Consider the following 72,089-nt stretch of genomic DNA (forward strand, 5'->3'; position numbering starts at 1 on the left):
AACAAGATAATACTGTCATATGCTTTCTGTGATGTCGGTTTGGCATAGAAAATTTAAAATATTTGCACTCCTTCATAAATACTCCATTCATGGTGTAGAATTGTATAGGAATTATCTGCTATTTGTTGAGTGTATATCTTGTTCCGTGACAGGACAATATATATTATTCTATTTGCTATGGAGCTTGAACTTAACTCATTATTTGTTTCTCTCTACTTACCTGAGTTGGCAGTTCATTTTTTGCAGTTTACATTGTATAATCAATTGATTAATTCAAATTGATCGGGTCTAATTTCTGTCTGTTTAGGAAGTTGCTATAATTTCTGTCTGTAACTAAATATGATTTATGCAAACAAAGATATTTTGTTGCTACCATTAACATGATTTTTATTATTGTTTGCTAGGTCTTGTATATATGCAATGTATTTTATAAGTAAAGTACCTGCACGTTGTATTGTTTCTAGTAATGCCAAGCTCATGTGGTTCTACAGGTTGTTGAAGAAATTTGTCTGCTTCCGATGTTTCCTTACTGTCTGTCGTTGCCTAATCGACGGTACCTCGGAGGAGGGATCCTCACGAGGGGGAGAAGAAGAAGGGGCCATAGGGCGGAGTGCACACGGGACGGTGGTACGCGATTTACCCAGCTTCGGAACACCTGCACGATGACAGGGTCTACTGCTGCTTGTCTGGAATTATCTAGGCGCTTTCGCGATGTTACAATGAGTTGAGGTTCTGCCTCTAGGGCTCCCAGGATCCGGCTTATAAAGGCGCACGGATCTAGGGTTTACATGGAGAGTCCTACCCGGATACAGGTTTCCTAATTACGGTACAATGTCTTGCCGTGTACGCCAAGGATCCGCCCTTCCATCTACGTCGTACCGGATCCGGGTCCCTTAATGGGCCTCCGTGGATCCGGGTTCCTCCTCAATGTCGGTTGGATCCGGCTCCCTGCTCCTGGGCCGGACATCTTCCGTCAGGATCAACAGCAACTGGGCCGCCCGATGGGCCACATGCCTCATCACCATCTGTGGGCCACCCGGGCTTGCCGGATCTAGGTACTGTCGATGGTACACCCATGAAGTATACCCACAACAGTAGCCCCCAGAGTTCTCCGAGTTTCGCCTGCTGTTTCCGCCTTGCTAGTCCATCTTGGTCTCCGACAATATTGGTTACGCGGAGAAACTTGAAGAACTCCAACTTCACATTTTCTTCTTTTTCCAACTTATAGCCGGAAAAATGCTCCCATCCTGCGGGACTTCATCCATCGACGATCCGAAATACATTTCCGGGTTACTCCCCTGCTTGCGAATGAGAGCGAACTTATCTTCACGCAATTACCCGGAATCTTAAAAGACTCAAACGGTTCCACCAATTCTGGCGCCATTTTCACGCGATTTGCGCGGTAACTTATCTCTAGCCATTTTTACCGTTTAGGGTTTAGGACACATGTCACGCATCCAATGGTGCGACGCTTGCGTTCCGACCACAGGATGTGGAGCACGAATCTCGTCCCGCCGGCCTATAAATATCCGCCGTCGACGCCTTAGCCCTCATTCACCCCCTCTTCACCTCTCTGCCGAGCGCCGCCTCGAGCTCCCTCTCCGCCGTGCCGGAATCTCGCCAGAGCTTCGCCGGAGCTGCTTCGCCGCCGCGTCGAGTTCATCCTGTTCTTAACATCAGCGAGCCACCGCGCGGAAACCTCGTCGCCGGCGACTCCGACCACCGCAGAAGCCATTACGGTGAGTTCTCGAACTTCGCTCTCGCGCCGTAGCTGGTAGGGATGAATTTGGGGAAGACGATGCTGGTTCCGACTAAAGAACGTTTTCGCCATTCGTCTTTTCTTCAGATGTCTTCAACGACTCCGCCTCCAGCCTCTGAACCGATCATGGCCACCCCAATCTCCTCCGCCCCTCCACCTTTCATCCCAGTTAAGCTGGGTCCTTCGAAGGATTCCGGTAAGGAAACCGAAGGGACTTCTGCCAACCCGGAGAAAGCCTCCGGGGAGGATCAGGCGGAACATAAAGCGGAAGAGATCGCCGCCAAAAAATCAAAGGCTCGCCAACGTGATGCTGAAGCCAAGGGAAAATGGTGGCCATGCACCACCACCAAGGCGGAGCTGACAAATCTCAAGGCGGAGGGCTTCCTGCAACCCGGAAGCTGGAGGTCAGTTCCTAATGCCTTAGCCCCAGCTCCGGAGGACAACGAGATGGTGCTGACGAAAGCACTGGTGGAGCGGGGTTTTTCATTTCCGCCTTCGGACTTTTTCCTGGAGATCCTGAAGGTTTATGGGCTCCAGCCCCATAACATCTCTTCGAACAGCGTGCTTGCGATCAGCAATCACGTCACCCTGTGCGAGGGCCATCTCCGGGTAACTCCCGAGCTCCCCTTTTTTCAATACTACTTCACCGTCAAGAAGGAGAGGATCCGGAACTCCACCGAGCTTGCAACATGCGGATCCATCACCTTCATGATCCGCCCGGGCCGCGTCTACCCCCACACTGACCGCCACGAATCCGCGCGGTACTGGTCTGGAGGCTTCTTCTACTTGAAGGACGTTTCCGACCCGGCGAGCACAAGGAAGCTGCCGCCGTTCAAGAACTACCCCGCCACCGAGCTTCCGACATGGACGCACTGCCCCCACCTCTCCGAGTCGCCCCAGCTCACACGCGCCGTCAGGAGGATCTGCAAGCTGACGGAGGAGGGGCTGACAGGGAAGGACCTAACCCTTTCCTGGTTCACCAAGCGGACCTAGCCGCTCCAACACAGGGACCAGCTGATGTTCCAATACACAGGGCGCGACGACCCAATGCGCACTACAAAAGACAATCTTTCCGTCGACGCCATCGACAAGAGGATCCGGCTCCTCATCAAGGTTCCGCGTGAACTTCACGTTCACGTGTGCAACAAGGACATTCACACGAATGGTTCCGGAACCGCGGTACGTCGTCTCGACTTTTTAGTCCATGGCTTTTCTTCGCATTCAAACTTTTTTGTCTAAGTGTTTAACTCTATGCATTAGCTCGAGGCGCTCGAAGAAAGCGAACTCGGAACTCTGCTCCGAGTCCCCACTACTGGCAACACGGATCCGGAGGCTGCATCTGAAGCAGAGGCTCACGAAGCTCCGCGCCCTCCTAAGAGGAAAAGGCCAGCTCCTTCCAGCCCCGCCGCTAAACGCGCCCGCGAAGTGCCTAGCACTGCGGCAACTCGGAAGGCGGAGGCGGAAAAGAAACGCCTCAAGCTGATTAACACCAGCAACAAGGGGCAGCCCGCCATCCAGCACTTCTTCAAGCCTTCCGGGTAAGTGTCTATTTCCGAGATCCAAGTTCTGGCTTCACGAGCAATCCCTCACTTAGTTGTTATGCTTTTTTTCTTTTTACTGAAGCTCCGGCAGCCAGCCCCCCAAGGCCCCAAAGGTCTTGAAGAAGAAAGTTAAGCCGTCTCCGGCTTCAGTTCCTGTTACTCCTGAGGTGGAGGTCCCACCCAAAGCTTCATCTGCTTCCAAGCCGGATCCCAAGGATGTCATTGACCTTGAAGACCTTCCGGAAGATCCGGCCGACCACGGTGATTCCGCGAAGGGTGCCTCCTCGTCTGCCCCTCCTCAAGATCAACCAAGCGCCACTTTCGCGGAGCCCACTGAGGAAGAATATGAGGAGAAAGTAAAGCTCGTTCAAGCCTCCAACGCGATCCGGGTGGACCCTCGACCGACTCAGTCCCTGCAAAAGCTTACCCTCGCCCAGCGCCACACAGAAGTTTCCGCCATGCTGAACAAGGTCTGGGGGAAGTCGGATGAGGAGATGCAAGAGCTCACCGTCCTGGAGAACGATCTGAAAGAGTTTTTCGCCAAGCACAAAGAAGTGCGGCAGGTAATACTAGCCCCCAAGCATTGGGTCAGACATTTTCATGTAACATGTGTTAGCCGATGCTTTCTCAAGATGTACCTTAGGCGGAAACTTAAAATTTTATTCCTTCAAGAATTTGAATTCCTCGCCAGCCCCCCAGATTGTAAATATCCGGCTAACTCCTCTCTGCTTCTCAGACGACGCGGAAATTGCACGAAGATCTCCGCATTCATGTATTGGAGCAGATCACGGAGATCGAAGGGCTGCGTCAGAACGCGGAAAACAGCCAAAAGGCTATCCAGCTTCTTGAGACCCGCCTCCATGGTACGAGATCCGAGTTTTGACTTCGTATACTGATATAACTGTTCATGATGTATGATATGTGCAACTTTCCGCCTACAGAAGAAACTGCCAAGCACTCCTCGTTTGATGAGCTGTCCGCCAAGGTCAAGGTGCTTGAGGCAGAGAACGAATCCCTCAAAGCCTTCATCCAAGAATCCTCCAACAAGGAGACTGAGGCAAGGAAGGAGCTCTCCGAGAAACATGCCCGCGACCTGGCGGAGCTGAATGAAAAACTGAAGAAAAGCCAGGGTCGTGTGACTTCCTTGGTAGACAAGAACAAAGTTCTCGAAGCGGAGGCGGAGGCCATCGACAAACTTATCTTCCGTAAGCGTTTTTCCGTGTTGTTGCTCCGACTACTTCAGATGCTATTCTCTTTGTAACGGAACTGGACCTCCTTCTTCCACAGCGAGCCTTGGCTTCGAGTGGTCAAAGGAGTCGAACCTGAAGAGGACGGAGGCATACGATGAAGCGCGGATTTCCATTGACGCGTTATTTGAAGCCTGTCGCGGAATCGCCAAGACTCTGTCTCTGAAGAAGGCCAAAACTACAATCATCGATACGATGACCAATCTTATGGAACAAGTGCCGGAATTCATTAAGGACTGGCAGAAGTCTTCCGCGCGCGGAGTCGCCTCCCTGGTCTTAGCCACCTGCAAGGCTCACTTCCCCTCGCTCAACTTTGCGAATGTTGCGCGCGGAGCTCCAGAGGGTTCCGACATGGGCGCCATTCTTGCGGAAACCCAAGGCTATGAGCAGTTGTTTGTCAGGAGAGTGAATCACTCATTCTGGTATAACAAATACGACCTGCCCAAGGGATTTTCCGATGCAGAGGAGGAAGAGGGCGAGCCAGAGTATTATGGGGAAGGCTCCGGGTCAAGCGTCGAGCATTCCGGAGAAGGCTCTGGTGATGACTCCGAAGCCGGATCCGGCGACAGCGACGGCGATGGCTCCGCCTACCAGGAATCTGAAGAGGAGGACTCCGAGTAGAGTTCCTGTTTAAACAATGAAACAAGTTGCATCATTTTGGCCCCAGAGTGGGTTTGTAATAAGACTTTAAATTCTTAAGTAGTTAGGGATGAAACAACTATGCATGGGGCGGAAACACTTATCCTGCTATCCGTTAATATTATGCGCATGTTTCGTTTTATGTCAGAAAGCAAGTGCTGATTTTGTTGTTTCCCGGCTTGCCCGCTTGACCTTCCGCGAGCCGGAGGACCTTAGCCGGAAACACTCGCCAGCGGCGACGAAGCCCAATGGCAATCCGTCAATAACCGCGGAAACAAGCCCCCAAGCATAGGTGCCGGAAATCGCTACTGGAATCCACGAGGTCGCAACAGATAACAATTTTAATCAGAAAACTTAAGCTTACGTCCTAAAGGACGATTTTTGAAAATCACAACTTTTATACACGCCTAGGCGGAAAAATCCAGCTCTGCGGTTTTAGTCGGAAAACATACATGATCTAAAAATGAACAAGTAAAGGAGGTAAAAGACTCAGAGAGTGAACCATAAGCTTTATTTCATTGATCATGTATAACTATTACAGAGTTTGTAACTCGGAAAAAATACGCTAAGTGTAGAAAGGACGTAGCTGTGCGATGTTCCAAGGGCGATCTGTCTCGTCGTAGATGTCATCCGGATCCTCACACTTGCGTTTCCGGTGCCAATTAGTAGGTCTATCCTTCAGCTCGCGGAAATCAACAAGGTAGTACGACCCGTTATGAAGCACTCTGCTAACGACGAAGGGTCCTTCCCATGGAGACTGCAGCTTATGGTCTTTCACCTGCCGAAGGCGGATGACCAGGTCTCCTGCCATGAAGGAGCGATTCCGAACTCGACGACTATGATAGCGTCGGAGCTTCTGCTGGTAGATAGCGGAGCGCTGGTCAGCTAGGTTCCGAGCTTCCTCGATCAGGTCCACAGATAGCTGTCTGGCTTCGTCAGCTGTTTCTTCATTGTAGGCTGACACGCGTACAGCACGCGACCATTGGGAACCCCAAGTGGAAGGTGTGATCCGTACAGCAGTAAGTTTCCCTCAGTTAGAAACCAAGGTTTATCGAACCAGTAGGAGTCAAGAAGCACGTTGAAGGTTGATGGCGGCGAGATGTAGTGCGGCGCAACACCAGGGATTCCGGCGCCAACGTGGAACCTGCACAACACAAACCAAGTACTTTGCCCCAACGAAACAGCGAGGTTGTCAATCTCACCGGCTTACTGTAACAAAGGATTAGATGTATAGTGTGGAAGATGATTGCTTGCAGAGAACAGTAGAACAGTATTGCAGTAGATTGTATTTCAGTATAGAGAATTGGACCGGGGTCCACAGTTCACTAGAGGTGTCTCTCCCATAAGATAAACAGCATGTTGGGTGAACAAATTACAGTTGGGCAATTGACAAATAAAGAGAGCATGACCATGCACATACATATTATGATGAGTATAGTGAGATTTAATTGGGCATTAGGACAAAGTACATAGACCGCTATCCAGCATGCATCTATGCCTAAAAAGTCCACCTTCAGGTTATCATCCGAACCCTCCGATTAAGTTGCTAACAACAGACAATTGCATTAAGTATTGCGCGTAATGTAATCAGTAACTACATCCTCGAACATAGCACCAATGTTTTATCCCTAGTGGCAACAAGACATCCATAATCTTAGAGGTTTCTCATCACTCCCTGCATTCACGGAGACATGAACCCACTATCGAGCATAAATACTCCCTCTTGGAGTTACAAGCATCTACTTGGCCAGAGCATCTACTAGTAACGGAGAGCATGCAAGATCATAAACAACACATAGATATAAATTGATAATCAACATAACATAGTATTCTCTATTCATCGGATCCCAACAAACACAACATATAGAATTACAGATAGATGATCTTGATCATGTTCGGCAGCTCACAAGACCCGACAATTAAGCACAATGGGGAGAAGACAACCATCTAGCTACTGCTATGGACCCATAGTCCAGGGGTAGACTACTCACACATCACTCCGGAGGCGACCATGGCGGCGTAGAGTCCTCCGGGAGATGATTCCCCTCTCCGGCAGGGTGCCGGAGGCGATCTCCTGAATCCCCCGAGATGGGATTGGCGGCGGCGGCGTCTCTGGAAGGTTTTCCGTATCGTGGCTCTCGGTACTGGGGGTTTCGCGATGAAGGCTATTTGTAGGCGGAAGGGCAGGTCAAGGGGCGTCACGAGGGGCCCAGATGACAGGGCCGCGCGGCCAAGACCTAGGCCGCGCCTCCCTGTAGTCTGGCTGCCTCGTGGCCCCATTTCGTCTCCTCTTCGGTCTTCTGGAAGCTTCGTGGCAAAATAGGACCCTGGGCGTTGATTTCGTCCAATTCCGAGAATGTTTCCTTACTAGGATTTCTGAAACCAAAAACAGCAGAAAACAAAGAATCGGCACTTCGGCATCTTGTTAATAGGTTAGTTCCAGAAAATGCACGAATATGACATAAAGTGTGCATAAAACATGTAGATATCATCAATAATGTGGCATGGAACATAAGAAATTATCGATACGTCGGAGACGTATCAGCATCCCCAAGCTTAGTTCCTGCTCGTCCCGAGCAGGTAAACGATAAACAAAGATAATTTCTGGAGTGACATGCCATCATAACCTTGATTATACTATTGTAAAGCATATGTAGTGAATGCAGCGATCAAAACAATGTAAATGACATGAGTAAACAAGTGAATCATATAGCAAAGACTTTTCATGAATAGTACTTCAAGACAAGCATCAATAAGTCTTGCATAAGAGTTAACTCATAAAGCAATAATTCATAGTAGAAGCATTGAAGCAACACAAAGGAAGATGAAGTTTCAGCGGTTGCTTTCAACTTGTAACATGTATATCTCATGGATATTGTCAACATAGAGTAATATAACAAGTGCAATATGCAAATATGTAGGAATCAATGCACAGTTCACACAAGTGTTTGCTTCTTGAGGTGGAGAGAAATAGGTGAACTGACTCAACAATAAAAGTAAAAGAATGGTCCTTCAAAGAGGAAAGCATCGATTGCTATATTTGTGCTAGAGCTTTGATTTTGAAAACAAGAAACAATTTTGTCAACGGTAGTAATAAAGCATATGTATCATGTAAATTATATCTTACAAGTTGCAAGCCTCATGCATAGTATACTAATAGTGCCCGCACCTTGTCCTAATTAGCTTGGACTACCGGGATCATCGCAATGCACATGTTTTAACCAAGTGTCACAAAGGGGTACCTCTATGCCGCCTGTACAAAGGTCTAAGGAGAAAGCTCGCATTGGATTTCTCGCTATTGATTATTCTCAACTTAGACATCCATACCGGGACAACATAGACAACAGATAATGAACTCCTCTTTTATGCATAAGCATGTAGCAACAATTATTTTTCTCATATGAGATTGAGGATATATGTCCAAAACTGAAACTTCCACCATGGATCATGGCTTTAGTTAGTGGCCCAATGTTCTTCTCTAACAATATGCACGCTCTAACCATAAGGTGGTAGATCGCTCTTACTTCAGACAAGACGAACATGCATAGCAACTCACATGATATTCAACAAAGAGTAGTTGATGGCGTCCCCAGTGAACATGGTTATCGCACAACGAGCAACTTAATAAGAGATAAAGTGCATAAGTACATATTCAATACCACAATAGTTTTTAAGCTATTTGTCCCATGAGCTATATATTGTAAAGGTAGAGAATGGAAATTTAAAGGAAGCACTCAAGCAATTTACTTTGGAATGGCGGAGAAATACCATGTAGTAGGTAGGTATGGTGGACACAAATGGCATAGTGGTTGGCTCAAGTATTTGGGATGCATGAGAAGTATTCCTTCTCGATACAAGGTTTAGGCTAGCAAGGCTATTTGAAACAAACACAAGGATGAACCGGTGCAGCAAAACTCACATAAAAGACATATTGAAAACATTATAAGACTCTACACCGTCTTCCTTGTTGTTCAAACTCAATACTAGAAATTATCTAGACCTTAGAGAGACCAAATATGCAAACCAAATTTTAGCATGCTCTATGTATTTCTTCATTAATAGGTGCAAAGTATATGATGCAAGAGCTTAAACATGAGCACAACAATTGCCAAGTATCATATTATCCAAGACATTTTAGCAATTACTACATGTATCATTTTCCAATTCCAACCATATAACAATTAATCGAAGAAAAAACTTCGCCATGAATATTATGAGTAGAGCCTAAGGACATATTTGTCCATATGCTACAGCGGAGCGTGTCTCTCTCCCACATAAAGAATGCTAGGATCCATTTTATTCAAACAAAAAAAAAACAAAAACAAACCGACACTCCAAGCAAAGCACATAAGATGTGATGGAATAAAAATATAGTTTCAGGGGAGGAACCTGATAATGTTGTCGATGAAGAAGGGGATGCCTTGGGCATCCCCAAGCTTAGACGCTTGAGTCTTCTTGATATATGCAGGGGTGAACCACCGGGGCATCCCCAAGCTTAGAGCTTTCACTCCCCTTGATCATGTTGTATCATCTCCCTCTCTTGATCCTTGAAAACTTCCTCCACACCAAACTTAGAACAACTCATTAGAGGGTTAGTGCACAATCAAAATATACATGTTCAGAGGTGACATAATCATTCTTAACACTTCTGGACATTGCACAAAGCTACTGAAAGTCAATGGAATCGAAATATCCATCGAACATAACAAAACAGGCAATGCGAAATAAAAGGCAGAATCTGTAAAAAAAACAGAACAGTTCGTATTGACGAATTTTATCGAGGCACCAGACTTGCTCAAATGAAAATTCTCAAATTGAATGAAAGTTGCGTACATATCTGAGGATCACTCACGTAAATTGGCATAATTTTCTGAGTTACCTACAGAGAAAACAGCCCAGATTCGTGACAGCAAAGAAATCTGTTTCTGCGCAGTAATCCAAATCTAGTATGAACTTTACTATCAACGACTTTACTTGGCACAACAAAACACTAAACTAAGATAAGGAGAGGTTGCTACAGTAGTAAACAACTTCCAAGACACAAAATAAAAACCAAGTACTGTAGTAAAAACATGGGTTGTCTCCCATAAGCGCTTTTCTTTAACGCCTTTCAGCTAGGCGCAGAAAGTGTGTATCAAGTATTATCAAGAGACGAAGTGTCAACATCATAATTTGTTCTAATAATAGAATCAAAAGGTAACTTCATTCTCTTTCTAGGAAAGTGTTCCATACCTTTCTTGAGAGGAAATTGATATTTAATATTACTTTCCTTCATATCAATGATAGCACCAACAGTTCGAAGAAAAGGTCTTCCCAATATGATGGGACAAGATGCATTGCATTCAATATCCAAGACAACAAAATCAACGGGGACAAGGTTATTGTTAACGGTAATGCGAACATTATCAACTTTCCCCAAAGGTTTCTTTGTAGAATGATCAGCTAGATTAACATCCAAATAACAATTTTTTCAGCGGTGGCAAGTCAAGCATATTATAAATTTTATTAGGCATAACAGAAATACTTGCACCAAGATCACATAAAACATTACAATCAAAATCTTTTACCTTCATCTTAATGATGGGTTCCCAACCATCCTCTAGCTTTCTAGGAATAGAGGCTTCGCGCTCTAGTTTCTCTTCTCTAGCTTTTATGAGAGCATTTGTAATATGTTGCGTGAAAGCCAAATTTATAGCACTAGCATTAGGACTTTTAGCAAGTTTTTGTAAGAACTTTATAACTTCAGAGATGTGGCAATCATCAAAATTCAAACCATTATAATCTAAAGCAATGGGATCATCATCCCCAATGTTGGAAAAAATTTCAGCAGTTTTATCACGAGCGCTTTCAAAGCAGTTTTAGCAATTTCGGGCAGTTTCTCGCGCTTTGCATTAGAAGTGGAAACATTGCTAACACCAATTCTTTTATTAGTAATAGTAGGAGGTGCAGCAACTTGTGTAGCATTAGCATTATTGGTGGTGGTAATAGTCCAAACTTTAGCTATATTATCTTCTTTTTCATTTTCTTCTCTTTCCCACCTAGCACGCAATTCGGCCATCAATCTTATATTCTCATTAATTCTAACTTGGATGGCATTTGCTGTAGTAACAATTTTATTATCTATATCCTCAGGTTTAGCAGCCATTTTATTTATTAAAGAAGATTGTGACGCAGACATGTATGAGATTCGGTTTTCAGCATTAGCAAGTTTAGTTTGCAACCCAGAGATCTCCCTATTCAGATTTTCAAGTTGATTCCCTATATTCTTCAACAAGGTAGATTGCTCATTCATAGTTTTAGTAAACAATTTATTTTGCTCATATTGTGATTGCATAAAGCTCTTGGTGGATTTTTCAATTTCTAGCATCTTTTCTTCATTAGGTGAGACATATCTACCATAAGAGTTACCATTAGCAGGATATGGCCTAGAATCATTGTAATTGTTATTTTTAATGAAATTCACATCAACATATTCTTTTTGAGCAACCAATGAAGCTAATGGAACATTATTAGGATCAACATTAGTCCTATCATTCACAAGCATAGACATAATAGCATCAATCTTATCACTCAAGGAAGAGGTTTCTTCGACAGAATTTACCTTCTTACCTTGTGGAGCTCTTTCCGTGTGCCATTCAGAGTAATTGATCATCATATTATCGAGAAGCTTTGTTGCTTCACCAAGAGTGATGGACATAAAGGTACCTCCAGCAGCTGAATCCAATAGGTTCCGCGAAGAAAAATTCAGTCCTGCATAAAAGGTTTGGATGATCATCCAAGTAGTCAGTCCATGGGTTGGGCAATTTTTAACCAGAGATTTCATTCTTTCCCATGCTTGTGCAACATGCTCAGTATCTAATTTCTTAAAATTCATTATGCTACTCCTCAAAGATATAATTTTAGCAGGGGGATAATATCTACCAATAAAAGCATCCTTGCATTTAGTCCATGAATCGATACTATTCTTAGGCAGAGATAGCAACCAATCTTTAGCTCTTCCTCTTAATGAGAAAGGGAACATTTTTAATTTTATAATGTCACCATCTACATCTTTATATTTTTGCATTTCACATAGTTCAACAAAATTATTGAGATGGGCAGCAGCATCATCAGAACTAACACCAGAAAATTGCTCTCGCATAACAAGATTTAGTAAAGCAGGTTTAATTTCAAAGAATTCTGCTGTAGTAGCAGGTGGAGCAATAGGTGTGCATAAGAAATCATTATTATTTGTCGTTGTGAAGTCACACAACTTAGTATTTTCAGGAGTACCCATTTTAGCAATAGTAAATAAAGCAAACTAGATAAAGTAAATGCAAGTAACTAATTTTTTGTGTGTTTTTGATATAGCAAACAAGATAGCAAATAAAGTAAAACTAGCAACTAATTTTTTTTGTATTTTGATTTAGTGCAGCAAACAAAGTAGTAAATAAAACTAAGCAAGACAAAAACAAAGTAAAAGAGATTGGGATGTGGAGACTCCCCTTGCAGCGTGTCTTGATCTCCCCGGCAACGGCGCCAGAAATTTAGCTTGACACGCGTACAGCACGCGACCGTTGGGAACCCTAAGTGGAAGGTGTGATGCGTACAGCAGTAAGTTTCCCTCAGTTAGAAACCAAGGTTTATCGAACCAGTAGGAGTCAAGAAGCACGTTGAAGGTTGATGGCGGCGAGATGTAGTGCGGCGCAACACCAGGGATTCCGGCGCCAACGTGGAACCTGCACAACACAAACCAAGTACTTTGCCCCAACGAAACAGCGAGGTTGTCAATCTCATCGGCTTGCTGTAACAAAGGATTAGATGTATAGTGTGGAAGATGATTGCTTGTAGAGAACAGTAGAACAGTATTGCAGTAGATTGTATTTCAGTATAGAGAATTGGACCGGGGTCCACAGTTCACTAGAGGTGTCTCTCCCATAAGATAAACAGCATGTTGGGTGAACAAATTACAGTTGGGCAATTGACAAATAAAGAGGGCATGACCATGCACATACATATTATGATGAGTATAGTGAGATTTAATTGGGCATTACGACAAAGTACATAGACCGCTATCCAGCATGCATCTATGCCTAAAAAGTCCACCTTCAGGTTATCATCCGAACCCCCTCCAGTATTAAGTTGCTAACAACAGACAATTGCATTAAGTATTGCGCGTAATGTAATCAGTAACTACATCCTCGAACATAGCACCAATGTTTTATCCCTAGTGGCAACAGACATCCATAATCTTAGAGGTTTCTGTCACTCCCCCAGATTCACGGAGACATGAACCCACTATCGAGCATAAATACTCCCTCTTGGAGTTACAAGCATCTACTTGGCCAGAGCATCTACTAGTAACGGAGAGCATGCAAGATCATAAACAACACATAGATATAAATTGATAATCAACATAACATAGTATTCTCTATTCATCGGATCCCAACAAACACAACATATAGAATTACAGATAGATGATCTTGATCATGTTCGGCAGCTCACAAGACCCAACAATTAAGCACAATGGGGAGAAGACAACCATCTAGCTACTGCTATGGACCCATAGTCCAGGGGTAGACTACTCACACATCACTCCGGAGGCGACCATGGCGGCGTAGAGTCCTCCGGGAGATGATTCCCCTCTCCGGCAGGGTGCCGGAGGCGATCTCCTGAATCCCCCGAGATGGGATTGGCGGCGGCGTCTCTGGAAGGTTTTCCGTATCGTGGCTCTCGGTACTGGGGGTTTCGCGACGAAGGCTATTTGTAGGCGGAAGGGCAGGTCAAGGGGCGTCACGAGGGGCCCAGATGACAGGGTCGCGCGGCCAAGACCTAGGCCGCGCCGCCCTGTAGTCTGGCTGCCTCGTGGCCCCACTTCGTCTCCTCTTCGGTCTTCTGGAAGCTTCGTGGCAAAATAGGACCCTGGGCGTTGATTTCGTCCAATTCCGAGAATATTTCCTTACTAGGATTTCTGAAACCAAAAACAGCAGAAACAAAGAATCGGCACTTCGGCATCTTGTTAATAGGTTAGTTCCAGAAAATGCACGAATATGACATAAAGTGTGCATAAAACATGTAGATATCATCAATAATGTGGCATGGAACATAAGAAATTATCGATACGTCGGAGACGTATCATAGGCGGAAACTCGCGGTGAATCGTGGATGATGTCGGAGGGAAGCACGACTTCGGATCCGTATACCAGGAAAAATGGGGTAAACCCTGTTGATCTATTAGGGGTAGTTCGTAAACTCCACAAAACAGCTTCCAATTCGTCAGCCCAAGCTCCAGCTGCTCGTCGCAGCGGTTCTTCAAGGCGCGGCTTAATTCCTGATAATATTAGGCCGTTAGCCCTTTCAACCTGACCATTTGATTGTGGATGAGCCACAGATGCAAGGTCCAGTCGAATCCCTACTGTCTCACAGTAATCCTTCAATTCTCCCTGTGCGAAGTTTGTGCCATTGTCTGTGATTATGCTGTGTGGGATGCCGAATCTCATCACGAGGCTGCAGACAAATTTTAGTGCCGTAGCACCGTCGGCTTTCCTCACTGGCTTTGCCTCGATCGACTTGCTGAACTTGTCAACAGCGACTAGAAGGTATTCAAAACCGCCAGGAGATGATCTTTTTAACTTACCAACCATATCGAGCCCCCAGACCGCAAATGGCCAGGTGATAGGTATGGTCTTCAGCTCTTGGGCTGGAGCGTTTGGTTGAGTAGCGTAGTACTGACAACCTCGGCAGGTCTTGACTATTTTGTCAGCATCTTCTTTAGATGTGAGCCAGTAAAAACCTAGCCGAAAAGCTTTTGCAACGAGTGACCTGGGGGCGGCATGATGCCCGCAGTCCCCTGCATGGATCTCTCTGAGGATTTCAATGCCATCTTGATTGGAGACGCATTTGAGAAATACCCCTGTTGCACTTCGTTTGTAGAGCTGTCCATCAACAATTGTGTAGGATCTTGCTCGTCTGATGATCTGTCGCGCGAGGACCTCGTCCTCAGGCAACTTCTGATCAATGAGGTAGTCCAGGAAAGGCTGTGTCCAAGCCGGAATGATAGCCATCACTTCCTTAGCCGGAGATACTGCCACCTCTGGGTTTTCCGGGTTAGCGCCCTTCACCGAGGGTATCCGGAGATGCTCCAGGAAAATTCCGGGTGGAATTGGCTTCCTGCCGGATCCGAGCTTGGATAGCATATCTGCCGCTGTGTTGTCATCTCGCCTGACGTACTTGACTTCGTATCCGAGGAAATGTTTGGCGATCTCGTCAACTTCGTCTCTATAAGCCGCCATGACGGAGTTTCTGGCGTTCCAGGTTCCGGCTACTTGTTGTGCCACCAGGTCTGAATCTCCGCAACATATGATGTGCTTGATCCCTATCTCCTTGGCGATGCGCAATCCGTGTAGTAGAGCCTCGTATTCCGCCATATTGTTTGTAGCTTCGAAGTGTATCTGCAGAACGTACTGCAGTTCTTCTCCGGTAGGGGACTTCAGGGTGACTCCGGCTCCTGAGCCTTGATGCTGCTTGGATCCATCGAAGTGCATGACCCAAGTCTCAGGTTCCGGCTCCAGGTTCATATTCGGAGCTTCTGTCCAATCTGCGACGAAATCTGCCAAGACCTGGGATTTGACCGCGGTCCTGGCTTTGTAGTTGATGTCGAAGGCAGATAACTCAATGCCCCATTTTGCTATGCGTCCTGTTGCGTCAGCGTTGTTGAGAATCGTTGACAGCTGAGCCTTGCTCACGACTGTTACTGGATGCTCCTGGAAGTAGTGTCTCAGCTTCCTGCTGCCTAGGAATACTCCGTAGGCTAACTTCTGAAAGTGAGGGTAGCGCTGTTTGGACTCCGTAAGGACTTTGCTAATATAGTAGACTGGCCTTTGGACTATGTACTCGTGACCTTCTTCCTGTCGCTCAACCACGATGACGAGGCTGATGACCCTGTTGGTAGCTGCCAGATAAAGGAGCATAGGCTCTGACTCTCCTGGAGCTGCTAGGATAGGTGGGGAGGTGAGTATTTCCTTCAACCCTTGAAGTGCTGCATCTGCTGCCTCGTCCCAGACAAATTTGTCTGTTTTCTTCAGTAGCTTGTACAAGGGTAGTGCCTTCTCGCCAAGACGGCTAACAAACCTGCTGATTGCTGCGACACAACCAGTAAGCCGTTGTACATCTTTAAGACAAGTTAGCCTTTTTATGCACAAAATTTCCTTGATTTTTTCCGGGTTCACTTCAATGCCCCTATTAGAGACAATGAAGCCAAGGAGTTTTCCAGCTGGTACGCCAAAGACGCACTTTAGCGGATTCAACATCATCTTGTACCGACGGAGATTCTCAAAGGTTTCTGTGAGATCGCTGATCAAGTCGGATCCTTTCCGAATCATGACCGCGATGTCGTCGACGTAGGCGTGTACGTTCCGGCCAATTTGGTCCTTCAAGCACCGCTGCATCATACGTTGGTAGGTGGCACCTGCGTTTTTCAAGCCAAAGGGCATAGTAACATAGCAGTAAGTGCCAAACGGGGTGATGAATGAGGTCGCCTTTTGGTCGGACTCCTTCATCCGGATCTGATGATACCCGGAATACGCATCAAGAAAACACAGAAGTTCCGCCCCTGCCGTCGAATCAATGACTTGGTCAATGCGCGGCAGGGGAAACGGATCTTTCGGGCAATGTTTGTTCAAGCCAGAGTAATCGATGCACATTCTTAGTATTTCAGTGTTCTTTTTGGGTACAAGGACGGGATTTGCGATCCAATCAGTGTGGATAACTTCTATTACAAAACCTGCCTCTAGTAACTTTGCTAACTCCATTCCTATGGCGCGGCGCTTCTTGTCTCCAAAGCGTCGCATAGCTTGCTTCACCGGTTTAGCCCCCGGGTTTATGTTGAGGTAGTGCTCGGCGAGTTCCCTTGGTACTCCGGACATGTCAGAAGGCTGCCATGCGAAGATATCCATGTTAGCGCGGAGGAACTCGACGAGCGTGTCTTCCTATTTGGGGTCCATGTTGGCTCCGACTGAGACCTGCTTGGAATCGTCGTCTTCCTTGAAGTTGACTTTCTTGGTCTCTATCGCGGCCTTGAAGGAGTTTTTGTGCTCGGAGATCTGCTTCTTGGTGGTCTGCATTTCAGTCGGATCCACCGCGGCTCTGTAGCCTTTCAGCTCTTCTCCGTATATCACGTACTGCGAAGGCGGCTTCGCCTAACTCGCACTCATGAGCCTTTTTGTAGTCTCCGGATATGGTAATCATACCCTTAGGACCCGGAATCTTGAGCTTGTTGTAGATGTAGCACGCTCTTGCGTGGAACTTGTGGTAGGTGGGCCTGCCGAAGATGACGTGTTAGGGGCTCTTGAAGGGCACAACTTCAAACGTGATCTTCTCCTCGCGGAAATTGTGAACATCACCAAAAGCCACGGGAAGTGTGATGCTGCCGAGGGAATTCGCCTTCTTACCCGGAACCACGCCATGAAACTCAGTGTTGCTGTGTTTGAGCTGTTCCTTGGTGAGGTTCATCCGCTCTAGAGTCTCCAGGTACATGATGTTCAAGCTGGCTCCGCCATCCATGAGGCACTTGGAGAAGTCATACCCGTCTATGCGGGGACTTACAACCAAGGCGTAGCATTCTTTTGGCACAATGGCAGGGTGATCCTCCCTATCAAATGTGCATGGGACTTCCGACCACCTGACATACTGCGGCACAGCCGGAACTGTGGCGTTCAGGATCCGGGTAGCTGACTTGGTAGCGCGGACTGTTGGGGTTCCGAGGAAAGTGTGGTAAGCCCACACGCTCTTTTTCTCGAATGGGTTGGATTTACCTGCGGACCCTGCCTTGGGATCCGGCGAGTTATCATCCTCATCCATCGCCTCGGAACTGTCTTCCTCTTTGTCCTTGTTCTTGTCCTTGCCTCCCTTGCCGCGTGGGCGGTGCTTCCGGGCTCGCTTGTATCCTGCCTCCGGGTCGTTCTTTAGATCATTGACCCACTTGCAGTTGCGGTTGGTGTGAGTGGACTTCCCTGTAACCGGGTCCAAGTGGGCTGTGCAGGCATGTCTCTCGTACTCCTCATAGGTTTGCGGGGCGCGGGATCCGCCACCGTGACCTCGGTGCCATGCCGTCGACCCCCGCCGGCTCCGCCTCCATGGCCGCGTCCTCTTCCGCCTCCCCGAACCTCCGCGTTGAAACGCCATGGCGACCATCTCGGATCCGCCACTCTTCTCGGTCATCGTGGTTCTTGCGTTTATGGCTGCTGTTGCCGTTATCACGGTTCTTCTTTTGTTGATGTAGGGGGATTGCTGTAGCTGCGAGATCACCGCCTGCGTCATCATCGGCGGCAGTATGATCACTGGCAATGGAGATCATTTCATCCAAAGTCAGTTTATTTGAGTTAGCCAAACGAGTGAGCGTATGCCTCAGCAATCCTCCCCTCTGCAGTCCACCAATGAAGGCGTACATGGCAGTGGCGTGGTCGACATTTTCGCACTCGTTCCTGCATGCCAACCATCGTGTGAGGAAATGTCTTGAGGATTCTCCCTTCTTCTGGATACAGGCTTGCAAGTTGCTTGCCGTGGCAGGTCTTTTGTAGGTGCCTCAGAAGTGTTTCTCGAAAGCGGTCTTCAGGTCAAACCAGCAAAAGATGGAATTCTTTTCGAGGTCACTGAGCCAGATCCGGGCTGGACCTACAAGGTACAACTGGAGCATGCGGCAGGCGATATTAGGGGTTCCTCCGGCAAAGGTTACTGCGTTATAGTAATCCTCAATCCAGGTATCCGGCCTTTCGGTGCCATCATAATGCTTCAGGTTTCCGGGTAGCTTGAGGTTCATCCTTGGCTTTGGTTCCTCTCGAATCATCCTGCCAAAGCACTTCGGACCGATGTAGTCGGTTCTGTATTCGTTTAGGCGTTCCCGCGCGTCGCGCGGGCCTTGGCGAGGAGATTGTGAGCGGGAGCGAGATCTCCGGCCGCCGCCTCCGTCTCCACCTCCGCCGCCACCGCTAGGTGGTGGTGAGGGAGACCTGCGAGGGGGTCGATCCGACTTCTTGCTTCCGCCTTCAGATTCTCCTCGGCCCTCCCGGTGCTGGCTCCGGCTCCTGTGGCTGCCTTCGCCATGGCGTTGGCTGCCCTGGTCGTTCCGGCTCCGGCGAGGTTCCGGGTCGCGCTCCTCATTCCGAATCCTCCTGGGCTCGGGCTCACGATCGTTGCTCTGGTTCCGGCGAGGTTCCGGCGTGTGCTCCCTGGTTCTGTTTCTTGGCAGCACGTTGTCGCGGATTACAATCCCACCATGCCCTGGGGGCATGGTGTTTCCGGCTGGACTACGGTGGCGAGGGGGTCGCGGGTAACCATTAGGCGGAGGAGAGGGGTTGCGGTACTTGTCCCGTCCAGAGTACATTGCATCCTTTCCCTTTCTTGGATCTGATGGAGGCGTCCTTGATGGGACGGGGATTGGATTCGGGTGCTCTCTGGCTTTCCTTCTGCGTTCCGAAGATCCGGTTCGCGATTCGTCATCTCGATGGCGACCGTCATGCGCAGTGGAGACGCAATGCTCCGGGTTAGATTCCAATCTGCGCGAAGTGTCTGCCTTGCTCTGCTGCCTCATTGCTGAAGCGACGAGCGTGCGAACGTAGTCGATGTCGATCTCCTCGTTCTTTTTCTTCAAGATCTCTGCAGCGTTCGTCATATTGTCCTTTGGGGTTGCGAACGGCTGCTGCTCCGTTGGAGTTGCGAAGGTGATCCTGCGGGGAGCTATCAAGTCGCGCCGGACCCTTTCGACCTCATGATGAGCTTCAACGATCTTGTCCTCCCAATGCTTTCGGAGTTCCTTGACCTTTGCCAGTCCTTCGTCCACCTCCTGCTCACGCTGGATGAAGTCTTCCACAAAAACTGCGGCGTGCTTCCTTTCCTCTAGCATGGCGGCTGCGGTGTCCTTAAACTTCTTGGCTGTGGCCAGCATCTCCAGTCTCTTAGCTTCTAACGCTTCTACGTCTTCGGGAGTAATGGGTTTGTTAAGAATATCCGAGCGATAAACTGCATCCATGCCTGCTTGTGCAACCATCTCTTTAGGTGACAGGAGGTCCTCCGAGGAAGAATCCCTGCGGGGTCGCTCCCGTGACATTGGAGATCCTTGGCGGGATGGCTGAGGGTCGGATTGGGCGGTTGCCCCTTCTGATCCAGGTTCTCCCAGCGCCGCTACGGTTGCAAGTACTTGCTTAGGCTGGGCGGAGTCAACTTCAGGCTGATCACCGAAACCGTACTCCCCTAGCTTGCGGTTGAACTCGTCAGTATCCATGGAGGGGGTATCTCCGGAAATTGGGCTCAGATTGCCCAAAATCGATTCTTCAGCCGGAGTTTCGCTTTCTCCGATAGGCTCAGCCTAATCCGGAACAGCGTCGTTTTCTGGTGCCTCTACCTGCTCAGGACCAGCTCCGTCTTCTTGAGGGGCGGTTCCGGCGGTATGGGCCAAGAAGTGTACGAAGTGGCACCTCTGCTTTTCTAACACCTGGGAGACCCACGCGGATCTGCATTGGTCTTCCACCGTTATTTCCTACTCAGGGGCGGATTGGGTGGGCTTTGAAATTTTCAGATCCGAGGCGGAATCTTCCTTGGGAAGCTCCTGCATCTCAGATCGGATCTTCGCGACAGCGTCCAGCTCTGTGGCGGTCGCGTCTGCGTTACTTACCAGTGGGTTTCCGTCGGAATCGACAGTTCCCCGATGAAGATGTGTATGCCGCCAACTGGGACGACGGAGAGCTTGACGGGGTTCGTCCTAGCCGGAATCCAACACTCATCCGGAGGGACGATCGGCAGATTTCCGGCGTAGAGGACGCGCCCCACAGCGATGGTGTCGTCGTAGCTTCCCATGGCGGAACCCTCCCGGTTCCGGCCTCCAGACGCCGCAGGCCCCACGGTGGGCGCCAACTGTCGTTGCCTAATCGACGGTACCTCGGAGGAGGGATCCTCACGAGGGGGAGAAGAAGAAGGGGCCATAGGGCGGAGTGCACACGGGACGGTGGTACACGATTTACCCAGCTTCGGAACACCTGCACGATGACAGGGCCTATTGCTGCTTGTCTGGAATTATCTAGGCGCTTTCGCGATGTTACAATGAGTTGAGGTTCCGCCTCTAGGGCTCCCAGGATCCGGCTTATAAAGGCGCACGGATCTAGGGTTTACATGGAGAGTCCTACCCGGATACAGGTTTCCTAATTACGGTACAATGTCTTGCCGTGTACGTCAAGGATCCGTCCTTCCATCTACGTCGTACCGGATCCGGGTCCCTTAATGGGCCTCCGTGGATCCGGGTTCCTCCTCAATGTCGGTTGGATCCGGCTCCCTGCTCCTGGGCCGGACATCTTCCGTCAGGATCAACAGCAACTGGGCCGCCCGATGGGCCACATGCCTCATCACCATCTGTGGGCCACCCGGGCTTGCCGGATCTAGGTACTGTCGATGGTACACCCATGAAGTATACCCACAACACTGTCGCTGAGGTTTGTGCCTCATTACGATTATTTGAGTGATTTCAGTACTGTCATTGCGATGTTTCATGCATTTGTTACGTTGAACATCATCATTGGTTCAATATGGAAGTACAACCTATTGTTCCGTGCTATCTTTATCAGTTAGCATAAAACAATTAATTGTAAGAAATGTAATAGCTAGGACTAAAATTATTCTATGCAATCTTGTTGCATGTTGGGATTGAATACTGAGGGTGCATGACAAGTGGTAGATGTTTTGATTTGCACAGCTGATATTATTTTCCCTATTCGTTACTTTACCAGTCCTTACTCTTGTTTCCTTGTTTCATAGGATTATATATGGAAGCCTCCCTGGAGATTGGATGTTGTCACTGTAGCTTAGATGGAACACGCATGTTGCTGCTTTTATGCATTAAGTGTGTTTTATGTTATGTAAGAGAAGTGATGGTGTGTATTTGAAATTCCATTTTGTATCATTTCACAATGGGAAGTCGTTTGTTGTTTATATAGAAATTCATGGCCTGCAAACAGTAGTTGTATGTACAAATTGAATATCAAAATAAATTGATTGGGTGCTAAATAGGCCACGGGCCAGTGACATTTTGGAACAAAATGTCTGAAATTAAAGGAAATAGACAAAAACGGGCTGTAAACTGTCTAGGGCCCAACAAGACATGAATTGAAAAGGCAAGACAAATGGACCAAAAAGAGGCTCTGAAAAGGCTAAGCCCAAAAAGACAAATGGACCGGAAGAGGGTAAGGTCTAGACAAACAATGCTGGTATTAATGGGCTCAGCCCATGTAGACCACTGAAATGGACCGGGCTGATTTTGCATTACGACAATTCGATTTCGCCATAGTTTCGCCACGTCAGCTTGCCACGTAGGATTTGATGTGGCATGGCCAGATCGCCGGTGACGATATTGGATCGTCATAATGGTTACGACGATTTAATATCGTCATAGACGACTATGACGATTCGGAATAAAAGGTCGTGATGGTTGATTCCTGACGCTCCGTTTTTGACGATCTATTTTTTGTCATAGAATTGTCATAAATGAAATATGGTGACGATTCAGTGACAAAAAATGGAGGGTCGTAGGTCAACATATTTCTTGTAGTGTGGTGCAATGCAATTATCCAAATTAAGCGGGATCGGAACCCGGACAAACAAATTATTAGGTTCGAGTTGCATTTCCTACCGACAAGTTAAGTGTTGATTAGCATGGCAACACAAGGCATGGTGAGCTTCGCAAAGTTAAATGGAACCGGGGCAACATTTATATAATATCCCACATATTCCATATGTTCCATATTAGGTGGTAATGCAAACTAGCATGAAATTATATGATGCATTATGCAACAACAAGCATGGATGACATAATCATGTTCATCACATTTTTCTGATCAAAATTCATATACAACACTTTTAATTTCGAGTTACGGTTTAAAAGATATGATTTATACGAGATTTACACATTTTCTGGAATTTTCAGTAAAATAGGGAAAAGGGGAAGATTTTTCTCACCCAGGCTGTGCTACCCGCAGCAGCTGACATGCGGGGCCCGGGGAAGCTGACGCGGCGCTGACAAGGCAGAAGAGAGGACCTCGGGTTAGGAAACGGAAATGTGCAGGGGCCTAACTGCAAAAATGTCTAGATCTGGATCTGGAGGGATTTCTCACCAGAGAGAGAGCTACCCGGGTGAATGACAGGTGGGGCCCGGGCAGCGAGGTGGATGCCACGCTGGCGAAGCGTGCGGGGCACGCGGAAGATGCTCGATGCCTTGCGCGTTCCAGAGAACGTGGTCACCGCGGCAGACGCGGATGCGCGCGGGCGAACGGGGGCGTCCCAGGAGGCGAGTGTGGGTGGGTTGGAACCGCCTCGACGAGGTGAACCTGAAGGTGGCGGCGCGCCGTCTTGGGGACCACTGGAGGGGCGCCGGCGGTGAGGATCTGTGAAGGTTGGCGACCGGTCAACGTCGGTGAGACGAACTAGGAAGGGGTGGGGTAGAAGGAGGGATCCAGGAGGGAGAGGGGAGTACCAGGAACGCACTGGTGAGGTCAATGTCGCGAGGGAGGGACTGTGGTGGACGGAGTCGGAGGATTGACGGCCGGTGCTGAGGGAGAACCGTGACGAAGGCGACGTGTTGAGCCAACCCCGGCTCGATTTTCTTCCACCATTAGCAGCGCGACGGTGAGGCCCCTCGAACGGCGGCGGCGACGCGGCTTGGGATGGGCGGAGTTGGCCTGGCGGCGGTGAATTGGCGCCAGGGAAAACCCTCTCCTTCGCGTTGCTTCTTTCGTGCAGAGGAAGAAAAAGTGGGGAAGGGAGAGCGATGTGGGGAGGCTCGGTCTGCAGGAGATGATAAGGAGGAGCAGGTGAGAGGGGCTCACGCAAGGAGGTGGGCGCAGCGAGGAAAACTCGTCCACGGAACGAGCACGCGAGGAGCGTGTCTGCGCGTCAGGACGAGGAAGAAAAGGTCTCCAGCTGAAAAGGTATGGGCCTGGTCGGGATGGGCTGCAGGTAGAGAAGGATGGGCCACCGAGGAGGGAAGAGCTGGGCTAAGGAAGGCCGAATCAGGCTGGAAGAGAGGAAGAGAGTTGGTTAGAGTTAGGGTTTCCTTTTAAGTCTTTTTCTCCTTTATTTTGAAAGCTGTTTTGAGTTTGCAAATAAACCAGAAACCAAACTTGATTTTGAAAAAGAAAACATTTGAAACATTTTATTTATTTTGTAAATTTGATTTGATGGTTTTGTTAAATGAGTAGAAGGAGGAGGTTTATTAAATAAACCATATGGGAGGGGGAAACTCAAAATAGTTTTTATTCAAAATAATTTTAATTTGATAAAATCTTGTGGATGATATGATGCATGATGCATGATGATGCACAAAAGAAAAAGCACAATGGGGGTTCTACCCGGGGCCGTTACAATCGACACCACTAACAACGAACCTCGCCCCGAGGTTCCATGTCAACCTAAGGGGGAGAGAGGTGAACTATCGGGTCTTCTGGCGCATTGTTGATCTTCACCCGACCTTGGCGTGGGACCTTCTTGTGGCAAAGTGTTGATCTTCTCGACACCACTAACAAGAATGCTTTCTCCATGTTGATCGGTCGACACCACTAATAAGAAGTCGTTGTTCCGTTGTTGACGATGCGCTTCCGTCGAGATCCTCCGAAGATCGGACCTAATAGGTGAGGGGCCAAGATCGTCCAACCCGCGTTGGAACCTAAGGCTCGGAGAAGCAGATAAGAGGAGATTCAAAACTCGCAAAGGCAAGAGGAGAAAGAATGTAGGCAAGGAGAAAAATCAGAGCTAATCAGATCTATCCAACGAATTTTAGAAAATAGTTTGGACTCTCTAAACTCAACGACCATTGGCAAGGTTATCCTACATGCTGGACTAATGGGTTACCGTCAACCTGGGCTCTGATACCAACTTGTGGCGCCCCGGAACCGGTACCATGAGGATTCCAGCGATCCCGCCAAAATCCGCACGATATCGATTCAGAGACGCCCTCCGACACGACGTGCGCGACGAATCACACACGTGATGCCAGAGGAATTAACACGAGCGGTAACATTACAACATGATTACAATAGAGCCCACAAGATACATATATTACAACAACGACTCCAACGAGTCAAGATACAAAATACAATACAAAGATTCGAATCATACAGAAGATCGAATGCGTCCGAGTACGCACAAGATACAAATCGGACTAAGAGTCCTGAAGAACCAGTGGTGTCCATAACCCTGCCTAGGCCAAGCCGGAAGGGTAACCTTGCTAACGTCGTCATCTTGTACCTGTCGAAGTCGGGCCATCGGTTGTCGACAAAAGGGAGGAAGCAAAAGAGAAAGAGAAAAGGCGAGAGTAAGTACCAAGGAACGAACTCCGGCACGTACTTAGCGAGACTAGAAATGGCTATGCTCGCCCGGCGAATATACATATCGCCTGGGGCTATATGGTAGGTTTAGCGACAACAAAACTATAACCAATAGAGACACGCTACAACATCCGTCTAATCAGATAAGATAAGAGAGCGCACAAGGTAACAGATAAAATACTACACAAACATAACCCAACCGATTACACACATCCCCTTCAACAATTGTGAAGAGGCAATGTAAAAGGCACTCAACGGTGGACAAGTTTTATTAGTTATCGGTTGTAGTAATGCTATATTACTACGCAAGTTATTAGCAGATTATTAGCAACAAGATAACGGTGTAAGTTGTTCTATGATCAAGCTATACAATTCCAAGTCGTCCATAACCGCGAACAAGGCTTATCGATAAGATGTACACCCTGCAGGGGTTGCCCAAATGTAAGCATATGCATGCTCGACCCACTTCTTACAGGCGATGTCTCACAACAAGACCGTTCCTAGTTCAACAAGAAAGTCTAGGGGGGCATCCAACTAAGCTACCCGTGACGAAGTTCGGCCATACTCCGAGACGGACTCAGAGGTTTGCGCCGGCGGCTAGGCGTGCAAACCACACGCTTCGCTAAACGTCCCGCAAGGTACAGTACAGAAATAAACACCCGAATGCAACAGGAAGTAAACACCCGAAGGCAACAATATATAAACATGCATGCGCCAAATAAAACCCTGGTTGTGGCCCCCTTTTCAACTAACTTGAGAAAAGGTAATGGGTGAGGGGGGTCCCAACAATCGTCCCCACGCATGGGTAGAGCGCTCAATATCGGAACAGATAACAAGAACTCGGGTCCTAGGGGACATTAGCGAGTCAAAGTTCCGATGCTTTCGCAAAGGGGCTCACAGATGCCTCTGCTTACAATTTTAGTTGTTAACATTAAAGTAAAGCATGTGTATCTCCAACAACTGATATAGCATGTGATAACCTCCCAACAACCCAACATATCCCGATAACAGATCGAGATAAACAACAAAGCCTAAACTCGCCTACGACTCGCAAGGCTCAAACATCAAGCAACAGCTATGGTTAAGGAATGATACATACATGATTATTATGGTAACAAGTGGAATAGGACACGTGACTCGATAAAGAATCGCAACATAAGGATAGCAGTGCGGGGGAGAGCATAAAATAGGTGAAGAGAGGGGGCTCGCCTGTGAAAAGCTGCAGAACAACTTGTCGTATCTCACAACACCACTTCGCGATCCTATCTGGGAAGAAGCAAATGCTGGACAATCAACGGATGCAAGTCTTACTACTATGGATAAAGAAGATCCAACATGATCAAGATGATATGCATGACATGGCAAAGATGGTGCAATGCAATTATCCAAATTAAGCGGGATCGAAACCCAGACAAACAAATTATTAGGTTCGAGTTGCATTTCCTACTGACAAGTTAAGTGTTGATTAGCATGGCAACACAAGGCATGGTGAGCTTCGCAAAGTTAAATGGAACCGGGACATCATTTATATAATATCCCACATATTCCACATGTTCCATATTAGGTGGTAATGCAAACTAGCACGATATTATATGATGCATTATGCAACAGCAAGCATGGATGTCATAATCATTGTTCATCACATTTTTCTGATCAAAATTCATATACAACACTTTTAATTTCGAGTTACGATTTAAAAGATATGATTTATACGAGATTTACACATTTTCTGGAATTTTCAGTAAAATAGGGAAAAGGGGAAGATTTTTCTCACCCAGGCTGTGCTACCCGCAGCAGCTGACATGCGGGGCCCGGGGAAGCTAACGCGGCGCTGACCGGGCAGAAGAGAGGACCCCGGGTTAGGAAACGGAAAGGTGAAGGGGCCTAACTGCAAAAACATCCAGATCTGGATCTGGATGAATTTCTCACCAGAGAGAGAGCTACCCTCGTGAATGACAGGTGGGGCCCGGGCAGCGAGGTGGATGCCACGCTGGCGAAGCGTGCGGGCCGCACGGAAGATGCTCGATGCCTTGCGAGTTCCAGAGAACGTGGTCACCGCGGCAGACGCGGATGCTCGCGGGCGAACGGGGGCGTCCCAGGAGGCGAGTGTGGGTGCGTTGGAACAGCCTCGACGAGGTGAACCTGAAGGTGGCAGCGCGCCGTCTTGGGGACCACCGGAGGGGCGCCGGCGGCGAGGATCTGTGAAGGTTGGCGACGGGTCAACGTCGGTGAGACGAACCAGGAAGGGTGGGGTAGAAGGAGGGATCCAGGAGGGAGAGGGGAGTACCAGGAACGCGCTGGTGAGGTCAATGTCACGAGGGAGGGACCGTGGTGGCCGAAGTCGGAGGATTGACGGCCGGTGCTGATGGGGGAACCGTGACGAAGGCGACGTGTTGAGCCAACCCCGGCTCGATTTTCTTCCACCAGTAGCTGCGCGACGGTGAGGCGCGTCGAACGGCGGCGGCGACGCGGCTTGGGATGGATGGAGTTGGCCTGGCGGCGGTGAATTGGCGCCGGGGAAAACCCTCTCCTTCGTGTTGCTTCTTTCGTGCAGAGGAAGAAAAAGTGGGGAAGGGAGAGCGATGTGGGGAGGCTCGGTCTGCAGGAGATGATAAGGAGGAGCAGGTGAGAAGGGCTCACGCAAGGAGGTGGGCGAGCGAGGAAAACTCGTCCACGGAACGAGCACGCGAGGAGCGTGTCTGCGCGTCAGGACGAGGAAGAAAAGGTCTCCAGCTGAAAAGGTATGGGCCTGGTCGGGTTGGGCTGCAGGTAGAGAAGGATGGGCCACCGGGGAGGGAAGAGCTGGGCTAAGGAAGGCCGAATCAGGCTGGAAGAGAGGAAGAGAGTTGGTTAGAGTTAGAGTTTCCTTTTAAGTCTTTTTCTCCTTAATTTTGAAAGCTGTTTTGAGTTTGCAAATTAACCAGAAACCAAACTTGATTTTGAAAAAGAAAACATTTGAAACATTTTATTTATTTTGTAAATTTGATTTGATGGTTTTGTTAAATGAGTAGAAGGAGGAGGTTTATTAAATAAACCATATGGGAGGGGGGAACTCAAAATAGTTTTTATTCAAAATATATTTTATTTGATAAAATCTTGTGGATGATATGATGCATGATGCATGATGATGCACAAAAGAAAAAGCACAAGCAAGTCTAATAGGGGGTTCTACCCAGGGCCGTTACATGTCCCGTCCCCTACCTAGACAGCGGATTCGGAGTTGAGGGCTCCGGCGACCGGGTAGGGCTTCGGGGTCAAGGGTTTCGTGATGGCCAACATCGCGTACAGCGCATGCTGTGCCGTTAAGGCGGGGGCATCCGACAAATGCTCGATCCAGATCAACCAGACCTGGATCGTCTGCGTCGTCGATCACCACCGCCTTAGCCTCGGGGGCAGTCATGCGAAGTCTCGCTATCATCTGCTCCACGCGCTCCCCAGACGAGGAGCAGCCCGTCGCACCACCAGACATCGCCGCCGTCGCAACATCCTTTTCCTTCTCAGATTGAGCTTGCTTTGAGGAACCGACGCCTCCCTGAATCGGATCCGCCACCACACGAACATCGCTCGCCTTTCCTCCCACCTGTCCTGCCATGGTCCGCACACGCTTGATCTCCCCTCGCCCGGCCAAGGGTGGGCAGTTCTGCCAGGAGAACCCCTTAATCACCTCGAACCAAAGCAAAGGAGGGAAAGCAGACGACTGGATCGGAATGAGGCAGTTCTCCGGAGAGGGTTACCGGAGAAAAATGGGAGAAACCGAGCTGAGTTGAAGGGACGGAAGGCAATAGAGATCTCACAGGAGTCCTAACCCTAGGGCTTGAGTCTCCAGAGCGCCGCATAACCCTAGTTGCCAGATAGAAAGAGCTGACTTGAAGGGGCGGAAGGTAACAAAATTAACACCACAAACATATCGAAGGGGCATCCTTGATTTCTGGCATAAAATACTTTTACCAAATACATTTAAAGCAAAGTGTACTATTACTTTTGATGGAGCATTATTTAGTATGAGAGAAATTAAACCGTAGCAACACACGTGTTCATTCTACTAGTTAGAATAAAAATACAATATTATAAAAATACTAGTCCCTCCGATCAAATTTGAACTAAAGGTAGACATTTATTATATATTGGAGGGAATAATTGAAAAGCAACATTGCACGAACATTTGTACTGCCTCCATCCATAGAAAGAATGTTGGAGATTTGTGTAAATTCGGATATATCTATATACTAAAGAGTGATTAGGTACATCTAAATTTAAACAAAATTGCGACATTCTTTTATATATGGACATATGTAGTATTAATAATAGTAAATAAATGTACATATTGGTTGACAAACGTAAGTCTAAAAATAAACATTTATGACCAACCTAGTTTATGTCATTAATGAAATCATAAATTTACAATATTCTTAAAATTAAAATAAATAAATGAGGAATTAAATTTAATATACATAGAAAAGAAGGTAAATAGAAATAGATACAGAATTGAACCAATAAACAAAAAACCATTGACAACATAAAATCAAAATATTGTTCACTACACAAACACAAAACCTTAATTATGTTAGTCTTCCTGCAATAAAATAAAAATAAAACTTATGAATTTATATTAATTGGTGAAATATAATTTTCGTGAACATTTCTATTAATACTAGAATATACATTTATATATGGATTAAACACACATAAAATTAACAACAAAAAATATTGATGGAAAATATGCCTTATTACTCAATGTAACTTGGAAGAACTCTTTTTCGTAAACGGATAAACTAAAATACGTAGAAACATGAAAGATTGAAGATTAAAAAAATAGATTGCAAATAAACCAATAAGAAAAAAAGCATTTAGTAGGCTGACGGAGGTGATTGAAGGTATCATGAAAGGAGAGTAGGAAAAGTTTGTAGGAAATCCTAGCTCTCGTCTTTATTAAGTGAAGGAAGGCATTGAGTAGTTGTGGTGGCCTAATAAGCAGGAAGACTCTCTTTTTTCTCATTTCTTTGTTACAAAAGTATCAGTTTCTATTCAATTCCCTTTTAGGTTATGAGGCTATATTTGTTTTTTCCAGTTTTAGTTTAGTTTATCTATTATTGTTATCACCTTCTTTTTTGAATTTCGTTAGTTACTTTTTCTTTGATTAGTTTCATTTCATTGATACATGTATGTGAATATTTTCATTTAAAGTCATGGCCATTTGTTTTAATGCATGAGTATTTGTTCTGAGATGCTTGTTTTCTGTATGCGTGTATTGCGTTTGTCTGTATTTTGTTCTCTGTTTTCTGTATAGTTTTTTTTTTTTACTTTGTATTATTATTTTATTGTTAGTTATTATGAGAGAAAAAAACTTTCAGCACTCGCGGGCCCTCGCAGGGTGACTCCCGGTACATCTGCTGCTATGTCTGAGAGGATATTTAGTCCGCACACGAATACGTGAGACTACGAGAGGATACTAGGAAAAATACCCGTGCGTTGCTACGGGTTGAATTGGTACAACACCTCATATAAATATACATTATATTAGATAGAAAATGTGCCCATGTGTTGCAAAGGGAAATACATGTTGATTGAGTTTTTTAGAACATTGATTGAAAGTTTTGCAACATGTTCTTCCTCCTCATGATAGCACGCACCAATTTAAATTTGTATCTTTTGGGGCTAAACGTCATGCTTACTGCCACAATCCAAATTTTGTCCAAGAATCAACCAAAGCCACAAATTTTACTCTTTATATGTCAACTTGTGGAGATATATTTTCTTAATTTCTCGTTACTACCAAATTGATATAACAGAACAGTCCACACACAAAATAAATAATAATTCATTTAAGGGATAAAAAGTGCAGAAATATTTTGAATGCATAATAAGTTGACCTCTAACTGGATACAATTGTGTGAAGTAGTCTCCACAAGAGCATAGAGACATGCTTTGTCACCATAAGAATCATCCAACTCAATAATCCACTGAAATATACGTTTTGCAAGATCACCAAGGACTTCCACAAACAGAAAGCATTGTCTCTCCATAAGATGACGCTGGACTTCATCAGCAGTTCGTCAACATTGTAAGCCTTTTGAAGCTAAACTGTAAATCACACGAACCGTACTTCCTTATCCAGGAACAATCACATACTGTCCTCGTGTGCACCCATGCATGTCTATGCTGCAGAACGTCGCGCGCTTGGCCCACCCAGCCATGCACTTGATCTGCTCGTGCTCCGCGGCGCGGACCTTGAACGCCACGCCGCCGGCCAGCCCTCCTCCCCGTCCCGCGTATCGCCGGCCTCGCACGCTTTGAGCAGCGACATGTACACCTCCGGCACAACCCCATTCTGTAGTGTCCACATGAACACCCCGCCGCATCAGCCGCAGCGCTTGCTGGACACGCGCACAGCATTGTGTTCTATCAGACAGGGTCGCCATTTTCTCGGGTTACGACTTCGCCTGTGAATTCAGTAGTTTCACCATTTGGCTCGCAAGCTCAACAGCAAGTTCAAGCTGCAAATCATGTAGAAGAGTGCATCTCGCCTCATACTCCTAGACCTCTTCTCAATGCTGCGGTCTTGCCTCATACCTCACAAGCGAGTGTGGAGGCTCTGAATAATTCTCGGTCGGCTGCTATGATGAATGTCGTTACTGATTCTGAGCCCACAAGGGGTACTGGGGTTTTTCTTGGTGGAAGATATTCGAGGGAAGAAGTGATCGCTTTCGGAGGGATTCCCGAGTCGGCGGTGCTCGGTGTACGTACAAGTGAGCGTATCAAGGCCCAGCCAAATGCGGACGCAACTCAATTGGAGCGTGCTCAAAGCCATGCACAAGCTCGTGATGATATTCTATACTCAGGTAATAAAATACCATCTCAATTTACAATTGCTGCCATACCTAATGATGTTGTAGTTGCCCGTGCATCTAAGTTAGGAATTTCTCTTGGCATGTCACCTAGTAATGTCTTTGAATCTATACATAAAATAAAAGATATAGATTTGCAAAGAACTCTAGCTTTGTTGAAAAAGAAGGATCATGCAGTGAATAACGAGAGTGATTTTGCTGCTACCAGTATTTTAGATGAAGCTACTAGGCTTAGTTCTGATCTCTTAGTTGAGGAGCAGGAAGGTGCTGAGGCTCACAAGGAGTTTACCCAGCGTCCTAGTAAACCGGTTAGGGTGTATAAGAGGAGAGTAGCAGATGCATCTGGAGCAAGGCGTTGTAGTGCTCGGTTAAAAAACAAAAAGTCTAACTTGTTACTATGAAAGGGGCTTTCTGGAATAGTGATGGGTTCCGTGATACTGCTAAACATGCTCTAGTCCGTGAAAATATTAGGGACTTAAAATTAGATTTTTTTGCGATTCTCGAAACTGGTCGTGATAATTTCACCACACCCTTTCTTAGCCATCTTTCGGAGGGACTAGATTTTGTGTGGTATTGCTTACCGCCACAAGGGCGGTCTGGTGGTATTCTTGTGGGCATAAATAATGCAACTATTAAAGTTAACAAAGTTACTAATGGGGAACATTGTGTTAACTTTAATCTTATGACAAAAGCTGATGGTTTTGAATGGTCTCTCATCCCTGTGTATGGCGCGGCTCAGGATGAGCACAAGCCAAAGTTTTTAGCTGAGCTTGTTAGGATCTGTGAAGCAGAGCCTCTCCCTAAACTGTTAGGAGGAGATTTTAATATTATGCGTAGACAAGAGGATAAGAATAATGCCAATTTCAACACTCGATGGCCTTTTGTTTTTAACGCAATCATTGAAAATCTTGATCTTCGGGAAATTATTCTTTCGGGTAGGCAGTATACTTGGGCAAGCCGTAGGGATATTCCCACATATGAGAAGCTGGATAGGGTGCTGGCTAGTGTGGAATGGGAACAAAGGTTTCCTCTCGTTAGTGTTAGGGCTCTCGCAAGAGCTGAATCGGATCATACCCCACTTATACTTGATTCTGGTGAACAAGCTCACCTTGGAAATAGATCGCAGTTCTCATTTGAATTATCTTGGCTGCGCCTTGAGGGTTTTGCGGAGATTATAAAAAGAGAATGGGCATCCATATCGCATGGTACTAGCTCTATGGATGTTTGGCAGAATAAGATACGTCACCTTAGAAGTTTTCTTAGAGGGTGGGCTAAAAACCTGAGTAATATTTATAAATCAGAGAGAGATCACTTACTGCACCTAATTGATTTGCTTGATAAAAAAGCTGAAACAACGCCGCTCTCTTCCGCCGAACGTGTTCATCTTAACAATGCTAACGAGAGGCTTGTTAAGATAAGACGAGATGAGGAGTCCAAGTGGGCTCAAAGGGCTAAAGTTAAGCATATTCAAGAAGGAGGAGACAATACGAAATATTTTCATCTTATTGCTAATGGTAAACATAGACGGAAGAAAAAATTTCAGTTAGAACAAGATGAGGGTACAATTGTTGGCCAAGACAATTTAAAAGTGTATATTTCTGAATACTATAAAAGTCTATTTGGGGCGCCAATCAAAAACTATTTTTCTATGAGGGAATCGGACAAGGCTGATATCCCACAAATTTCTGAGGAAGAGAATATCATTCTCGCGGCTGATTTCACAGAGAAAGAGGTGTACGAGGCTATCATGCAAATGGAAAAAAATAAAGCGCCGGGACCAGATGGATTCCCGGCGGAGTTTTACCAAGTTTTTTGGAATATCATAAAAACTGATCTAATGAGAATGTTTAAAGATTTCCAAAACGGTGTTCTGCCTTTGTTCCATCTTAATTTTGGAACCATTGTTTTATTACCCAAGAAAGAGAACGCGATTCAAATCCAGCAATTTAGACCTATTTGCCTTCTTAATGTAAGCTTCAAGATCTTTACAAAAGTTGCTACGAATCGGGTGTCGGACGTAGCACACAAGGTGGTTAAACCGACACAAACGGCGTTTATGCCAGGAAGGCATATTTTAGAGGGGGTCGTGATCCTTCATGAGACAATTCATGAGTTACACAGTAAAAAAATGGATGGCATTTTGCTTAAAATTGATTTCGAGAAGGCTTATGACAAAGTTAACTGGGATTTCTTACAACAAGCTTTGCGTATGAAGGGTTTTGATCCCAAGTGGTGCCATTGGATCCAAGATTTTGTTACTCGTGGAAGTGTAGGGGTTAGAGTAAATGATGATATCGGCCATTTTTTTCAAACAAAAAAGGGTTTAAGGCAGGGGGATCCTCTGTCTCCAATTCTTTTCAACATAGTCGCTGATATGTTAGCCATCATTATTAATAGGGCCAAAGATGATGGTCAAGTAGATGGTCTCATTCCTCATTTAGTGGAAGGGGGTGTGTCATTGCTGCAATATGCAGATGACACCATTATTTTTATGCAACATGATTTAGAAAATGCGTTAAATATGAAACTTATTCTTTGTATGTTTGAACAATTATCGGGCCTAAAAATTAACTTTCACAAGAGTGAGATTTTTTGTTTTGGTAAAGCTAAGGAAGTTGAGGAGCAATATAGAATCCTTTTTGGTTGTGAGATTGGGGCTTTCCCTTTTAAGTACCTCGGCATACCAATTCATTATCGTAAATTGAGGAATGGCGAATGGAAACCTATTGAGGATAGGTTTGAGAGAAAGTTGAGTAGCTGGATTGGGAAGCTTTTATCATATGGAGACCGCTTAATTCTTATTAATTCGGTTTTAACTAGCCTGCCTATGTTTATGTTATCTTTTTTTGAGATCCCAGTGGGGGTAAGGAAAAGGCTAGACTATTATAGATCGCGTTTCTTTTGGCAGAGTGATGGTCATAAGCGTAAGTATAGGTTATCGAGGTGGGATATCTTGTGTCGCCCTAAAGACCAGGGGGGGCTCGGAATTGAAGTATTGGAACTAAAGAATAAGAGTCTAATTAGTAAGTGGTTGTTTGAACTTTTGAATGGAGATGGGGTGTGGCAAGAATTGCTTCGTAACAAATATATTCAATCTAAAACATTATCTCAAGTAAAAGCAAAGCCACTTGATTCTCCTTTTTGGAAAGGTTTGATGAAAGTGAAAGATGATTTTCTTAAGCGTGGATCTTTCAAAATTGGCGATGGAAAAAATACTAGTTTTTGGGAAGATAAGTGGTTGGGGAACGCACCTTTGTCACAGCAATACCCATCTCTTTTTAACATTGCGGAAAGAAAACATGTCTCAGTTGCGCATGTTTTAGAGAATAACCCTCTTCAGATTTCATTTAGAAGGATTCTAACACCCAACAAGTGGGTTCTCTGGTTAGAATTAGTGGAACGTCTTATGCATGTTCGGTTGTCTAATGAAAATGATTCTTTTGTTTGGGCTTTAACTAGTTCAGGCAATTTTACTGTAAAGTCATACTATCATGATTTGTTACAAGATAAAAGGAACTTCTTAAGGAAATATATTTGGAAAATGAAGGTACCGCTGAAGATTAAGATCTTTATGTGGTTTCTCCATCGGAGAGTTATTTTAACCAAAGATAATCTTGCAAAAAGAAATTGGCAAGGATGCAAGAAATGTGTTTTCTGTGATAAGGATGAATCTATTCAACATTTATTTATTGAATGCCCTCTAGCTAAGGTCGTATGGCGCATAATATATATGACTTTCGGTTTATCCCCACCTGTGAATATCACTCATCTTTTTGGTTCTTGGCTTAGTGGTATTGCAAAGAAAGATGTACTGCAGATTCGTGTGGGTGTATGCGCTTTGATTTGGGCTATATGGAATGTGCGTAATGAAGTGGTTTTTAACAAGCCGAAACCTCAACCTTTCTTGCAGGTAATTCCTTTGGCTATTCATTGGATCCGTACGTGGTCTTATCTCCAACCAGAGGATCATCGGGCTGCCATGGAGTCTGGGTGCAACCGACTGGAGATGGTCGCACGGGATTTTTACAACCAGTGTGGCTGGCGGCATCAGCTTAGATTAAATCTTTGATGTTTTCTTGGAGACAACTTCTTTGTTTATTTAGATGGTTGATTTTAGTCTCGACTTTAGTCGATGACTGAGTTGTAATAAACTGTAAACGCCGGAGTCTCTTTTAATAAGGTAATAAAGCAGCCATATGCATCATTTTGATGCAGAGGCTGGGGTATTATCCCCATTTCGAAAAAAAAATCAGACGGCGTCCCTTAAGTAGCAACTAAAGAAACCTGCTTCGGAACATGTGACCGGAGGAACCAGCGGCCGCGGCGGAGGGACTTCTAGATATGGTGTGGGCGTAGGGCTGCGGCAGCCCGACTGAGACCTCGATCCTAAACCTTCTTGCAAGAGGTTATTGACCTCGGTGTCAAGCGTGGAGAGCAAGGTGGACCCGGCCGTGGCTTCCTCCATGGACTCGGCCTGGACCTTCTACGATGCCAATGGCTTGCATCCTTGCCTAGGTGTGGAGGCGTGACGAAGGCGTCGAGTCAGGAGGTGATCCTTCTCACAGTTGCACGCCAGTCTGCCACTACAGCGACTTGAGGTCGAAGATCTTAACCATGGTGCCGATCTCGGCCGGAGATTTTTTTCTGCGCCTGAGTTTTGGCAAAGATTAGATCCGTCAGGTGTCGTCTCAAACGGATCCTCGTTGAAAACCCTCAAAAAAGACGATCGATATTTGTGACTCGCCGAGGAACATTGTGCTGATCCACCTTGATCGGGCGGTTTTATATATGTATAGAGCAACCGTAGATGAGTCCTAAACCTGGAAACCAGACCTGATATAACCTGATAGATACGTTGGGTTTGGGCTAACGTAAAGGCCATGGACTCACATAGGATTTCAGCAACGCTACGTACGAAACCTCGTTCGTATTTATTCCTTTTGGACCAACCATCGTTTCCCTTCCGAATAAAACCTCCCGAGCAGTTTCCTTCACAAGCACGAACTAATATCGAGCGAACGTGAGCGGAGGGGCGACGTACGACTTATGAAGACGCCTTCATGATGGACGAAAACGCAGTTTGACGGACCGAACCACGGAAACAATCCTCCCTTTATTATTAGGTATAGATTTGCGTGACCATCGCTAGCGAGGAGGCTTTTGGGGAAGGTCGGGCTCTTCTTTCGTCAAATGGGCAAAGTTGCGAAAAGTGTCTTTGGCTCCTGGACACCAGTGCTCATGTTGTTTAAAAGAATCAAAAATCATATATATTTGTTTTAGAAAAATATAAAACCTAATTTGACCATAGTAAATGATTTAACCGATAAGCGTGTAAAATTTTGATATGAAATTATTTATATTGTACGCTACACAAAAAAGATAAAATCTGTTAAAATTTGGAGATTTAAAATATACATACCCAGATCCACACGTTTATCATTTTTGTGTAGCCCAGAATATTTTGTATTTGAAATTAAAAATTAAAAAGTTTATGGGATAATTTATTGTCTACACCATGATTTTTTTCTATTTTTTCTAAAACACATAATATGATTTTTTTTAAATGGCAGGAGCACCGGTGCCCAAGAGCCAAAAATCTCTGTCCGCTAAGTTGGGCTTGCTACTAGCCGCGGCGATTTGAAGTGGTCCGGCCTGCCACGAGGAGGAAGCGAGACGGGAACTGCTATACACTGACCTGGTCGGCGCGTGCGGGGTGCCGCACACCCCCAACGACCAGGTCGGGTAGTTTGGGCCGCGGCCCATTAGCTCAGGTACGATTTTTTTTTCTTCTTCTCTTTTTTTTGTTTTTTTCTGTTATTAATATTTTCTATTTCAAAATCTAACTTTTTTATGAAATTATTTTTCAATTTTTTTCCAAAATATGAACAGTTTTAAATTCAACAGTTTTAAAATTTGAACGATTTTATATTTTAAATATTTTCAAAAATTATATTTTTCAAAATTTGAACATTTTCCACGTTTGAACGGTTTTTAAATTTGAACAATTTTCATGTTTGAACGATTTTCAAGTTTGAACGATTTTCAAGTTTGAACGATTTTTAAATTTGAACGGTTTTTAAATTGAAACATTTTTCATGTTTAAATAATTTTCATGTTTAAATGATTTTTAATTTGAACGGTTTTTAAATTTGAACGGTTTTCAGATTTTGAACGGTTTTTTGTATTTGAACATTTTTTAAATTTAATTTTTAAAATATTTCTATTTTTCGAATCTAAAAAATAAAATTTTAAAAAAGGAATCAGAAAAATAAAAAATAAACGAAAACAGAAAGCAGAAAAAAGAAAATAGGAAAAAAGAAACAGAAAATAAGAAAAAAATCGAAAACATCGAAAAAGGAAGCAGCCCCGCACCTAACTGGGCCGGCTCGTACCACGCGCGGGGTGTGCGGCGCGCGGTAGGCGCCGACCTGGTCGGTGTATAGGGTTTGCCAAGCGAGACCAGCAAAGTCTAACGCTTCCACGTGTGTACCAACCATACCTAAAGTAGTCCGGCCCGCCACGAGCCCGGCCTGTTATGTTGGCGGCAGCAAGTCTCCCGGTCAGTCCCAGACCCTTCATCAAAAAAGAAAAGAGAAAAGAAACACTCCAAACAAAGCCCTAACCTGCTGTTGCCTGCCCCGTCCCCTTCCTAGACGGCGGCTTTGGAGTTGAGGGCGCTGCGGCAAGGGGGCTCCGGCGAGCTGGTAGGGCTTCGGGGTCAAGTGTTTCGTGATGGCCGACATCGCGTACAGCGCATGCTGCGCCGGCGAGGTGGGGGCATCACGCGTCCTCAACTGCGCCCACACTCGATTGAACCCGTGAGTTCTTGCCCTCCTCCTCTTTGCCTGTTCCTGCCTTCTGTTGACATAAAAAAATTGCGATTTTGTATTGCCGCGCTCAACTCTTCTGTTCTAATCTGGAATTCCTGTTCAAATTACGATTTTTTTTTTACTGCCGCGCTCAACTCTTCCGTTCGAAATTGTATTTTTTACCTGCTGCTGATTGCCATCTTCTTATGTTGCTGCAGAGAAGCTTCTATGTTCGAATCAAACCGGGCAGACCAATCCAAAATCTCCACCATGGACGGCCCACCTGCTGCAAACATCGGACTCCACAGGTACTACCTATTATGCTGGCATGGAATTTGTAATGTGATCCCAACAGTTGTAGTAATGACTTGCAAATTTGACATTGCCCTTAGGGATTCCGTGGAGGCAAGTTCCGATGATAGGTTTGCAGCTCTGAGTAGCATTGGAGGGGAGTATATCGGCGAGGATAAGCTCCGCCTCCTTCTGAAGAAGAAGATTGCACCCGTTTGTTACGTTTGGTTTGAACCATGTGACATGATGGACATAGAGCAGGTATATCAACCAATTTTTTTTTTGCTGTACAGTAGCATTCTTGTTTGTTGTTACTGGAACTTGAAGGCTCAAAAGTATCGAGGAAGGATAACATTGGATTTAGTTTTCTCTTGAAGCTATTTTTATGACATCTTACTATGCCCAGCACCAGACTTTCATACTCATTCTATACTCCTCTGTGCCCATAGGATCATTTTAGTGCAGTTTAACATGATGTAAATACAGAAGATATACAATTGAGTCTATATGCATAATCAGATGGACAGTAGAGATTTCAAAAGAAGTTTATTCATGAGTAAAGACTTTGGAAAATCCCATCATTATTTTTACAGTGATATCCTGTAGAGTTTTTTTATAGAGGGAAAAAATTCGTTGCATGGATATCATAGTGAGTTCTTGGGTTGAGATGAATGTTATTACATATATACTATATATATATATATTTTTTTTTATACAGCAGAGGGATATTCTTCTCAATGGTCTCTGGGGGAACCCGTTAAAGTTTCTTAGAATCATGAAAAAAAATACTGGAACATTATGACCATAATGTAAAACTATCTAACAAAGAGATTGCACGCACATGAATTTTTGTGCCCTCGATGAAAAAACAAGCAATTTGGGTCTATGTAGCCCTGGTTGCTACAAAGCACTGACACGAATTCGGCGACATGGGCACGGGGACATGGGATATGAACTAAGTATTAGAATTTGAGATAGGCATACCACATTAGCATGAGAAATTGAAAAAAGTAAAGAAAGTTGCCTTCTACCTTGCTTACATGATATCTGCTTCCTGTGTCCCCGCTCCGCCCCCATATCGGCATTCTTTTTCTTTTCAAGCAAAAAAATGGGACAGTCTAGCTTTACGTGTATCGCTTGTGTATGGTGCGCTAATTGTACGTGGCCATGCTGCTTCGTAACCTGGGTGAGCTGAAATGTTCATTTTTTCGCCCAGGGTACATAAATTCGTGTTTTCACAGTTGCTCCATTGGATCTTATTATCTTATTGTAGTGATTTTCTATTATTTTTCAAAATATTAGACAACATTTAGACCGTTGAAACCTTAACGGGTTCTCCAGACACTAGCTATAGCTACCATTTTGCCTATATGTGTAGTTTATGAAGATGCAGCTGCCATCTTTTGCACTAAATATATAGTTTTTCTTATGTTTTTAGCATATTAGTTATTGCTCAGGTCCTGTTTCTTCTAACTTGTTACATTGTTCACAAATGCATTGGTTGGGCGGATGTGTTATCATCTTGCAGGGTATTATGAAGACAATCTATGTCAACAAGATCATCCAAGCTGGCTGCACAGTTAAAATATTGATGGCAGATTGGTTTCTGCAGCAACATGGCATGATTGGCAATGACCTGGATAAAATACGGGACATTGGCAACTACAATATTGAGATGTGGAAAGCAACTGGTATGAACCTTGACAGAGTAGAGCTCGTATGGTTTTCAGATGAATTGAATCGCCATGCAGTCAATTATTGGCCACTTGCGGTTGATGTCTCCAGAAAATACAGCATGGAAAAAATGGCAAGGTATCTCTTATTTTAACTTGTTTAACTGCAAATCATTTTGTTCTTATAACGAGCAAGGTATTTAATTGTTTGTCGAGCAGTTATTCGCGGAACAGGACATACGGGCCACAAACAATACCTGCTGCTGAGATCTTCTACCCTTGCATGCAGGTTGCTGCTATAGTATGCCAGAAGGTTGGTTTATCTAATACATGATTGGAATTAAAATATGTGTGGTAATTTTTGTTGTGTTTGTTCTCTTTGCAATATTAATTCATGGCTTATACAACCACACCAGATTATGACCAAATCAGTCAGCGCGGGGTACATCTTAGACATGTGAAAGAGAAGTCTTCATGGATTTCTCTATTACTTGTGTGGCTACTTCAGCAGTAGGAAATTAGAGATGTTGAACGTAGATCCGTAGGCTTGTTTTTTTAAAAAGTGAACACTGCATAAATATCATCCTTTGGGGCCATATTAAGGTCCTCATAAAAAATTATCTTGTAAATATATAGAAGCATGGAAAACAGAGAATGCAGTATTTTTTTTTTTGAAATAATCGGAACATAGTTGCTAGGAAATCATGCAGGACTGATGCTTACTGGGAGACTTGATATTTCAATCTAAGTCAGTTGTTTGAATGAAACATCCTTTATGTTGGATCAACAATATATATTACAATATTTGCTTCCAAGCGGTAGCTTGCAAGTTCTAGTTATCAACCATTTGTTTCTTTTTTTCACCTTGCAACCAGTTTTTTAATCATTGTATCTCATACATTGGAATTGTTTGTGGTGGAAGCACGATTCAAAACGTATGTTATTAGCCGTTCACAGCACATGTTGACTCGAACCATTTTGTTCTGTTGTTTCAGGCTGACATATGGCTCTTCAGCATGGATCAGCGAGACATTGTCATGCTAGCGAGGGATTACGCTGAAGACATAAATAGGGAAACGAAACCAGCTATCATACTGCATAGTATCCTGATCCAGACCTGTTATGTTTTTGTGCTTTGTGTGTCATCCAGTATGGTGTTTGGAGCTTTGATGGTGATATTGGATGCAATATATATCCTTAACTTGAAATACAGATAAGTTACCTCTTTTACCAGAAGATCCTGACATGAACTTGCTGAGATATACAGCACGGACTCTCTTCATGGATGATGCGGAGGTATCTAATTATAATCATTTTGTTGTGGCAGATGGTTGACCTAGTACACTATGGTTTTACCATATTGGGTGTGCCTTTTGCATTTCCATGATAAATTTACACAAGTGCTTCAATCCAATTCTAGCACTCTGCTCCTTGCAATTTTATTATTTGGCTAAAATATAATCATGAACTAAACTTATACTCCCTCTGTGCTAAAATATGTGTCTTGGTTTTGTCTAGATGCGGATGTATCAAGATTCATTTTAGTTGTAGATACATCCGTATCTAGAAAAAGTTGACACTTATTTTAAAACGAAGGGAATACTACTTTTAATTGACTTCCTACCTTCACAATTTAAATTCTTAGACATTTTTTTTGCAAAAGTTCTGCAAGTTGAATAATTCCATTTGGCAGCAAAAATTTGCCCCTGGCCATATTTTTGTTCCTTCTGTTTGTCCACTACATCACTTGAAGATTTTCATGTAAACTATCTATCTTGCTAATGTAAAAATTATGTCATTCGATTTAATAAAAACAAAGAGAGTAGAAATCTTGGAAATACAAAGAGCAATACAATCTAATCCTCGAATGTTGAGCTTTATAGATTTCACTACCCATCTGTACAGGTACTGCTAAATATAACAGTTCTTTCATGATCTTTAATCCTCATAACATTGAGCTTTATAGTACCGTTGAGCTTTAATACTCTTGACATAATTTTGGAAATAGAACTGTTCTTTCATGCTTATTATTTTTTCATTCTTCCAATGTGACCATTCATATGCATATATAGTGTATTATATTTTTACTTTTTTAGTGGACAATCAGATTCCTAAACTGTTTGTATGAAATGTTTGTCTATTTATTTTCAGGCGGCTTCTAATCGGAAAATAAAAATGGCTTTCTGCCCACCTAAAGTAACAGTTTGCAACGAATTTCTGGAGTATATCAAATATGTTATATTCCCTTGGTTTGGAAAATTGGAGCTAGTTGAGAAGAAAGGGAATGGTAGTAACAAGTAATATTCTTTCCTTTATCTACCAAATGTAATTCCTATCTGTTTGTTGTGAAAGGCTGGTTTTTAATTTAGCAGTAGGATGCACAAAACTATATATATCTCATCCATAGCATCATAATCTACATTCACCCGTTAATCAACTCATTAGCACCAAAGAAATGTGTTCCCACAATTGTAATACAGTACAAATTTCAGTGCTTATGTGCTATAGATTGTAAGTCAATATTTTGCTCCAGTATTTGTGAGAATCGTTATCTTATGCAGGACATATGCAAGCATGGAAGATTTTGTTGTTGACTATGAAAGTGGCAATCTCAATTCTGAGGATGTTAAGCTGGCTTTTAGAAAAGGAATAAACAACATATTAAAGGTAACATTTGCATTCTTAATTGTCTGTATCCACATCACACCGAAAGTGAAATGTTAAATTGTTGATAACCTCTGCCAGTATAAGTGATTAGACTCTCTTCAAAAGGGAATTTACCATTGTTACTAATACTAACAAGGTGAGTCCAAAACCTCATGTTAGCCAACCAAATACAAATTTCTGGCTACTTCTTTAGACAAACATAGTCAGCCAACCAAATAGCCGTTATGGCATTTGGATGTTCTAGTTACTATCAGCATGAGGATCAATGATTAGTAATTGGGCAAGCTAACAACCAAAACTGAGGGTGGATTTGATGGATGCTTGCCAATATTAAGACCTGTTTTTGATAAAAATATACACTCGACAATTTCATCTTTCATTTGTTAATAAATGGAAAATTTCAATATAGAATCCTCATCTTCTTTGAAGTAAAATGTAGTGACATTGTAGAGCTATAAACTTCGGTGCAGGATAGATTTACATTCTGTAACCTAGGCCTTATTCACTGCAATGGTGATGAATTGTGGCACATTTTCCTTCGCAACTCTCATCTTTTGTGGGCTGACAAGCAGGAGATATAAAAATAGACCCATGCAACTCTTTCAAAACTGAAACAACTGATGTACCTTTTTCCTAGCTTGTAAAGTTGGGCCTAATTGTTTAGTGTTATCATTCAAAATTTTATTTTCTGAGTTATTGAACTGTGTGTTATTACTCAAAAGCAATATTCTACCCTGACAATTTGTATGCGCTTTTTGTCCCTCAAGCCTGTCCGGGTCCACTTCATTAGCAACACTGAAGCCCAAACTCTATATTTTGCCCGGAAGGTACAGTTATTTCTTGCTATCTGTATTTATTTTGGTATTACACCTTAAAATACATCTAATGTTCGAAATTGAGTTTTGATGTTAATGTACTATCTTATTAGTAACACAAAAGAAATTTATATGTAACACCACTAAATACTAAATCAATCCATTTTGACTCAAGGTTTGCAATTCCAACAGTACAAATAGTCATGTTAGCCCACATTGCATGATCACCTGATGATGATACATTGGTTACCTATGTGTAATGAAAATCTTAATACGTTGACCCAAGGTTCAAAAAAGCGCTGAGCGCTAAGCGAGCGGTGAGGCTCTGCCTAGAGGAACTACTGCTTAAGCGTGCAGGGTAAAACAGGCATATGTAAGCCTAAAATAGGAAATATTTGAATAACCGGCCTCAGGTAGTTATGTGTTGTTTTTGGTCCAACAAAAGGCCCAACAAAATGTCTCTTGCTTCTCAGGTCGTAGCCAAACACATTGATCCCCTCCAAAAGCCTAAAACTTCAGGCACTGCACAAAAATCGATCCCCTCCTGCATCCCAGCCTCCTAGGTCCTAGGCCGTAGCCGCCACACACGCACGCCTCTCTAACTTTGATCCCCTCGATCTGGATTGGAAGGGGACAAGGGGAACAAGCTGCTGGAGGAAGGTGGCCCTATCTAGGTTGTCTTCAGGAGGATCTAGAGGGCCGCGCGCAAGAGCTTGACCAGCGGAGCAAAGGAGCTCCAATGGTGTCGCCTCTTGCTTCTGTCGTGCCTCGACAGGGGAGTGGAATTGGGATGAGTACGGGATTCCTAACCCTAACCCTCTTGCTTCTGCCTGAGAGCCCGCCTCCACAGGTCCTCCTCGCTTTTCCTCTCGCTCAGGCCGAAAGCTGCTGAGCGGAAGGGCTCCGCTTAGCTCTAATCTACGCTTAAGATTACGCTCAGGAACGCTTTTTTGAACCATGCGTTGACCTGGTATCCACGAATTTAATTTGGTTGTTCTGAATGGGGCTTACCAGGGTACTGCAGTAGGTGTTGGCAGTTTCACTTAGTAATTGATCTGTGTTAACTTCTGCAATACCCATGCTTTCACACACTGTAGATTAACTGACAAAAAGAAATGCAACATATGTCATCAGAAACAACTAGGAACAGTACATGCCCCGTTCGCTGCCCAAAATAATACTCCCTCCATTCCTTGACATAGGGTGTATAATTTTCTGTGAAAAAAAATCGAAATATAAGGTGTATAATGATTCGACCATCAGCCTGGACAAGTTTACCCTTGGATGACTTCCCGCACGGAGCCGAGCGATTGTTTAGCAGTCAGGCCAGAAAGGTGAGAAAAAGGAATGAGTCAGCCTGCACGTACGTAGCATAGAATTAGGAGACTTTCTTTCCAAACACGTAGCTTACAGTTACAAATACTACTTATTTGGTAGGCACTCATTGAGAGATTTCTGGAATATGTAATGTACCCTTATTTTGGTAGGTACTCATATCAAGGAACTAGTAATAACGTCCAAGATTTCCATGGGCATGAGGATGCTAAGATTTTCCTATTTTCTCTCTACTAGTCTCACGTCGACCACCTAGGGGTACAAACTTCCATCATAACCGAAATTTGCCCTCAGCTTGTGCGTTAATATTCGGGCAAAAAAACTATACACCTTATATCAAGAAACAGAGGGAGTAATAATTTAATAGAAGTCCAGAAAATAAAGTCATTAATAATTCAAATATGTTTAATTTGGTCTACCATTAGTATCAAAGTTTAATTTGTAGTATATATTATATTTGATATAAATCTTGTACAGTCAATTTCGATATTGTTTTAATTAAATTTACTACTCCCTCCGGTTCATATTAATTGACTCAACTTTGTCTAGACATAGATGTATCTAGTCAACAAACACATCTAGATACATCCGTGTCAAGATAAAGTTGAGTCAATCAATTTGAATCGGAGGGAGTATTTAGACTCTGTTTTTTAAATAATGTACTTAATTTATTTTAATCTGTCCCTATCTCTCTTTCTGCTCACTCTGTATATCCCACTCGCGCTCTGATTGTTTTCTGTCACTATGAAATATCTCTCTATCAAACACAAACATTTAATACATGATGGTTCATAACAAAAATTCAGATTAGCCAGCCACAGCAATAAAGCAGCAGCTAACAATGTTTTATACCTGCTAGCAAGCAGCAGGAATGTCAGCACTAGCGAAGCACACACAAAAAAAGCGCACATAGAGGACACAGCTAGCAATCAGCAGCCAAACACATGCACACAGCTTAGCAATCAGCGGCAAAACATGGAGCCACCGCATCTTCTCTCTGTCTCATCTCTCGCACGCAACATTGGAGGCCGAGCACGCCATGCTCTCCCCTTGACCTCTTCCCTCCCTCCTCACCGCCGGGGCTCCTACCTCCACCATCCCCTCCAGCTACCTTCCCTGGCGGGTTGGAGTAGCGGGGCCAGCGGTCGTCCTCTATGCCAATGGTGGGGTATCTGGCGGTGCGCTGGTCCAAGGCAGCTGAGAGGAAACACGTGGACCTGTTTCGTGGTCCGTCGCTGCCGGCCCCGGTATTCCGCCGGCGTGTATGCCGACCCGGTGCTGCGTCGCCACAGCCACCACCTGGAACCGTGGGCGGAGCAGAGATGATTGGAAAAGAATCAGCTGCCTGACTCGTTGACTCGTGTGCGCCAACTCCAAATTTGCAATGCACCGTGCTGATAGAAAATGAAGAACGGGACTATCCCTCAAAACATCAAAGAATGACCTCATTAACCCATATGCAAGGATTGTCTCATTCTTCCAAATATATTAAGCAAGAAAATGTGTGATGCTTAATTTTGTGTTCTTCTATTTCAGTTACAGGATAAAATTGCTGCAGATACACTGAAGATTATGCTGCAGAACCGGGAGATTGACAGTCCTGTAAGTTTTCTTGTTCTGAGGTGATAGATCTGCTGGATGTATTGTGGCTGGTGCCTAAATATTTTCCTTTCGATGGCATCATATGTTTTAACTTTCTAACCCCCCTCCCCCCCCCACAGTGGTACATGGTAGATGAATCCGAGGAGCGGAGCAAATTTGGGTAAAGCCTTCAGTGAATTGCTGCTTATAAAAGTGCAATTAATCTTGAAGAAGACAAGCCCACTGATTTTTTTGGATTGCTATGCCCCTGCGGAGGAGGAAATATTAGATGGCAGAGGAGAAATAAAGGCTTAATAATAACCCACCCTCGTGAGAATTATTAGACAGGCTGCTTAGTTGTCCCGTGGGATGGTTCTCCTTTCTCTGTGTACATTGTGCTACATTGTTTATATATTTAAGGCAGTGTGTCTAGGTTTCATGTAAGTTAAGTTGTTTTATTTTAATTCTCTTTTGGTGCTGTTGGACATCTGGATTGGTGTAATGGGTCTGGACGTGAGAACGAAAATGCACATTCTTCAGGGCTGGATGCAAATTAGCCCATCGGGAACTGTGCCTTCTGGTAGTAGTTCTAACTATTGCTTTTTTTTTAGGCTAGTCATAGTGCTAGTATTTTAGCTAGTATCATGCATATTGGTCACATACGAAGTTCATACAAAGGTAGCTCGAATTTAAACTTAAACTTAATCCTATCCACTGGCTGTCGGTTGGTCCGCTCGACGGCCTTGCTTCGTCGTCGTTTTTCGCCATTGCCGCTTGCGTCCGTGCCCGCTTCTCCTCCCTAGCTTCGCGCATCTGGCGGTGGAGCATGGCGGCCGGCGTCGCAGGGGCTTGCCGGCGGCGCTGTACACGTGCTTCCATCCTTTCTCGAGAAGCTTGGATCTCGGCGTGCCTCGCCACTTGGCGGGCGAACGCCTCGTAGTGGCGGTGAGCGTTGAGCTCTGCGAGCTTCTGTCGCTCCGCCTCCATGAGGCGCCGTCCCGCCTCCTCCGTGGCCGCTTGCTGGCGCGAGATCTCGAGGCCGTGATGGAGGTGCACGTCGTTGATGAACTCGTCCTCCTCCTCCATCAACCGCTTGTACCGTTGCGCCTTCTGCGACGCGAGGATCGTCGCCTGCTTCGGGTGGGCGGAGGCCTGCGGCGACTGCCTCCTCCGCTGCCTCCTCCCCCGCCTCTTCTTCCGCGGCTGAGATGTAGACCTCATACCACGCCGCGAACCGTGGGTCTGCGTCCTCGTCGGTGCTGTTGTCGGCGTCGGCCTCCGGCCCGGGCTCCGGTTGCGGCTGCGGTGGTGGCGGAGGCATCGCGCGGCCGTTGAGGCCAAGCATCGAGTATGTGGTCTTCAGACGGCGCGACATTTTGCTGTGGAGAGGGAGCGGCGGTGGTGGTGGAGATGATAGAATGGAGCGGCGAGAATGGAGCGGCGATGGTGGAGAGGAGAGAATGGAGCGTAGGTGTGGACGGCGTACGTACTATATAGCGGTGGCAACTACCCACATTTACGCCGACTGGTTGCCGCGTGGCCAGTCGCTGCTCTCGTGGCCGCCTCGGTTTCCGCGCGGGAGGCCATTAAACGTCGACGACCAACCTTCCCACATCGTGGCCGATGCGAACTGTCGCGTCCTCTCGCTGACAAGGCGCTTCCACCCGCGAAAACCGCCGTTCCGCGAGGCACCGGCGCGCCCGATTCGCGTCCTTGGCGAAGGGGCCGGCACGGGGATACCGGCGATTCTATTGGGCTCGAAAAATGGCCGGCCGTTTCGGGCGCGCCGGTGCGAGCTCAAAAATGAGGCCGGCCCCAAAAAGCTATCGGGGCCGCTATCGGAGCCGCCGGTGGAGATGCTCTAAGGCTGGTGCCAATGCCTCACCTCACTCTCACCCGCCACGTCAGCTTTTTCTCTCACTCTCACCCCACTCTCACCCCACTCTCACCCCACCTTGCCAATGCACGGGCTATAGTGCTATCTCTCACTTCTCTCTCCTCCACATCACCATTTCCTTTTCACATTAAGTTATTTCACTCGATTTATTTTAGACATTCAAAATAATGCAAGAAAATTATTTTATTCAACTTAAAATGTTACCGATTACATAATAATTAATAAAATTGCATAATAAATATTAAAAATTACATAAAAAATAAAAATTCTACTCCTCTTCCTCTTCTTCCTGCTCCTCCTCCTCGTCGTCATCTTCTTCCAGACCAAGCTCTTTTTCCACCATCTTGATGGCCTTCGCATGTTTGCGCTTTTCTGCTTCGTCCATGTCGGCGGTTGATCGGTCTTTCATTTTGTTCCATTGCTTGAATAGCTTGGCCTTCACTAAACCCTTCATCATGTTTCTCATCGCGAAGGATTTACTTCCTACCTCACTGCTTGATGAGGTTTCCTTCCCCTTCCTCCTACCCTTACGTGCCGCGGCCTTGGCCCTATCGCGGCCCGTTGGACGCTCTTCCTCCGTGTCGCCTGTCGCCTCGCTAGAGCTGTACTCACCAGAAGTTCCTAGACGGCTTCTCTTGGAAGTGGAGTCGGTTCCACTACCAGGACCATGTTGTCCTTTCCACTTCGCTTCATTTTTTACAGCATCCCACCAGTGGTGCCGTCTGAACGGCTGAGTCACTCTTTTGTCATTCGCGTACCTCTCCATTGCCGCCTTCATGACCATCTCATCGTCTGCTCCACTCTGACGTAACACTGATTCTTGGATGTGAAATGCATTGAACAGGGACACCTCCTTGTTGTAGGCGTTCCAATGATCCTTCAGCTGCTTTGAGGTCCGATGACGGGCAGGATCCGCGGTAGAGTTGAAGGTTGCAGCTATAGAACCCCAAAAACTAGTGCCGGACTTGCAATTACCGGCAACAGAGTCTTTGGAGTTAAAAAGCCAAGCATTAACCTACCCCAAAATAGATATTGTTAGTGAAAAATCCAAGCAAGAACCAACCCCGAAATAAATATGTGATGGGTAAGTAAAGTACCAGTTTTTCCTCTTCCTCTTTTGTCCAGTCAAGCCTCTTTGGACGCGGTTGACGCGGTGGTACGATTGTTTCCGCGGCATCGGACTCCAAGCTTGGAGCACTAGCTTCAGGAGGCGGTGGGTACGGACCATATGGCGCGTATGGATACGGATGAGGAGGGTATGAACCATATGGCGGGAAAGGAGGTACAGTGCCACTCCCGCTACCTGTAGGTGGAGCATGTGGAGGTGGTTGGGGGTATGGATACGGAGGCGGAGGGTATGAACCATATGGCGCCGGAGGTGGAGCGAATGGCCCATATGGCCCCGGAGGTGGTGTGCCGGAGGGGTATAAAACTCGGGGATGCGGCGAAGAACCGACATTGGTGCGACGATGTGTCGGAGAGAAATCATCTAAGCCTATTGGTGACCCGTCGGACCCTATCAGATCCGTGAACGTGGTCAAATCTGGTGGAGTCCAACCGGACATGGTGGAGAAGGTTTGAGAGAGTGAAGGAGATGAAATGGGTGTGGAGTGAGTGAAACCATATGGGGGTATTTATAGGGGGTGGAGATGAAATTTTAGGGTTTTTTGGCATTTTTTCGGATTTTTTGAAGTACCAACGGCTACCCCAACGGCTAGCTGAGGTGGACGAATCAGATCGCGCCACCTCAGCTAGCCATTACACACTACCGCCCCTCTCTCGCCCGCTCTCGCCCCACTCCCGCCCCTCTCTCGCCCGCCTATCGCCCGCCTACCGCCCGCTCTCGCCCGCCCTCTCGCCCGCCCCGCCCCGCCACCGCGCCGCGCTTCGCCTCTCGCTTCGTTGTCGCCGTCATTGCCGCTAACGCGGGCTGTAGCCGGGCGGCAGCGGGCGGTACCGCCCGGCGCCAGCCCCAGCGCCCCGCGCTCCCGTCCCGCCCCACTCCCGCCCCTCTCTCGCCCGGCGGCGGGCGGTACCGCCCGCCCTAACGCCTCCATTGGCACCAGCCTAAATAGCACCGGATTTCAATCTGGGAAACCCAACGGCTGGAGATGCTCTAAGTGATGGATGCATGTCAGGAACCGACCAACCCTAGAGGAGTAGCTATTCTTCGAAAACAAAACGAGAAGTATATGCTAGCTTCTAGCTACCACGTAGTATTACAGCTCACTTCAGGTTTATTCCGGACGCCACTACATTAACTACTGAGCTACGGTAGGCAGATATTTTAGAACTTTGGCCATTTGTTGATGATGAGATGACGAGGAGTATGTGTGACACAAGATTACAATAGCAGTAACATTGTGACTTGCGTGGAGAAGGGCACCAATATGACACCGATAACAGTGGTGCAGGTAGGACGAGTACATAAGCACCAACAGTGGACACAACGATGCAACTTATCCCGTCCAACAGTGGCACCTTCACTTCCAACAACATTGATGGATGATCCACGGCACTGGCGACAAGTAGTAGTTTAAGATTTGATCAAAGTTCTTAGTAATTGAAGATATTCTCTTCTCACCTACTGGGTTCTTGGAAGACGAGCCCTCGGTGCCAACCTTCATGGTTATTGTTGCCATGATCAGGCAGGAGAAATAGAAGCTGACACAAACAAATTTATTTTGAATTTGCAAGTACTATCTCCGTTTCAAGGAATAAGGCGCACACGTATTTCAAGACGAATTTTGACCATAAAAATTGAGCAGCAAAGTCTTGAGTATATTATATGTAATTAGTATCGTTGGATTCGTATTGAAAATCACTTTTTAATGATACTAATTTCATACAAACAACTTTTATCTATTTGAAGTAATTCTTGGTCAAACAAAAACACGTAAAACGAGGACGCATTATTCCTTAAAACGGAGGTAGTACCATGTTCTAGCACCTCGAAGTCAGACCCTGATATGTCCAACAAAAATCCTCAAAAAAGTTGGATGCCATTGCTAGAGTGAGAAGAATTAACTTTTTGGGTTGTATACAAAAACTTAGATGAAACTCTAACCCGTAACAACGCATGGAGTATAAGTTTAGATGGATGCCTTCGCTTTTTTTTTTTTTTGAGGCAGACGGAGGAACAATAACAGAACTCTGGCGGATCGCGGGGCGGAAGCCACGGCGGCGGCTCGATCTCCGGCCGGTGCGCCCAGTGCTCTCGCCGGTGACTTCGCCGGTAGTGGGATCTCCGCGATCTGGGAGCCGTTTTGATCCCCTCTCGGAGTCGGAGGTGGATGAAGAGATTTCGGTGGCAGAGGAGGTCGCCTGGTGCGGTCTGATGGATGAGCCGAGAGTGCTGCCGATCGTTCGAGATGGAGATCAGGGGAGGGACGGGATCTTGCAGGACTTCTGGACCAAGATCGGTTACCCCGACGCCGTCTCGCGATCATGGGAAAAGGCGGCAGGGAGCTCTGTTTCGGGTGGCGTCGCCGCGTCTCGGAGGAGGTCTTCGTCGCCGCCGGGCGAGGTTCAAGCGCTCCGAGGGAGATCGCTGTCGTCCTCGCCGCCGGGTACGAGAATGCCCAGGCCGCCGGTTCGGCTAAAGGCGTGGAGAGGACCTCTCCCGCCTAAGCGGATCACGCCTTCGGCGATTCTCGCGGACTTCGTTGTCAAGGCGAGGAATGGCGTGGTGGCAGCTGCGACAACGGCTTCGATGGGCGGCGGGCGGCCCTCGCCGGAGAAGACGACGACGCTCGCGTCTGCCGTTCGGCCTCGTTTCGAACCACCAGAGGCGGGATTGGCGTTTGGTGGGCTGCAATCTAGGTGGGCCGGGTTCGGCCACGCGCTGATGGGCCTTCGGCGCGATCCCAGGAGGTCTTCACGTCCCACCGACGATTCGCATGCGGTATCGTTCACGAACGCTTCTTCTTGCACCGACAGCCGCAACGCCGCCTCTCCTCGCGATCGGGCCGATCTTCGTCGTCGTGCCGTCGGCAGTTCGATCTCCTCGTCCTCAACCGCTGCGTCATCTCGCGCCGCTTGGAGTCGGTCGTTTGTCGACGTGGTAGCCGGGAGAGCTACGTCTTCGTCAATGGCTGGGCCGTCCCGCCCATCTGCGCCGCAAGGGTTGGCGGCAACTGCGCCGACACCCGCTGCTGCTCCGTCCACGATGCCTGCCGTGGCGCCGGGGGCAGGGTCTGGCGCATATCTGGGACCCCCGGGCTTCCAGGGGTGGCCGGCGGGAGCCCCAATGCCGCCGCCCCAAGCTGCTCCTTCAAGACCATATGGCGGGTTTTGCCCACAGCTGAGTGTGCCGATCCCTCCGACGCAGTATATGCCGCAGCAACCTCCGTATCCGCAGTACCAAGGCCAATTCTACCATTATCCTCAACAAGTGCACCAGCCTTTGTCGCAACCATCTACACAGCAGGCGGTGCAAAACCCACCTGCACAGCCTTGACAATTGAAGAAGAGGAGGAAGAAGAAACCTGCTGCGGTGGGGGGAGTTGGGGCAGGGGTGGCTGCAGCCCCACCGCCCACGCAGCTGGGGATGGGTCAAACCGCCTCCATGACGCCGGGTATGGCAGCCATGCCGCCCACTGTGGTACCCGCTCCGCCTCCGGTGCCTCTGGCTGCGTCGGGTCCTGCTGCACCAGTTGCGAAGCCGAAGAAAGTGGGGCGATGTTGGAAGTGCGCTGTCAATACCCATGCTACTAAGGACTGTAAGGTTTTACATTATTGTTTAGTTTGTGATTTCGGAGCGCACCCGACCATTCCGTGCCCTATCTTGAAGATTCCGAAGCCCATGAGTTTTTTCGTTGGCTGCGGTAATGATGCTACTCTTGACCTTCAGATTCCAGACTCAGTGTATAAGCCGCAGTCGTTACCCTCTGGCGCGCCTACAGCCTTGGTACAGGTGTCAGGGGAGGGGACAATTACGGCGGCAGATATTCAGAGTCTAATGGCTCGCATGTGTCCGGGAAATCCTGCATGTAAGTGGGAGCTGCATGTAAGTGGGAGGCGGTGGCTCATGGTACAAATGACTTTTTTATTGGGATTCCTACAGCTGAGGACTTATCGAGAATTGATGGTATGCAGATGAGTGTGCCTAAGATAAATGCGCAGGCCATAGTATCTTCTTGGGCTCATCAGGATGTTACACCTGAGTTTGTTATGGAGCCTGTGTGGGTACATGTCGAAGGTGTACCAGACTCTCTACGCCACTTTTTGGGCCTATGGGCTGTAGGTACTTTTATTGGTTCTACTCTTGATGTTGATTTGTATACCCTTCGAAGTCAGGGGATTGTTCGGATTCAGGTGGCTATGAGAAACGCATCTGTATTGGAGAAAGATAAGTCTAAGGACAGGCCACCATGCCTAGAGGTGTTGGCTCGTCTCAAGCTTAATGGCTACAAGTTTCGGTTTCGTCTTGAGGCTCCTGGGTATAAGCCGGATCTCCGGTTTTGGCCTTTTTTCTGGAAGGGAGACGATGATGATGACGAGTCTCATGGTTTCGAAGATGAGGGTCTTGATGATCCTGCGGCGGATGTGGCACCAGGGACATCACACATGGAGGTCGATGGCCAAGCGCCTATGCACTCTTCTGGCACAGCTACGGTACCGGTTACTCAGGTGGCTTTGACCCCGTTTAACCACTCGCCGGTGACTGACAGAGGGAGAGAGATTGTGGCGCGAGGTAAGACGGTGTCGCCTCATTTGGTGGCAACCCCGCCTCTTGTATCTATGGCGTCTTCTCCGTCTCGAGTTCGGACTTTTATGCAGGGAAGGACGCGCCCGGTTTCGTCGTTGCCTACGCCGCTCAGGAGTCCCTCAGTTGGTCCCACTCCGTCTTCTACCACAGCTCAGACGGAGAGGGTGCAGTCGAGGACTCCTCCTTCTACAGCGTCCGACACGACGGCTTCGGGGCAGCTGTTGGCCGAGGTTTTGCCGGAGGGGCAGCAGCAGTTTGTTGCGGCCTTGGTGAGGCTGCAGCAGCCAGCCAATGGCGCGGCGGCGCAGCAGCAGCCGACCAAGGGCGTGGAGGCACAGCAGCAGCCGGCCAATGGCGTGGCGGCGCAGCGGCCAGCCTCCGGCCAGGCGGTGCCGCAGCAGCCGGCCGTTGGCCTGGCGGGACAGCAGACGCCGCGCGGGGAGCCTGGGGAGACGCTGCCCTCGGCACCCTCGCCTTCTCACGCACGCCCTCGACAGAGCGACGAGCAGAGGGACGCTCTGCCGGCTTCGCTTCTGTCTCCTCAGGCGGAGGTGTCCACGCCCCTTTCGCCTAGGGGGCAGCGGCGTCGGGTTCGGTGCAGGGGGCTTCTACGCCATCTACCCCTGCGTCGACTTCTCCGTCACCAGCTTCGGGGTCGCCGTCTTCACCTGCCTCGGCGCAGGGCTCGGTACCTTCTTCACCAAGCTCGAGTCCTCCTCCGCCAGCTTCCGCCGTACAACATCTTCATCCCATGGGTCCTCCACCGGTTGCTCAGCCGACGGTTAGGAGGAGTGGGAGGTATGCTTTGTCGGAGGATGGTGCGGGGGCTACGGATGAGGACGTGATGCAGAGGGCTATGCGGCGCAAGGCGGAGAAGAACCTCGACACGGCAGGTACTAAATATTCAGCCAAGTCTTTTACTTCTTTTCCGGATACTCGTATTTCTTCTAATTTGAGTACTGTAGGTGTCTCGTTGGGTAGTCGGTCGGATGAGATTCTAGCTTCGGCTAATGTGTTGAGACAGACGGAGCTTGACCGTTTAACGGTTGCTTCAAATGGATCCACTGAGCCTGCTACTTCCATGGTAGACGATGATGAAGATGATGACATCCTAGATGGTCATCTTCTCTCGGCTATAATTGGGAGTGTTACAGAAGTCGATTTGGAACATTCAGAGCTTAGTTCAGTTTATGTTTATCTAAATGCTTATGCACATGGTTCTCGATCGTCGGCTGGAAAGAAATCTCGTAGATATGGCAAAAATATTAAATCTAAAATAGTTTCTCGATGAATGGCATGTTTCGGAATAGCAGAGGTCTTGGTGACTTGGCTAAGCATTCTTACATTGCCGATGGTTGTAGAGATTATGATTTAGATTTTATTGCTATATCAGAGACGGGTAGGCGAAATTTCTCACAGAGTTTCCTCGACCGCTTGTCAGGCGGGATTAACTTTCAATGGTTTTCTCGCCCGCCTCGTGGTAGGTCTGGGGGCATTTTACTTGGCGTCCGCATAGACACTATGACTGTTCTAGCTAGTTCTGATGGAGAGTATCACATTAAACTCGATATTCAGAACAAAGCAGACGGTTTTATTTGGAGTCTGGTTGCTGTGTATGGTGCTGCCCAAGACGCCTTTAAGGCTGACTTTTTACGTGAGTTGGTAAATCTTCCAAAAGATAATCCGTATCCGCTTTTGATCGGAGGGGATTTCAATTTGCTAAGATTTCGTCACGAGAAAAGTAAAGGCCTTTTCAATGGACATTGGCCTTTCTTGTTTAATGTTGTCATTGATAGCTTGGACTTAAGAGAGGTGTTTATGTCAGGTCGACAGTTCACTTGGGCTAACAGCTTGCCTGAACCCACATACGAGAAACTAGATCGCGTGTTGATGGATACCGAATGGGAACATAAATATCCTATGGTGTCCGTCCGTGCACTAGAACGTATTGAAAAACTGTCGGACCATGCTCCCATCCTCTTAACTACCGGAAATACCCGACCTGTTTGTAAACGGCCGTTCAAATTTGAACTTGGCTTGTTACATCGAGACGGATTTCATGAGATGGTCAAGATGGTTTGGGAAAGACCAGTAGGGGGGAGCACTCCAATATTGAGATGGAATAATAAGATGCGGGGAATGCGCAAACATCTCTCTGGTTGGGCTGCCCATATGGTTGGTATTCTTAAAAAAGAGAAGGCTCGCTTATCGAAAGTGATCGATGATCTAGAGGCCGTAGCGGAAGTGAGACCGTTGTCCACGCAAGAGATTGATCTTAAGAATCAATCCAATGCGCAGATGGCGAGTCTTCTCCGCGAAGAGGAACTCAAATGGTATCAACGATCCAAAGCCCAATTTATTTTGGAAGGTGATTCGAATACGCGATATTTTCATGGCTTGGCCAATGGAAGACATCGGAAAAAATGTATTCACTCTCTTATCCAAGATGAAGGGGTGATTGAAGGCCATGAGCAACTCAAATCATATATTACAAATTACTACAAAGATCTGTTTGGTCCTCCGGAGGAAAGCTCCTTTTCTCTTAATGAGGACTTAACGGATGATATACCCCAAGTTTCTATAGAGGAAAATGGCATACTGACCGCACCTTATTCTGAGGAAGAGGTTCAGAAGGCAATTTTCCAAATGGAGTGCAACAAAGCACCGGGTCCAGATGGTTTTTCAGCAGAGTTTTATCAAATTTTTTGGGATACTATTAAATCGGATCTTCTAGATTTGTTCAGTGCTTTACACACAGGACAACTAGAATTATTTCGTCTAAATTTTGGTGAAGTAATCTTGTTACCGAAAGTTAATGAGGCAGAAAGGATTCAAGAATATAGACCTATTTGCCTCTTAAACGTCAGTTTCAGTATTTTCACGAAAGTGGCCACCATTAGACTTAATACGGTTGCGGATCATGTCGTTGAGCCATCACAGACCGCTTTCATGCAAGGAAGGAACATCCTTGATGGTGTGGCTGTTTTGCATGAGACGGTACACAAGATGCATACTAAGAAATTAAATGGGGTCATTTTAAAATTAGATTTCGAAAAGGCGTATGATAAGGTCAAGTGGTCTTTCTTACAACAGACACTCAGGATGAAAGGTTTTTCTCCAGAGTGGCGTGCTCTAATTTATGAATTTGTGTATGTAGGTGATACGCGCGAAGCACACGTCCGTTGGGAACCCCAAGTGGAAGGTATGATGCGTATAGAAGTAAGTTTCCCTCAGTATGAAACCAAGGTTATCGAACCAGTAGGAGCCAAGAAGCACGTGAAGGTTGTTGGTGGAGGAGTGTAGTGCGGCGCAACACCAGTGAAACCGGCGCCAACATGGAACCTGCACAACACAATCAAGATACTTTGCCCCAACGTAACAGTGAGGTTATCAATCTCACCGGATTGCTGAAAACAAAGGATTAAACGTATCGAGTGGAAGATGGTGTTTGTTTGCAAAGAACAGTAAGAACAATAATTGCAGTAGAATATATTCAGATGTAAAAGAATGGACCGGGGTCCACAGTTCACTAGTGGTGTCTCTCCAATAAGATAACTAACATGCTGGGTGAACAAATTACAGATGGGCAATTGACAAATCAAGATTCAATACATATCAATGATGATTACTATGTGATTTAATCAGGGCATTACGACAAAGTACATAGACCGCTATCCAGCATGCATCTATGCCTAAATAATCCACCTTCGGGTTAGCATCCGCACCCCCTCCAGTATTAAGTTGTAAACAACAGATAATTGCATTAAGTATGGTGCGTAATGTAATCAACACAAATATCCTTAGACAAAGCATTGATGTTTTATCCCTAGTAGCAACAGCACATCCACAACCTTAGAACCTTCTGTCACGATCCCAGATTCAATGGAGGCATGAACCCACTATCGAGCATAAATACTCCCTCTTGGAGTTACAAGTATCAACTTGGCCAGAGCCTCTACTAGCAACGGAGAGCATGCAAGAACATAAACAACACATATATGATAGATTGATAATCAACTTGACATAGTATTCTAGATTCATCGGATCCCACCAAACACAACATGTAGCATTACAAATAGATGATCTTGATCATGTTAGGCAGCTCACAAGATCTAAACAATGATAGCACAAGCGGAGAAGACAACCATCTAGCTACTGCTATGGACCCATAGTCCAAGGATGAACTACTCACGCATCAATCCGGAGGCGGGCATGATGATGTAGAGCCCCTCCGATGATGATTCCCCTCTCCGGCAGGGTGCCCGAGGCGATCTCCTGAATCCCCTGAGATGGGATTGGCGGCGGCATCTCTGGAAGGTTTTCCGTATCGTGGCTCTCGGTACAGGGGTATTCGCGACGAAGGCTTTAAGTAGGCGGAAGGGCAGGTCAGGAGGCGGCGCGAGGGCCCCACACCATAGGGCGGCGCGGGGCCCACCCTGGCCGCGCGGCCCTGTGGTGTGGGCGCCTCGTCGCCCCACTTCGTTATCCCTTCGGTCTTCTGGAAGCTTCGTGTAAAAATAGGACCCTGGGCGTTGATTTCGTCCAATTCCGAGAATATTTCCTTACTAGGATTTCTGAAACCAAAAACAGCAGAAAACAGCAACTGGCGCTTCGGCATCTTGTTAATAGGTTAGTGCCAGAAAATGTATAATAATGATGTAAAGTATGTATAAAACATTCAAGTATTGTCATAAAAGTAGCATGGAACATAAGAAATTATAGATACGTTTGAGACATATCAAGCATCCCCAAGCTTAGTTCCTACTCGCCCTCGAGTAGGTAAACGATAACACAAATAATTTTTGAAGTGACATGCTACCAACATAACCTTGATCAACATTATTGTAAAGCATATGAGATGAATGGAGTGATCTGAAACAAAAGATTGCTAACAAAGATAATGAATAAACAAATGAATCTGTTGCCTGCCAAAACTCACCGGCGAGCAGTGGTTAAGCAACACGAAGAGCCGGGAGACTCCCACGACCGCTTAGTGGGCCCTGGCGTCTCGCGTCGTCCCGCAAAGTCCTGGCACACGTCCTGGCGGTTGCAAGGGCGTGCCACCTGACCTAGACCTGGTCAGGAAGGTGTTGGATTGCTTCGATTAGTCTCCTGCATGGTAGACACGTAAACATTAAATACGAGCCCTATCGGCTCTCAGGTTGCCCTGCGGATCGGCTCAAAGAGCCGATCGCCCCATGGTTCACGTTGGATTTACGATGACCTGGGGATCCTGCTTGATCAAAACAAAGCTAAACCAATCTACGACAGTTTAGGGTTTTCACCGCATAATCGGAACATCCTACGCGTAGTTGGGCCTAGCAGATACGAAAGATGATGTAAACTACCCCTATAAGAGGCCTAAAAACCAACGTAAAGTTAATTCCCGGAACATCCCTTATAGGAATGGTAAAGCAACACCTCGCGTACTACCGGATCATCCAACCCCAGCATAAGGCCTAATCATGCAGATATTAAACTAATCCTTGAAGAACAAGGAGCAACTATAACAGATCGGATCTACTAAGCAACGAACAAGCAAGGTGCTGCCCTTACACCTATTCAGGTGTAAGGACAGCTAGATATCGAGGGACGGCATTGCTAAGCAAATATGCATAAGAAAAGCATCAATGCAAGCCCCAAAACATCTACGATAAATAGTGCTACTCGCCATCAACAACGCTTCAGCACGAGTAACACAAGGTAATCGAATAAACGTGTACTGCCTAGATCACAAGATGCGATCTAGGCAGCATGATGCTTACCCGGAAGAAACCCTCGAAATAAGGGGTGGCGATGCGCCTGGTTTGTGTTTGTTGTGAACGTGATTGTCCTCTTGATTTCAATAACCCTAGGTACATATTTATAGTCCAAGGGACTTTCTAATCCGGAAGTACACCTAACCGTGTACGAGCCAAACTCTATCTTTAATTCTAAAAACGATCTAATAATATACAGATACACGGGCAATTTAGCCCAAACTCTCGTGCGAGGCCGCTTCAGATATTCTCCACGTGCATCTTCTTCAAGCCCATCTCAACTACGGCCCATCTCCTGATTTGGCTAAAATCTAGGGATAACACATGCCCCCCTGGTTTTGGTAATGATAATTTCAAAACCACTCTGTTCTTCCTTCGAAGGGTCATGTCGTGGCAGAGTAGAACCGTTGCAGTATCCTTTGTCATGATACCCTGTCTTCTCAACTTCTGCACGATTGACAGTTTTGGCACCGTATCCTCGAAAACTGCTCAAGCATTAATTTTCCACTATATCCCCTCTATTTAACCGCATCGAGCAGTTCGCTTCTTCTTACTCCACACTAGTCATCGAAAAGCCCTCCTTCACCATGGACTCATCCTCCTCCTCTGCTGCATCGGCTCTCTCCTTCCAATCTTCCTCTTCAGACGAGCCGATGCCAGGGCCTAGCCAATGGGATGAGCCGGAGTGGGACTTCGACTATGTGCCAGATGGCCCACCCGAGGCCCTCGTCGGGTCAGATGGCGACTTGCCCCTGACCGATGGGGAGGACGACCTCCGGTTCCTCATCGACGGGGATCTGGTGGCGGAGAGCGAGGATGACCTCCTCTCCTGGGGTAGCTTCACCCCCTCCGATGAAGAGGAAGAAGAGGAGGATGAGGAGGACGACGTCTCCTCCAACGAGGAAGAAGAAGAGGGCGACACCTCCTCCGACGAGCAACCGGCGAAGCGCTTCCGCGGCTGGGCTTGGTCGGATGACGACGAAGACAACGATGATGAGGAGGAAGAAGCCCCCATTGAGGGCTACGACAGTAGCGACGAGGAGCCCGCCAGCAGCAGCACCGGCGGCGGCTACATCGGCGATGACGAGGACAGCAACGGCCCTTAGAGTAGGGACCATTTAGCATAGGACTAGTGGTAGCAATCTGTCCTCCTTTTGTTCTTCCTCCCTTGAGCAATCGGCTCTCTCTTTGTAAAAATCCTATTATTAATGAAGAAATATTCCCCAATCAATTTCGCTTTCCTGTCGATTTTGCCGATTGTCAAACGAAGTCGCTGCACAAAGAGCCGATGGCAAGGCATCGGCCTACACTATAAATACGATTTGAGGTCAAACAGATCCAGTCCATATCCAAACCATCCTCAAGCCTCAAACGCGCAGATTCAAACTCCTCAGCAAATCCACTGAGAGATTCGTCTCAGATTCCATGATCCCTAGCCTGAAACCGCTCTGTTAACTTGCTCAATTAAGCTTGTTCCTCTAGAGTCGATGGCAATGCATCGGCTTTTTATTCTGAAGTCGATAACTGTGTATCGGCTGTACTTAGCATCCGGTTGCGTCGTACATATACTTCTTTTTACCGGCCGATTTTATACATCGGCCCCCATATTCCACTGTTCATCATCCCCATACTTTGGGAAGAGAAAATTAGCTTTGTTTTTTTTTACTGGCCGATTTCGTGCATCGGCCTCCATATTTTACTGTCCATCATCCCACATACTTGGGAAATACTTCTTGAGATGCTGGCCATTGACAGCTACTGGGAACTTCACGCCATCCAACTGCTCGAGCATGTATGCATTCCCCTTTAAAACTTGGACGACTTTGTACGGGCCGTACCAATTTGGAGACCATTTACCATACACTTTGTCCTTAGTCCCCAACGGCAATACAGCTTCCCATACCAGATCACCAACCTGGAACTCCTTTGGCTTCACCTTCTTATTATATGCGCGAGCCACCTTAGCTTTATTCTCCTTGATTTTCTCAAGTGACCATAGTCTGAGTTCCGTTGCATCCTCAATATTGTCGCTCATTAGGGCTGCATATTCTTCAGCAGTTAAATCATTCTGAAATGTTATCCGTCTCAACCCAGCCTTGATCTCCCAGGGTAACACAGCTTCTTGTCCATAGACCAGCTGGTATGGCGAGGTTTTTATTGCTCCATGACACGACATGCGATAAGCCCACAAAGCTTCTGACAATACCTCATGCCATCGTTTAGGGTGCTCGTCGATTTTCCTCTTAATCAGCTTGATCAGGCTTTTGTTGGACGCTTCGGCCTGTCCGTTCGCTTGAGCATAATATGGAGATGATCGGATCAACTTGATCCCCATGTCATCGCAGAACTTTTTCATCTCCTTCGAAACGAAGACCGAACCTCCATCGGTCGTGATAGTCTGGGGAATCCCGAATCTATGAATGACATGTTCCAACACGAAACTGATAACATCTTTCGATGCTACTGACTTCATAGGGACGGCCTCCACCCATTTAGTGAAGTAATCTGTAATGGCCAGAACCCATTCATGGCCTTTGCTCGATGCAGGATGAATTTTGCCGATCATATCCATGCCCCAACCTCGGAATGGCCAAGGTTTGATGATAGGATTCATTGCTGATGCGGGTACCATCTGAATGCTCCCAAACTTCTGACATGCTTGACACCCTTTATAATACTGGAAACAATCTTCAAGCATGGTGGGCCAATAAAATCCCGATCGCCTGATCAGCCACTTCATCTTATGAGCCGATTGGTGAGTTCCACAGGCACCTTCATGCACCTCGTGCAAGAGCCGATTGGACTCGGCTGGTCCCAAACATTTGAGAAGTAATCCTTCCAATGTCCTGTAGAACATGTCATCGCCAATCAGTACGTACTTCATGGCCCTATATCTTATCCGTTTAGGTGCCCCCCGAGCCGAATCTTTCAAGTAATTGAAGATATCGGCTCTCCAATCATCTGGTTCCATGAATTGCACCTGAAAATCGGCTCCATCGGCTACGTCCTTGTACCCTGACGCCGTTTGTGCGAGATCATTCGCCTCGGTATTTTGCGACCTTGGGATCCAATGGAAGTTTATATATCTGAACCGTGTCATCAGCTCACGGCATTGTATCCATAATGGAAAGAGCGACTCGCTCTCACACTTGTACTCTTCCGTGAGTTGAGAAATCACCAATTTGGAATCTCCAAAGATCTCAACTGCTTCCGCCCCAGCTTCCAATAGCAACTCCATTCCCTTGCACATCGCTTCATACTCAGCAACATTGTTGGTGCAAGGGGTAGTTATCCTGATGGAGAAGGAAAATGTTGCCCCCCGAGGCGAAACGAGTAGCACGCCGATGCCGCAACCATCCTCACAGACCGATCCATCGAAGAACATGGCCCATGCACGCACAGATAGTGCCGCTACATCCGTGTTTATTCGTTCAGCGATAAGATCGGCTAACGCTTGTCCCTTGACTGCTTTCGCAGGTTGATACCGGATATCAAACTCCGATAACGCAAACATCCATTTGCCGAGTCGGCCTTTTAGTACAGGAGCCGACAACATGTGCTTGATGACATCCGATTTGCATATGACGATGATTTCTGCTGACAGCAAGATGTGCTGGATCTTGGTGCAGGTAAAAAATAGACAGAGGCACAACTTCTCAATTTCAGGGTACCTTGTTTCTGCATCCAACATCCTTCTGCTGAGGTAGAAAACCACTTTTTCCAGACCATCATAAACCTGCACCACCACTGATGCGATGGAGGTGTCAGCCACTGATAAGTAAATGTAGAACGGCCTGTCTTGCTGCGGCGGAACTAACACAGGTGGCTTCGTTAGGTACTCCTTAATATCGTCAAATGCCTGTTGTTGCTCTGCCCCCCAGCGAAACTCCTCATCAGACTTGATTTTAACCAATCCCATGAACGGCTCAATTCGTCCTGACAAGTTGGAGATAAACCTTCTGACGAAATTAATTTTGCCGATGAGACATTGGAGCTCCTTCTTTGTGGTGGGTGGCTTCATCGTTCGCACTGCCTCTTGACTTTTCAGGCCGATCTCAATTCCACGTTCATGAACCAAGAAACCCAGGAACTGACCGGCCGTCACACCAAAGGCACACTTCTTTGGATTCATTCTTAGTCCGAACTTCCTAGTTCGGTCTAGGACGTGTCGCAAATCCTCCAAGTGTCCATCCGTCGAAACAGACTTGACCACCACGTCATCGATGTAAATTTCCACCAATTTGCCGATTAAATCATGAAAGATGTAATTCATGGCTCTTTGGTATGTTGCGCCAGCATTCTTCAGCCCAAAAGTCATGACTACATATTCAAACAAGCCCACCGAGCCTGGCACTCTGAATGCAGTCTTGTGTATATCTTCTGGAGCCATAAAAATTTGGTTGTAGCCGGCATTGCCATCCATGAAACTCAAAATTTTATGACCAGCAGCTGCATTGATCAATGTCTCCGCTACTGGCATTGGATATTCATCCTTTGGAGTGGCACTGTTGAGGTTCCGAAAGTCTATCGCGACGCGCCATCGGCCATCCTTTTTCTCCACAGGTACGACATTGGAAATCCATTCAGCGTACCTGCATGTCCTGATGAACCCAGCGTCCAACATCTTCTGGATCTCCTTCTTGACCTCCACCAAGATTTCGGCCTTCATCTGTCGTGCTCGCTGCTGGAACGGCCGAAATCCTTTCTTCAGAGGGAGCCGATGCTCAATGATGCTCCTGTCTAACCCAGGCATCTCCGTATAATCCCATGCAAAACAACCTGGGTACTCTTTTAACAAGGCTATCATCAGGCCCCTCAGATGCGGATCCAACTTTTTGCTAATAAATGTTGGTCGTGGCTTATCCCCAGGACCAATGTCAATCTCTTCCAGCTCATCAGCTGATGTAAACCCATACCCTAGCTTCCCATCGCCTGCTAGATCAATGCTGTACACAGACAAAGCGCATGTTGAGGATAATTTTGGCCGATTGCTAGAATCGGCCTCCTTTTTCATTGCACTGCTCAATGAGGGTGTACAACTTCTTGGATTTCTACTATGGCTACGTGACATGCTTGAGATAAGATTTTTGCTTTTCATTTTTTGGGGCCGATCGCAGGGATCGGCCTTGCCACGTACCTCTGCTGATTTGGATCTTGCTACTCTGTCAGGCCGGTGGATAAGACCAGCCTCACCCCGTTTTTTGAAGCTTCGATGCGCTCACAGCCGTCCAAACTGATTCCAGAGAGCGGCTCTTGGTCGTTTGCATCCCAAATATTCATGGCAGCTAGTGAGATCTCGATTGAGTCATCTGCCTGAACAACCTCCACTTCATCTCCATCCCACTGTATGATGCATTGGTGCATTGTGGATGGGATGCAACAGTTGGCGTGGATCCAATCCCTTCCTAGCAGGACAGCGTAATTGCTTTTGCTGTCGATGATGAAGAACGAGGTAGGTATGGTTTTTCGGCCTACGGTTAGATCTACATTCAGAACACCTTTTGCTTCTGATGCTTGGCCGTTGAAATCGCTTAATGTGACGTTGGTCTTGATCAGATCGTCATTTGAGTGTCCCAAACGGCGTAGCATGGAATACGGCATTATGTTGACTGCCGCTCCCGTGTCAACCAACATCTTGCTGACAGGCTGCCCATCGATATAACCTTTTAAGTATAGAGCTTTCAAATGCCTGTAGCTCCTCTCTCGTGGCTTCTCAAAGATCACTGGCCGTGGACCGCAATCGAATTGAGCCACCAATACTTCCTCAACGTGTACAGGTACTGTGCTTCGGCTTCCTCCAGGTTTCGTAGCCGCTGCACCCTACGCTTCTGAGAATGGCTGAGTCCATCAGGGCACCACCTTGGCCGGTGGTACCTATCTCCTTCTTCATCTGACTCCTCGAAGTCTTCATCTTGAGACGACTCAGCTCGTTTGTTCTGAGGTGGGAGAGGCCCTAGACGTTTGAACACTGAAACCTCCTTTGTTCCCTTCCTTTGCGGTCTACACTCTGGGCAGTTCTCGATTGTAGGCAATCGGCTCATTCCTGAGTCCCAGCAGTGTTTAAAGAAAGGACAGTTCCAATTCCTATTTATGTCTTCTTGCTCTCTTGACTTCCCTCTAGCGTGACGCTCGTACCCTTCATCGTCTCTATCAGATCGACGATACCCCCTGTCATCTTCATCAGACCGATGATATCTTTCGTCGTCCACGTCGTAGCACCGACGTCGGTCATACTGCTGCTCATATTTGTTAAGGAGATGCGCAGAGAGTGGTCGTTGATACCGCACGCTTCTCACCTCTTCTTCTGTCAGGTACCGTCTGTTATCATGTTGGGGCCGGTCGCGTGGATCGGCCTCCTTTTTCTCCTTGCCACGGGAGTGACTGCTTTCTGCTTTATCCTTGCCATGGTGGTTACCAAGCCCTGCCATGTTGATATCAAAAGAGAAGCCTGGCTCGCGTCTTAGGGAGTGACTGAGATCCACCATGTTGACGCCAGGAAACGGATGTGTGTCTACTTTCATGGCGAATTGTCCGAAGATTAATCGGCCTGACTCTATCGCCATTTGAATCTGTGCGCGCAACACCTTGCAGTCGTTGGTGGCGTGGGTGAACGTGTGATGCCATTTACAGTATGGTCTACCGTTCATCTCTTGTGACGTAGGAATTTTGTGGCCTTCGGGTAACTTCAGCTGTTTCTCCTTCAGCAGCAAATTGATACGTCTCCGACGTATCGATAATTTCTTATGTTCCATGCCACATTATTGATGTTATCTACATGTTTTATGCACACTTTATGTCATATTCGTGCATTTTCTGGAACTAACCTATTAACAAGATGCCGAAGTGCCAGTTGCTGTTTTCTGCTGTTTTTGGTTTCAGAAATCCTAGTAAGGAAATATTCTCGGAATTGGACGAAATTAAAGCCCAGGGGCCTATTTTTCCACGAAGCTTCCAGAAGTCCGAAGATGAGACGAAGAGGGGCCACGGGGTGGCCAAACCCTAGGGCGGCGCGGCCCCACCCCTGGCCGCGCCGGCCTATGGTGTGGGCCCCCCGTGCCGCCTCTTGACTTGCCCTTCCGCCTACTTAAAGCCTCCGTGACGAAACCCCCAGTACCGAGAGCCACGATACGGAAAACCTTCCAGAGACGCCGCCAACGCCGATCCCATCTCGGGGGATCCAGGAGATCGCCTCCGGCACCCTGCCGGAGAGGGGAATCATCTCCCGGAGGACTCTACGCCGCCATGGTCGCCTCCGGTGTGATGTGTGAGTAGTCTACCCCTGGACTATGGGTCCATAGCAGTAGCTAGATGGTTGTCTTCTCCCCATTGTGCTATCATTGTCGGATCTTGTGAGCTGCCTAACATGATCAAGATCATCTATCTGTAATTCTATATGTTGCGTTTGTTGGGATCTGATGAATAGAGAATACTTGTTATGTTGATTACCAAAGTTATATCTATGTGTTGTTTATGATCTTGCATGCTCTCCGTTATTAATAGATGCTCTGGCCAAGTTGATGCTAGTAACTCCAAGAGGGAGTATTTATGCTCGATAGTGGGTTCATGTCTCCGTGAATCTGGAGGGGTGACAAGAACCTCTAAGGTTATGGATGTGCTGTTGCCACTAGGGATAAAACATTAGTGCTATGTTCAAGGATGTAGTCACTAGTTACATTACGCGCAATACTTAATGCAATTGTCTGTTGTTAGCAACTTAATACTGGAGGGGGTTCGGATGATAACCTGAAGGTGGAGTTTTTAGGCATAGATGCAGTTGGATGGCGGTCTATGTACTTTGTCGTAATGCCCAATTAAATCTCACTATACTCATCATGATATGTATGTGCATGGTCATGCTCTCTTTATTTGTCAATTGCCCAACTGTAATTTGTTCACCCAACATGCTGTTTGTCTTATGGGAGAGACACCTCTAGTGAACTGTGGACCTCGGTCCAATTCTCTATACTGAAATACAATCTACTGCAATACTTGTTCTACTGTTTTCTGCAAACAATCATCTTCCACACAATACGGTTAATCCTTTGTTACGGCAAGCCGGTGAGATTGACAACCTCACTGTTTCGTTGGGGCAAAGTACTTTGGTTGTGTTGTGCAGGTTCCACGTTGGCGCCGGAATCCCTGGTGTTGCGCCGCACTACATCTCGCCGCCATCAACCTTCAACGTGCTTCTTGACTCCTACTGGTTCGATAAACCTTGGTTTCTTACTGAGGGAAACTTGCTGCTGTACGCATCACACCTTCCACTTGGGGTTCCCAACGAGCGTGTGCTTTACGCGTCATCACAAATCAAAAATCTACTCAGTTTTGCTTAAATCAAAGTCAAACCCTCTTGGAGGCCCTGGTTGTTTCACCCATTTGTAGGACACGGGAACTGGCGTCCGAGTCCATTCAGCCACGGCGACTTCCTGATCTTCCGCAAGGTCTTCATCCTCCTCAGCGTCGACCAGGCCTATCGTGCGCTTGAACTTGTCTTGGTACAATTCTGGGTGGTGCTGTTCATACGAAGTTAGTCTCTGGACCATGTGCGCCAACGAATTGTACTCCACTTGGAACGTCAGATCCTTGAGTGGCGCTGCGAGGCCTGCGACGGCCAACTCGACTGCTTCTTTCTCAGATAAATGAACCGAATAACATCGGTTCTTGACAGTTCTGAAACGTTGAATGTATTCAGACACCGTCTCTCCTCGCCTTTGCCGAACCTGCGTCAGATCGGCAATGCCAGCTTCGGTAGCTTCTGAATGATATTGTATGTGAAACTGCTCTTCCAGCTGCTTCCATGTCCGCACCGAATCCGGAGGTAGCGAGGTGTACCACCCAAAGGCTGGACCCGTGAGAGATTGGGCAAAGAACCTCACACGTAGCTGCTCTGATGCTGAAACCATGCCCAGCTGTGCCAAGTATCGGCTCACGTGCTCGATGGAGCTAGATCCTTCTGATCCACTAAATTTTGTGAAGTCAGGGAGCCGATATTTAGGAGGCAGCGGGATCAGGTCATACTCATTGGGATACGGCTTGGAATAGCCGATTGTTTTCTTCTTCGGCAGGATACCGAACTGATCTCTCAGGATTGCGCTGATCTGATCCACAGTAGGAGCTGTAGAGGTTGAGCTGTCCGGACTCGTTGTAGTGGCATATTTAATTAGCCACGCCTGTTTCTCGGCATCTGCTCCAGAACTCCCTCCTGCCGTAACCATCGCCCCTGCTCCGGCAATTCCTCCTGCCGAAGTTTGGATCGCGCGCGTCCAGTTGTTGCAGTCCGGCACATATGTGCACACGTATCCATGTGGGATCTCCTTGGGCGGCTCATACAAGAATTGGTAGTCGCCAGGATCACCTCCAACCTTGTAGACGACGTATGCCGGTGAACCTTGTTGCTGTGGAGCTGCCATTGCGAATGGCAGTGGCGGCCTGGTGTGGAATGGTATCTCTCCCTGGTGAGTCCCTAAAGCAGGTCCTGGCGGAGAATACTGATGCTTCATGATTTCTTGCACCACCTGAAACGCAACTCGCTCAAGCGCATTCACCAGGCTCTCAGAATGCCGATGTAGAGAATGAGCCACAGCATAGTTGATTTCCTGGCGCAGGGCTCTGGCCCGTTCCTCCGAAGGGAGAGACAGATCTAATCCCTCGAACGCGCCTTCTGGTGTGAATCCTTTGAACCTGATGCCGTGCGAACGGGTCTTCTCAAAAGAGCCGATGAGATCGGCTTCAAAGATGGCCTTCAGCTCATCGTATTTCTTCTTATGCTCTGCAGGTAGATCCTCGTACTTGGTCGGTTCGTCCGACATCTTGGCTGCCGATGTTGACGTGGTTGTTGTAGAAAGGGTCCCACCGGGCGTGCCAGAATGTGTTGCCTGCCAAAACTCACCGGCGAGCAGTGGTTAAGCAACACGAAGAGCCGGGAGACTCCCACGACCGCTTAGTGGGCCCTAGCGTCTCGCGTCGTCCCGCAAAGTCCTGGCACACGTCCTGGCGGTTGCAAGGGCGTGCCACCTGACCTAGACCTGGTCAGGAAGGTGTTGGATTGCTTCGATTAGTCTCCTGCATGGTAGACACGTAAACATTAAATACGAGCCCTATCGGCTCTCAGGTTGCCCTGCGGATCGGCTCAAAGAGCCGATCGCCCCATGGTTCACGTTGGATTTACGATGACATGGGGATCCTGCTTGATCAAAACAAAGCTAAACCAATCTACGACAGTTTAGGGTTTTCACCGCATAATCGGAACATCCTACGCGTAGTTGGGCCTAGCAGATACGAAAGATGATGTAAACTACCCCTATAAGAGGCCTAAAAACCAACGTAAAGTTAATTCCCGGAACATTCCTTATAGGAACGGTAAAGCAACACCTCGCGTACTACCGGATCATCCAACCCCAGCATAAGGCCTAATCATGCAGATATTAAACTAATCCTTGAAGAACAAGGAGCAACTATAACAGATCGGATCTACTAAGTAACGAACAAGCAAGGTGCTGCCCTTACACCTATTCAGGTGTAAGGACAGCTAGATATCGAGGGACGGCATTGCTAAGCAAATATGCATAAGAAAAGCATCAATGCAAGCCCCAAAACATCTACGATAAATAGTGCTACTCGCCATCAACAACGCTTCAGCACGAGTAACACAAGGTAATCGAATAAACGTGTACTGCCTAGATCGCAAGATGCGATCTAGGCAGCATGATGCTTACCCGCAAGAAACCCTCGAAATAAGGGGTGGCGATGCGCCTGGTTTGTGTTTGTTGTGAACGTGATTGTCCTCTTGATTTCAATAACCCTAGGTACATATTTATAGTCCAAGGGACTTTCTAATCCGGAAGTACACCTAACCGTGTACGAGCCAAACTCTATCTTTAATTCTAAAAACGATCTAATAATATACAGATACACGGGCAATTTAGCCCAAACTCTCGTGCGAGGCCGCTTCAGATATTCTCCACGTGCATCTTCTTCAAGCCCATCTCAATTACGGCCCATCTCCTGATTTGGCTAAAATCTGGGGATAACAGAATCATATAGCAAAACTTTTCATGAATAGTACTTTCAAGACATCAACAAGACTTGCATAAGAACTAACTCATAAGCAATAAATTCAAAGTAGAATGCATTGAAGCAACACAAAGGATGATTAAGTTTCAGCGGTTGCTTTCAACTTGTA

At 46.6% G+C, this 72,089-nt stretch overlaps 1 protein-coding gene across 2 annotated transcripts; it reads left to right on the forward strand.

The window, feature by feature from the left end:
• Positions 1 to 28,708: 28,708 nt before the first annotated feature.
• LOC127301856 (tyrosine--tRNA ligase 1, cytoplasmic) lies at positions 28,709 to 48,109 on the forward strand. Of its 2 annotated transcripts, XM_051332135.1 has the most exons (13): positions 28,709 to 28,784; positions 39,095 to 39,188; positions 39,398 to 39,487; positions 39,572 to 39,731; positions 40,999 to 41,282; positions 41,363 to 41,456; positions 42,139 to 42,244; positions 42,357 to 42,439; positions 43,295 to 43,440; positions 43,705 to 43,810; positions 44,578 to 44,637; positions 47,497 to 47,562; positions 47,682 to 48,109. In XM_051332135.1, exons 2-13 carry the CDS (start codon positions 39,103 to 39,105, stop codon positions 47,724 to 47,726), a joined length of 1,326 nt encoding a protein of 441 aa, XP_051188095.1. In that variant the 5' UTR covers positions 28,709 to 28,784; positions 39,095 to 39,102; the 3' UTR covers positions 47,727 to 48,109. The 2 variants fall into 2 exon arrangements, with proteins under 2 accessions (XP_051188095.1, XP_051188094.1); XM_051332134.2 differs by lacking the exon at positions 28,709 to 28,784 and having other exon boundaries at positions 38,971 to 39,188.
• The last annotated feature ends 23,980 nt before the right edge of the window (positions 48,110 to 72,089 follow it).

This window comes from Lolium perenne, chromosome 5, assembly GCF_019359855.2.
Source record: "Lolium perenne isolate Kyuss_39 chromosome 5, Kyuss_2.0, whole genome shotgun sequence".
In the NCBI taxonomy this organism is placed as follows: domain Eukaryota; kingdom Viridiplantae; phylum Streptophyta; class Magnoliopsida; order Poales; family Poaceae; genus Lolium; species Lolium perenne.

Bases quoted from the DNA above. Each gene is read 5' to 3' on its own strand.
- LOC127301856 (XM_051332135.1), top strand. From the start codon at position 39,103: ATGGCCGACATCGCGTACAGCGCATGCTGCGCCGGCGAGGTGGGGGCA. The intron at 42,440-43,294 runs GTATCTAATTAT...ATTTATTTTCAG, and splicing joins TCTTCATGGATGATGCGGAG to GCGGCTTCTAATCGGAAAAT. The intron at 43,811-44,577 runs GTAACATTTGCA...TTGTCCCTCAAG, and splicing joins GAATAAACAACATATTAAAG to CCTGTCCGGGTCCACTTCAT.